Genomic DNA, 72089 nt, shown 5'->3' with positions numbered 1-72089 from the left:
TAACCTTGCGAGAAGGTCGTCGTTAGTGGACGAAAATTCGAGTGAGTCTAATAATGGTATACATTTTAACTTAGTATTATTTCAACTTCTTTTCTAACAATATATGTTCTTATAATTTATTGAGCAGGTACTTCTCAACCATCTGTGACTCCGACTTTTAGAAGACATGGTGCAGTCTCGACTCTTAGAGTTGAAGCTCTACGTTGCAGCCAATGGGCGAATTCGATGACGATCACCCTTGGCACGAAGAAGTCTATTTCCCCACATGTCGTTCACTTCAGTCAAGCAATAGGCGTGTGTGTACGAAAGACATTTTTCATTCGCTGCCTTAAGTGGGCAGACGTAAGCAGAGAATAAATCGAGGTCGTTAAAGCTGACCTCCAGGTAAGTCTACTACACATTTATGATTTCATTTGAAACATAATTAAGTTAACCAAGCTAATGTGTTGTTTTTATAATGTGGTTTTTTGTGCTTGATTTCAATGATCATCAGATGCTCAGCACCTTTAAAGTGTTTCGGGGTGACTGTTATAGGCACTTCAAAAAGTACAGCAACCCTAAGGAGGCTCTACCAACCCACCACACCTATTGGTGGGACCTGATAAGGATTGGCACTACCTCTGTGACCACTACATAAACCGTGCATTCCAGGTGAGCAACTAAACCCTTTGTCATGATTAATTATGATTTCAACTTTTAATATGTATAAGAAATAAATAATATAATTGTTTTCATGCAGGAGCAATCATGGACAAACAAGGCTACTAAGACAGAAGCAAGCTAACAATCATAGCAGCGAGTCAAAGTCGTTTCTACAACGACAACATGAGCTCGCTAAGCAAATGAGAGGAGCCAATCGACCGTGTGGAGTTATTCCGGCAAACATACGCAGGACATTCGTGTCCCAGGCTGTAGAGAATGCGCATGTAAGTTATCCAAGCAACACTTCTGCTCTTATTTGTCCTCTTTAATATATAATATATTTTTTACTTACTAAGATAGTTTCTAAATTTATTGCAGCATCAAATGCTAGAACTCCAGTCCTAGCATACCCCAAAGGATAGTTAGCCACTCTCTAGAGACGAGATATGCGAGACGGTGTTGGATAGACGACCGGGCTACTCAAAAAGCCTTGGTTGGGGACCCAGGCCCAAGACTCGCAAGACGACCAGTGCAAGTAGTTCCACGACGTCATGTCTGCAGTCCATAGTAGAGCTTCATTTACAAGCTAAGCTTGATCAAGCTATGCAACTAATTGAAGAGCAGACAAGAAATCACGAAACGTTAGTTTCGAAAGTGGAATGAATGCGGAAGCTCATAGAAGACATGACTTGGGCACAACAAGGACCACCACATGATCCCTAGTTTTGCGATACGTATATATGTTTCCATTATTCTCAAGTTCTTGAAATGACAGTATACAATGATGATATGCATATATATGTACTAAACTTAGTTACTTTTGTATCATTGGTGGACCCGCGATGTAGAGTGGTGTACGAGGCTCGATATAAACACGTCGGGAGTAGTTATTTTTGACACATAGATGACGTCGGAATTGTGGACGTTGGGGATGACTTATTGCTGACGCATCAAAGACATCGGTAAAGATGACGTCGGGAGAAGATTATTCCTGACGCCTTATTTGTGATGCATCAGGAATCAGTCTTTCGATGCGTTTCTTCCAACGATCTTTCCGACGTCTCTTTCTGTGTTGAGAATTTTTTTCTCGACATCTTTACCACTTCCATCGATCTTTTTTATGCGCCTGGAGTTTTTCCACTTCTTGTAGTGTTAGGTAGGTTAGTTGGTTGGTGAGGGTTGTCAAAATATGGTAATACTTGCCAGCCCTTACAAGTTGCAACCTCTTTAGGGGTTAGGGAGAGTGAGGGCTCTGGGAGGGGGTGTGACAACATATTAGAGATATAGTCTATCACTTCTAGACTTTATGAGTTGAACCTAAATTTCATTACATGCACTAATATTTTTTATTGTTATATATTTACAACTACCTCTCAAACTACCAATGCCATATAAAAAAATCGTTCAGTTAGATAAATATATCGATTAAACAAAACTTATCAAGATGAATATAAATAAAAAAAATTCAAATATTTAATCAACATTAAAAAAAACTGTTGTATGTGACATTTAACCTACTCAAGAGAACTTGCATGGGATAGCCTAAACAAGCTTAGAGAGAGCTCGGTGAACCTATGAGATGAGCTCAAAAAGAGCTTATATATATAGGAGCTTAGGAGATAAGCTCAAAACCTAGAAGAAAGGTTAAGAGGAGATTAAGGAAAACTAAGAGAAGAGCATAAAAGTCTAGGTGAAAGTTCTAACAGAGTTCATAGAAGCCTAGCTAGGATAGAGCTTAAGAGAACCCATGAGAGGGCTTAGATAGCACCGTAATATCCATGAAGTAAACTCAAAAGAAGATAAGAGGAGCCTATGAGAGATCTCAAGAGCAGGGCCCGTAAGGGAGAGCTTAAAAAGCTCAATAGAATCCATGAGGTAATCTTAAGCGGAGCAAGCTAAAAAAAAAAAAAGCCAAGGAGAGAGCTTAAGAGCACCCATAAAGGAAAGCTTAGACAATTCAGTAAACCCATGAGGTAGAGGCTGCAAGACGAACACACATGAGGGAAAACTTAAAGAGCTTAGTGAGACTTTTGAGGTAAGTTCGAGAAGAGTAAGCTCATAGGAGCCTAGGAGAGAACTTAAGAGCACCCATGGAGAAAAGCTTAGACAACTTCTTAAGATCCATGAGGTAGGCTTAAGAAGAGTTGAGGAGCCTAAGAGTGAGCTTAAAGACACCCATGAGGGAGCTTAGACAACTTAGCGGGATTCACGAGGTAGACTCAAGAGAAGCGTAAAGGACTCTAGAATAGAGCTTAAGAGCACCCATGGGAAGAGCTCAGATATAGCATTTGTACTTTGGATAAAACTAACTTGAATATTGGAGTGTGTGTGGCTAGACATCACACCTATGCTAACCTTCTTTTGTGTTGCAGTCGCTTAGCTAAATCTCCATCCAAAACAAATTTCATGGTTGATCTACTTTTAGGTATCAATAGAGACAGTATGTATGTATGTATGTATGTATGTATGTATGTATGTATGTTTATAAGTGTTGTTTGATATAGATTTTAAAATCTTCGAAGTAGAGGTGTAAACGGGTTGGGTTGGGAATATATATCATTGATTTGGAATCAAAATTCACATTAAAAGTGTTGTTTGATCTAGATTTTAAAATCTTCGAAGTAGGGGTATAAACGGGTTGGGTTGGGAGATATTCTCAACCCAACCTATATTTTCGATTGATTGGGTTGTTAACCCGAATTAAGCTTTTAACCTAACCTGTAAAATATGGGTTGGGTTGTCGGATTGTATTATTATTATTTTTTATTTCTAAATTTTAATTTTTATAAATGGAAATCATAAATCAAATATGTTTCACGTCATGTTAAGCCAAAAAGAAAACTTTCGAAACTTGTAAGATTGTGTAACTTTTATTAAATAAATAAATAATAATAAAGTATTATATATATTATATTAATTCGGGTTGGGCTAGGTTGACCAGAATTTTTCATTGCTCCAAACCAAGACCCAACCCAACAAAAAATAAAATAAAATTTTCAATCCAACTCAATTCATATATAATGTGGGTTGTGTAGCCTGTATTGTCGAGTTACTCGACTTAATCTTACGATCCTACTTCAAAAGATAACCATTTTGGACGTAGTGAAAAAATATTTGCACGTGCAAATGAGAGAAGAAAGAGGAGCTAGCAAATTGGAATTTTAATTTTGAAAATTTGAATGGAAGGTGATTGGAAATTTTGGACAATAAAAATTGAGGTGATCTATATAAAAATCTAAAGCAAAAAGAAAAATTCAAAGGCATAAAATGAGTTGAGTTGGAGGAAATTAAAGTAAGTGGGAAAATAAAAACGAGGATTGAAAAATCTAAAAAAGAAAAAAGGTAACAATTAATGTTACGTTGAATCTTAAAAATTGTGGCTGGCGGGCAGTCTATGAATTGGGCCTAATTAAATTAAATGCATGCATCATCAATTTGAATAATAATAATAATAATAATAATAATAATAATAATAATAATAATAATAATAATAATAATAATAATAATAATAATAATGCATTTACATACATTTATAAAATAAATAAGAATAACAACAATAATAATATATGATTTTATTGAATATTATGAGAGAGTTGTTGTTTAGTTTCATTAATGGGGAGGAGAGTTTGAATGAGCATTAAATGCTTTGATGCTACCTTCCTAGTTTTCATTTTTTCTATTATTATTAATTTTTCAAATGTTTGACCAACCCCAATTAATATCACCACCCGTACGTGTAACACACAACACTGCCAACATTTTCAAGGATTTGGAAACATCTTATGTTTTTCTTTTCCTATTTTTCTTACCATTAATTATTCTTCTCTTCATTTTTTACCCTACTCTCATCCTTTTTTCAACTCTTTTTTTCATCCACGATTCTTATCTTCAATTATCATTTTTAAATTACACTTAAAACTTAATTAGATGTGGTAAAACAAAAAATTTAATCCACCAATTACAGCCTTACGTTTTGTATTTGATTTATCATAACCCATTTCTTTCTTTAGCTTGTTTAGCAATTGAGAAGTTTTCAAACTTATTATTTTTAATCAAGTTTCACCAAATTTCATGTTTATGTCCATAAAATATGTTAAAAGTTTATATTTATTTTATCCCTAAACTTTAAAAAGTGTTTCGCATGTTTTTATTTGATGGGTTCTTTTAATTTTATCTGTATAATTGAACACATGTGATCAAAATCTTTAGAAACTAATACATATATTTGAGTTATTAAAACTATTATTTTGGCTTCTATGCTCAAGTTAGTTCAATTTTAATTATTGTACTTTCAACTGTATAATTTTACTTTATGTATTTCCAATCGATTTCAAATTTAATGTTCGTGATTAGTATTGTTGATTTTTTTAAAAAAATATACTATTGTACTTTTTTTTAAGGAAAATTAATATCATTATTGAACGAATTTTGATAAAATTTAATTTTAGTGAACTAGTTTTAAAATTTATAAAGAGTACAAAAATAAAATAAAATTAAACAATTAAGAGCGTGTATATATTATTTATAGGGAAAAGATGATCAGTTTGTTTTTGTTTAAGGTGAAATTTTGTTTACACTTCTGAAAATAGAACCTCGAACTTCCAATCTACTATTTACACAAAATAATCCAAAACAAAAAGTTACAAAAATCTAATTCCATAGAATTTAAAAAGCGGTGAAATAGTTTATAAATGTGAAAAGTAGAATTTTATTTAATTTTTTTTCTTTTATATGTGGATAAGTTAGGAAGAAAAAGAAAAGGAAAAATAATGTAATAAAGAAGAGTGTTAGTTGGAATTAAATAAAAGAGAGGGATACATAATACAAAAAAAAAAAAAAAAAAAAAAAAAAAAAAAAGTCCTCGTAAAATGAATAGGAAAAGAAGTGGGTAATTAATAAGCATTGAAATAAAAGAAGGGAAAGTAGGGAGTATGGTTGAAAATGATGTAAAAAAAGCCAAAGGTTATAGAACCAAAGAATTGTTGGGGTTGTTGAGCTTTTTAGTTTAATATTATTACAAATGCATTCATTAATAGAAAGGAGCCGGAGGGGGTGTTTTCGTCTTTTTTCTTTTTTCTTCTTTTTCTTTTTACTCCTCAAATAAACAAACCGACTCTATGAATATTATTATAAATATAAAATAACTATTCTACAATTTCACACGTGGCATAAACCCACGAATGGGTAGTGTTAAAATCAAAAGTCAATGTACGTCTCTACTCTATTAAATCTCTTTTTTCATTTTCATTTTTATTTTTATTTTTATTTTTATTTTTATTTAAGCTTATTACTATTGTGAGTGTTTCGATATGGTGGTAGGGGTTTTGTCGTTGAATCATGTTGAATTTGCTTTCTAAAATTTCTCAAATTAATAAACCATATTTTTTTTCTTTTTCACTTCCTATTTATTAATAAAACAGAGGTTGAATAAAGAAAAATAAAAGTGGTAAACCAGATTTGGGTAATCAAAAATTACACTACTCAAAAACTACGATTTCGAGATTTCGTTAACAGCAGACATTTTATAAATAAACTTTCTTTATCCCATTTAAAACTTTTACTATAGTTTTATTTTTGTATTATTTTAAACAATTTCTCTAAATTATTATTTTACCCCTAGCTTCCTATTTATAATGTTTTATTATTTAACTTTTAAAACCATTCTTAAAATATCTAATTAAATCTTAGAAATTAATACAAATAGTAATTTTAAATTTTTTGTTTTAATTAATATGAAATATTTATAAAATTTTAATAGATAATGCTACACTCCACCTTAAAATGAATCTATAATGATAATAAAAGGAACTCATCTATCACATTAAGGTTACGAGGTCCGTAGATTTTTCAAATTAAAATCTTAAAATGTCTTTAAATATGATTTTTTTTTCAATTGAATGTTTCAATGAATTTTAAAAATTTTAATATAGTGTTATATTACATAAGCTAACATATCTTGAAATTCGATTATAACCACACATTATCAAATATCATTCAAAATGTTTATCAATTATTTGGTTAATTTGAACAAAGTTCAACCAAGAATATATGGATTTTGCTTATGTGAAACTATTTGATAATTTAAAACAAAACTAAGTATTTACTAATCTTACCCCATAATAATTTCTTATCTCTACTAAAGTACTATCTCTATAGACATTAACTAATTTCTTTCTCCTAAAAGACATTAACTAATATTGGGCAGAGGATTTTGTTAGGAAAATAAAAAAATCCTTAAATTTTAGAAATATGGTACATTTGTTCCAAAAGTCAACTTTTCTTTTACTAATAAACACAAGAGGGGAAAGAAAACAGAAACAAATTAATTTAATATTATCCCAAATGATAATTTGAATGACATTTACAACAAGTACAAAAGAAAATAAACATTAAAGGAGTAAAATAATTAGAGGTTATTAATTGTGATATAGGGTTTTAATTAATCCTTAGTATTACTAATCCCATATATAACTTACCATAAGTACTATAATTGTTATCATTACCAACAAAAAAGATTACATGAACAATAGATGGAAACGTTATGTATTTTAATTAATGAAATATAAAATTCATTTGAGCTATGGTATTGTACCAATTATTTAATGTGAATTTTTTTTTAAAATTTAGACATTGACTAAGACCAAGGAAAGGGGCGAAATTCAAAACTTGTTGTTATTATTATTATTATTATTATTATTATTATTATTATTATTATTATTAAAAAAAAATAGAAGAGGAAGAAAACCCGAAGCACAAAGTTTTGGTGGGTAATAAATGCGTGCATAACTTAGGTGGTGGCTTTTTCTATGTCTTTGAATCCCATTTCTTCTTTTATTAATTCTTTCCTCCTTTAATCAGATCCTCCCATTGGGGAAATTCATTTCTCAATCCCCTCCCCTCCCCTCCCCTCCCCTCTATATTATATTTATTTATTTATTTTCTTTTTACATATAACCATAAATAAATCTATATATTTATCATATATAATCAGTTTATCTACTATACATCCTAATGGATCCACATATTTCCTTTCCATATTGTTTCATGTTTAATTTTGTTATTTAAAATAATTTTACTCTTTTTTTTTTTATATATATATATATTATTAATTTTATTATCATTTTTCTCTTAATAACTCATCTAACTATTTCTTAATATTGTTTTAATGATAACGAAAATTATTTTAAAAGATAAAGTTACTGAAAATATTGCAAAAGTGTTAATGCTATTTTTTTTTAATATTGATTTAGGTTTATAAGTTTCTCTTTGTGAAATTTTAAAATAATGTTCTATTGGGTGGGTAAAAATATGTTGAAAAAAATTAAAAAGTTTTTCATGTTCTAGGTGATATGGTATTTGATACATTATTTTTGTCCACTCATCAAGTCTTGAGTATAATGTCAGCTAAGTTTATCATCATTCCATCAACTATATTATTGTTGAAATTATAATATAAACTAATTGGTCAAACACGATTAGTGTTTTAGATTTCTACATTTAGTATTTATTATATAGTTTTAAAATGTTACAAAAAAAAACCTAAACTTTTATTTAAAACAGAATATGTTTGTTCTTTCAAAAGTTAAAAAATTATCGACATTATCGTATAGTACATATTTATATTTCAAATGGAACTTGGAAACATGGAAAACATTAAACTAGTGACTCAAGATGAAAATTGTGACCAAACACCGTCCAAGTATCTAACATCGCCGTCATTCTTATTTCATAATCCATTACACCCCACTTTCTATCCTTTCAACAACAATGTATTCAAAGGTTAGTATTTGATACATTTATGAGACATTGAAAAGAAATATTACACGTTTGAAGAAATATGAGTGTAATTTTTAAACAAATGACAAACTTTAATTTTACTTTTAATTACGAAGGACCATTTCAAATACTAAATTTAAATCATTTTTACGATATTGTCAAATTTACTAAAATATCTTTCAATACCAATATTTTATGGATGCCTTAACTATTGGCATCAACATTTTGATCTTCAACTTAAATCAACTAAAACATAAAATCTCATCTATATAGTTCAGTCAAATACTGACAAAAATATTATTAATTAATTTGGAAGTGAAAACTAATTTAATTATTGTTTTATTCATCGAAACAAATTTTATAAATTTCATAACCTACAAACAAAAATAATTATAGGTATATTTTATCCATATTTCCATAAAATTAAAATCCGAAGGTCAGTAGTAGCATTCATATTTTAATATTGGACTTTTTTTTTTGAAGATAATATTGGAGTTAAATAACAAATTTAAGTTTTGAAATTTGTTTTATAAAATTAAATTTATATAACGGCCTCATAATTTTCTACCATATATAGAGACCTCTCTCACCCATTGTACAAGAAAACCGACAGTCCCATCCTCTCTCTCTCTCTCTCTCTCCTTTCTCTCCCTTCCCCTCTAATGGCAGCCGAAGTGAGCTCGCTCGTGCGAGTTCTTACGACTTACAACAAAGAAGACCGTCATCTGACGGCCGGAAACGAATCCACCGCCGAGAAATTAGCGCCTCTGATCACCCGAGACTTACTCAACGGCGGCTATTCCAAATTTACAGAGTCCCAAGAATTGGACCTCGACCTCCATGTCCCTTCTGGCTGGGAAAGACGACTCGATTTGAAGGTACCCATTTTCTCTTCTTTCAGTTTCCCTCTAAATTTTTCATTAATCAAAACCCCATTTACAAATTTCCTTTCTTTGTTTTTTTGTGTGTATTTTTAGCTTTAAATGAAACAGAGGATATTTATTAATTGATTGAATGTTTGAATTGTTTTAGTCAGGGAAAATGTTTATTCAAAGATGCAATGTTCAAGATTTCAACAATAACAATCAAACAGTGCCAAAGCTTCAAGATTTGAATTTTCCACCGTCGCCCAATTACTCTAAATTTCAATTGACGAATCATTTGGTCGATGAAACCAGCTTGGATTTGAAATTGGTTTCGTCATTATCCTCGTCGCCTTCGTCGTCGTCACCGAGGAGTAATTATCAGAGCGTTTGTACTTTGGATAAGGTCAAATCGGCGCTCGAACGGGCCGAGAGGAATCCCATCAGAAAACGGTCGTCGTTATGGAAATCGTCGCCATCCCCATCGTATTCGTCGTCGTCGTCATCAGCAGCGGCGGATAAAGAGTTTCGAGAAGAAGAAAAGTTGAAAAGTTCGTCGTCGCCCATCGCCGCCGGGTGCCCTGGATGTTTGTCGTATGTGTTGGTGATGAAGAACAATCCGACGTGTCCACGGTGTAGCTCCATCGTGCCGTTACCGGCGGCGAAAAAACCTCGGATTGATCTGAACATTTCGATTTGATTTCAAAGAGATGGAAAATTATTGTGATTGTAGATGAAGGGACAGGAATTATGATCTTCGAAAAATAGTTTTTCTTTTTTGTAGTTGTACTTAGAAACTATATGTAAAAAAGAAAATGCAAAAGGGAAGGTTGAGATTTCAATTCTTAGCAAGATTTCTTATGTGATAATTTCATCTCAATTAAGAATAGAATTACAAAATGAGTGATCAAAACTCGAACCTATTTGATTCATTTTATTCTCTCTCTATTAAGACTAATTTGATCAAAATGTTTTCATTTTATTTTAAAATATAGTTGTATTATCTATTCAATGAAAGTTTGTATATCAATTAAAACAAGAAAATTCGTCATTAATATTTAAGAAGGAAGATTTAATTATATCCTCTAAATTTTTAAATTTGTTGCTTAGGAAAATTTAATTGTAAAATTTTGTGTATCTGTCGATACATATTTATGACTTCCATTATCAATATTCGTTTCTTACCTTTTAAGTAAAATAAAAAATATATTCTTACGAAAAAAGAAAAAAAAGGCAAATATATATACAAAACAAAGAATTTAATTCTTCCTATATTAATTTGAAGATAAAGATATAGAGTGCATTAGTTTAGTCAAGTCACCAACTGTACTATTGTAGTTGGTAATTAGATACCTTGTAAAATAATTAAGATAGGACATAATTGAATGGTATGATTTTAAAATATCGTCCTAATGTTATTAATGTTTTCTTATAAAGTTATATGATAGATATAAAATTGGGTAGATTTTAAAGCTAAATAGTTTAATTTCTGAATGTGTTGTGAAGAAATAATAATAATAATAATAATAATTGAAGAGAGAATAAGGATAAGGAAGAGTAAGGTTGGTATATATAAATGCAGAGTGTAATGTTTGTGGTCAAATAGGGTTGGGGTCAATAAATATCAAATGGAGTTTTATTGATCATCCTTCATCATAGAAATATTTAGTTTTTTTTTTAATTTAAATAAATAATAATAATAATAATAATAATAATAATAATGATAATAAAACTATATTAGTTCTTAGTACAATCCAAAAGACACTGTCAAGTCAATCACTCCCTCACACATGTATCTCTTCATTTTTCTATATCATTATTATTTTATCATTTTAAATAATCTATGAAATACTTACATTCAAATATCATCCTTATATAATTTTTATTCATCATCCTTCATCATAAAAATATTTGTGTAAGGTCTAAAATTTTGTTTAAGTAGTTAAAAAAATAATAATTAACTTCCATGTAAAGAAAATATAATAGATAAATATGTTCTCAAACTTTATACTAAAAATCAAATATAGAATACTTTTTTTAGAACAATAAAATAGTAATAGGACATGAATTTAAGATTTATTAGAAGTACGATTATTCACTACGACTTGAAAAATTTTAATGATAAGAATTAAAATGGTTGTTTAATTTAATAATCAATAAGTTTTATAATTTTGAAAAATTAGGTTTAATAGTTACCCTTATACATAAAAGGTTAGAAATTATTCAATAACTTAGATTAGATTGTTTGTTCCATAAACTTCTAAACTTGGAAAAGAATCTAATAGATTTTAATCAAACTTTTTTATTTTGCTTTGAAATAATCTAAAATTAAAAAAAATTATAAAATGGAGTTCGGTTGGACAACAAAATAATCCTATGAATTTTTATTAGACATAGTCATAAAATTTAGATATTAAACTTGAAAATAAATTGTATTTAACGCCATTAATAACTTAGCTAACAAATACCAAAAAAAAAAAAAAAAAATAGCCATTAATTCAAATGTTTAATTAAGATATAAAAAGTTCCAATTCGAAAAATTTAAAAAAATAATAATAAACACAATATTAGAAAAACTAAAAATTCATAACAAAGCATCGTCATCATTTGATATTACTTAAGCTGTGATTAAATTAAAGAAAAGTAATTAATTAAATAGGTTGAGAGGAAGAACCTACTTTATATATAGACAATCAATCAAGGTAACAAATAAGAATCATGACCTACATATATCACATGATTCTATGAAAAAAAAAAGATATTGATTAATAAACATATTAAAGTTGAAAAACAAAAAAGTTATTAAAAGCAAGAAAAAAAAGGGAGATAATAATAAATGGGGAATAATAATGATGAAAGGAAGATAATTAAAATTAGAGTTAGGGATGTAGTTGCAAAGTATAAATGAATGAAAAGGGCAATCAACCAAATATATACAGTTTCCCAAAGGAGGTGTTAAATGGAGGGAGGATTGATTGCTCAAAAAACTAATTATTCAAACCCCAATTCATAAATATTTATACCTAACTCTCATTTAATGATAAATTTAATTTTATCATACTTTCCCTACCTACGTTTTCCAATGTCTTTTAATGATTTCTTTATTAGTTTTTTCATTTTCCCTTTTATATAATTTTCCTTCACCCAACTTTTATTTCTTTTTTAATAAATCCCAACTTCAAGCTCTTTTTCCAATGAAAAATAATCTTGAAAAATGACGTTTAATAGTTAGCTAGGAATTCACTTAGGGGAATTTGTCTTTAAGCCAAATCAATGTAACAAATAGTGTTTTCCAGCATGGGAAGCAATCTCGTGATTTATTTAGTTACACCACTAATTTTTAACGAAGTAGAAGTTCTTAGTGATATTCCAACATTGTGAATGACAAAGAAAATACACACAAAAAAGATTGAATCTTAATTGAATATTAAGAATCTATCGAATCAAACAAATAAAGCTCTAACCCTAAGATGATAAATGCTTCCTTCCAAAACAATTTTGGAAAATTATTTATTCAGCTTTCAATTCCAATCAAGCATTTAATATTGATAATGGTTACTTAGAATAGAAAATAGAAGGGGAAAAGTTGTTTTTGGTTATTTAATGTAGTTTTGAATTAGTTCATAAAATCATAAATTTGTGAGTCCCATCAATATTTTCAGATTCTATTTAATGGTACCATCTGATTTAATCGGTTTAATTTGATTGTCTAATTAATGAGATATATCTTAATTACTTAATTACCATAATTACTTTGATGTAGAATTAGTTGCTTTTTAAGGGGTTCTTTCTTTTCCAATATCATATGCTCCTTTGCCTTTGTTTTAGTGTAGTTCTTGGAAGTTAATTTAGTATGCTTCAAATAATTGGGGAAAATGATTGTCAAATAAAATCAAAATTTTCATAAATATCTATAGTAAAAAGTAAGGGTTTAAACTTTAAAGTTTGTCTACCTTCTTCATCAATAGTATTGTTTAAATAAAAGACATTCTTCTTCACAAGTTATAAGAAACAATCTATCAAACCATGTTTCAATAGTTCTATAGTACAAATATATATATCTTCGCATGTATGTATAAATTTCAAAGTAGCGTAGTTTCCATTTGGTTCAACGTCAAAATATTAGCTTTCAATTTATAGTTTTAAATATAGTTTTTGACTTATAACAAAAGTAACCAAAATATATATCAAATACAATCAAATAAGAAGGTTTATCTTGATATATAGTCGTCTATTATAAATATATATAAAATTGTGATATTTTATTATATTTGTAAATATTTTAAGATATTTAGTGTTTTAAAATATATTTTTTTAAAAAAACTCTTTTTGTAAGCTCCATATTACCTTTAAATCTTGAGTTTAACTTTCATTTGTTCAAAATTTTAAAATTCTACCCTTATACTCATAAAATTTCACTAATAATCGTTTGATATTTCTATTAATTTTTTTAAACAAAAATATTACAACAAAATCGGATGTGAAACTAAAACTCAGAACTCAAACACTACATTGTAACGTTTACTTAGAGAGGAAGAAAGTTTTTTTTTTCTTTTCTTTTCTTTTCTTTTTTCTGGAAAATAGAAATAATTATTTAATATCAACCATGGTCTAGGTATGACAATAAATATAAAAAAAGTACGTATATATATATGTTTGTTTGTGTTATAATTATGTTGTCATCCTAATCTTCTCGAGAACATAATCATACATATATCATCTTACACTGTGACACATTCAAAACTCAATGTTGAGAAAAAGAAATCGTAATCATTACAAAACTCTAAGCAATATGCCTAAATCTATTAATTCCACTCCAAACTAATTATAGCAACCTAAACACATCAACAATAATTTCTCCAAGTCTCCATTGCATTAATTTGATTCAAAAGATTGCACATGATCGTATATATAAAAATAATAATTAAGTCATCAACAATAATTAGCATACCAACCTCTTTAATTAATTACTTTAGTTAATTATGCTGGCAAACATAAGGAAGTCTTTGTTATTTGTTGTTATATATGCATCTAGTTAGAGTTTTGGGCATGTGAATGAAGTTCTTCTTAGATCTTACAAATGTGTTTGGGCCAATATGTAAGAGTACTAACGTTTGGACTAATCGTTATTTGATATCTACTTGGATGTGTCATATTGGTGGCACCAATATTGACGTAGTGTTTGAGGTTGCAAGCTTTAAAATCACTCAAATGGATATTGCACCTTTGATGATAGAGACATCATTGGATTTAGCATGGCCTAAAGGGGCTCGACCCCTCCCAATTAACTTTATGCTCTTATATAATACATGTAGAAAAAAAAACATAATACCAATAATTGTAATTAGCTCAATGGTAAATACATGCTCCAAACCTCCTTTAGTCACTTAGGATTCAATGGATATAAAGCCTTTGTCAATAAGACTTAGCTATTGACCTAACACTTAAGATGTGTTTGGGATAAGGAATGAGATAATAAGAAGTAAGGACGTGTGAAATTAGAAAACAATAACTGATACTTCATTTTATGTTAAACCCATATCATTTTATAATATAAGGAGTTGATAAATAATAAAATTAAAGCTTTTAGTATTAAGATCCATAGACTTCTTGAACTAAATAAGGAGTAGATTACTCTCTATACTATTACTTACATTTTCAAACTATGTGTTTAAACGCTATAGACGTACTAAAGTTTGAAACTTTGATCTCAAACAACTCTCATTAATTTTTGATGTTAGAGATGGGAATAAATGGTAAATGTGCTTAAATTACAAATAAAAGGGGAAGACGGAGATAAAGTAAATATGCAAAAGAAAAAGAAAAAGGTATGTAGAAAAAGATAAATTTACAAGAGATGATTAATGGGATTTTGTTTGGTAGTCAACATCAAAGTGTCAAATGAAGAAAAGTTAGTTCAGGCAAATAATTCAGACCCATCAATGGGCATTTAAAGACTCATAAGACGTCAAAACTTAATTATGGCAAATAAAGACATACACAATTACTTCTCCACACTCCCAAAGCCTCTTTCTCTCCCTCTTGGGTCCCCCACTTGGTTAGCTGTTTTTCTTGTAGTACTGCTCCACTCTTTTCTGAATTTTATTTTGATTACTCTTCTATCATACATCAAATTCTTCAACACATCCGGTTTGTTTGATAACGTAATCATATTGTTATCTTAAAAGTCGTGAGATTGCTTGTAATCATATTTTTGTTGTCTATCCAATTAAAAAAAACTTATATATTATCATATTTGATTCTTAGCTAGATTGTTTGGTTCTCATACTTATAGGTAAATTTAACAGGCAGTACTTTTCTCGTGCAACATTTGAATTTGGGTTCAGTCTCATGCTTTTTTTTTTTTCTGAAAACTAGGGAAGAGGTTTGGAAAAGATGTGATGTTAGGTTGATTGAGAAATTAAGTTCATGCATGCATGCATGCATGAGGTTTTAGGTGGAGAGGAGAGGTAGGGATTGATTTTGGTGAAAAAGTACACATCAAATTTTTTAATGAAGTGACAAAACAATGTTTAAAGTATATTAATTAATGATCAAATGATGATAATGAGAATGTGAAGTCCCAACAATTTTCAAGTCAAAAGAGAGGAAGCTATACTTTTAAACTTATATATAAATATATATATATATATATATATATATTGTTTACAAAATCTCTTGTATTGACATATGTTGAGTTCTACTCCATCCATTAATCTTAAATAATTCTAACTGTAATCATATTTATTATAAAAAATTCGTATTTTTTTTCTGTTCTGTACATTTGTTGAGAAACTAAACTTTTTTTTGTCATATTAACTCCAAGTTTCGTAATTTGCATTCATCTTTTTAAATATTATAATTTTTTAGGTTAATTTAATGGATAGTACATTCAAAGTTAATAATAAAGCATGTAACAATATTTGAAAATGATCGTAAATATAGTTATAATTGACAAACTCTTATTGGTGATAGACCAACAAATTTCTATTAACAATTTGGTTTATTATTGATAGACATTTGAAAATCGGAGCTAAATTTTTGGGTATATTTACATATTCTTTTATATTGTACTATACCTATTGATATTTTAGATTTGATTGCTTATATTTGTTGTGAGGTTTGTTGAGAAGAGGAGAGTAGAAGAAGAAGTGGGCATTTGGTGGGTCATTGAAGCATATGAAATGATGGCTTCAAAAATCTATGATATGAGAAAATAAGGGAAGAACAAAACAAGATACAAGTGGTGTGTGTGAAAGAAGGAAAGAAGGAAACAAATGAAATTTTGGTAACCAAAAATTGAAAGATATCGACAACTCTCTTTCAATGACTTGTAATTGTCTTGCAATTACTCTTTTTCCTAAAGGACATGAAAACAAAATAATGCCACTGACATCCTCTTTTTTCTTTTCTTTCACAATTTCATCTTTATCTAATTATAACTTCTTGATTTCATAGTCAAAATAGATGTAGAGTTTCATTCAAAATACTGAGGTTCAAAATTTCACCTACAACATAAACTAAGACATCGTTCACCCTACAATTTTTTGTTTCATTTGGCAGTCATCATTATTTTTTTTATTATTTTTTTAAATTAAAGCTATAAATATTATTTTTTCCACCTCCAAATTTCTTCATTTGTTATCTACTTTTTACTTTAAACGAAGCCAAAATTTAAAAACTAAATAACGTAGTTTTAAAAAAGTTGTTTATGTTTTTGAAATTTAACTAAAAATTAAACCATTTAATATAGGGATCTTTTAAAAAATATAGCAAAGCGACAATGTTTACACCGTATAGAACACTTCCGAAAATGAAAAGTTCCCACAGGCCCACAATGGAAAATACTAAAAATGAAAAGTTCCCACACGCCCACAATGGAAAATACTAAAAATGTCCCGTCAACAACGCGCGTAATATACTTGGTACACAATCGTTTAAATTTGGCTATTGTTTGGTACACGATCGTTTAGATTTGACCGTTTATAGATTTGGATAGCCAAATCTAAAAGATTTATTTTTTCAATTCTATCGTTTAATTTGGTTACACAATCGTTTAGTTTGGTTATACGATCGTTTAGATTTGGTTAGAGGACCGTTTAGATTCGGTCGTTTATATTTGGCTACGCGATCCCCAAATCTAAATGATTTCTTTTTTGCAAAATTTAGTACACGATTGTTTATTTTTTCAAGATTATTTGGTATACGATCGTTTAAATTTGGCCAAACAAAAATTTTTAAGATTCTTTTGGTACATGATCGTTTATTTTTTCAAGGTTCTTTGGTACCAACCGTTTAGATTTGGCTAAACGATTTTTTTTAATTCTTTTGTAGATGATCGTTTAGATTTGGCTACTTCATTTTTTTTCAAGATTCTTTATACACGATCTTTTAGATATAGTTATCATAATCTAAACGACGTAAAAAAAAGGAAGGAAAAGAAAAAAGACGATGGAAAGAAATCACAACAAAAAAACGAAGAGAAAAAGGAAAAAGACGTTAGAAAGAAATCAGATTTGGTTACTCAAATCTAAATGACATGAAAAAATAAGAGAAAAAAAAAAGAAAGACGATGGAAAGAAATTGTAGAAAAAAAAGAAGAGGAAAGGAAGAAAGATCGATAGAAAAAAATAGCAGCGGATGAGAGAAGAAAGATGGAAGGGCAAACCTGAAATATTTAAAAAATAATTAACTTTATGCATTTTGTTACATGGACCGTAAATATTTTAGTAGTTTGTTATATTTATGAAAATTTATCTTTTATCTAATTAAAGATTAGTTCTAACTTCTAAGAGATTGTTTGGGCCAACTTTAAGTTAGTGCACTGAGCTCTTCTTGTGAACTCTAATGTTTGGGGTTTTAATTATATAAATATTAAGAGAAAACACATTAGATATGATTTTATACAAATATTTCAAAATTTTTTTATCTTCTTAAATAATATTTTGAGGTTTTTATTGACCATTTTATCCATCATATTAATTATAAATAATATATATTTTTGAATATATATATATAATACAATACCATAATTATATTATATCACATTTATTATGTATCTTATAACTTACCTATTTAATGTATTAAATAAATAATATTTTTATCTTCATTTAATTATAGGATATTATTTATTAGAGATCCAATTTAAATATGATATAAAATTGAGTCAATTATGGTAATAATATATTAAAGAATTTCTACAAAATTAATAAATTTCTCTTGATTGAATTTCATCTGGCATCCTAATTTCACCATCTTCTTCCACCTTTCCAGTGTCTTTCGCCGATCACTTTATCCGTTTGTTTTATCTCCTTTCCGATCTCTCTCTTTGTCCTATCTTTCTTATTCCGGTAATCTATTTTAAGTTATTCCGGAGAGTGCATATTTCTTTCAGTCAAGTATATATACCACACATTTTCTTTTGTTGTGCATTGTTTTTTATATATATCGCGTAATTTGATAATTTTTGATATATACTTATTATATTTCATCAATTTTTGCATTGATTTTCATATTTCAGAAGTTAATTTGTAAAATCTTATTGTGACTGAAACTGTTTTTAATTTAGATAGATCATTATATACCCCTGTATATTTAACATAATATTAGATAACAATGTATGTGTGCATATTTTGCACTGTATTATAAGTTTGTAACAAATTTTATATTATGTAAAAGTACAAATTTATATAAAAATATAGGTATCAAAGAAAAGGAAGAGACTGAATGAAGATGGAACAATAAAAGAAGAAAAGAAGAAAATAAAGAAAAAAAGAGAAGGAAACTAAAAGAGAAAAAAAGCAAGTTAGGAGAAAGAAAGAAATAGAGAGAACTTCAAATAGATCACTAAGAGACTGAATGATATACATCATATACTGTATTATGTCTAACATCACCGAAGAAAAATAATTAGAGGAAAAATTTGATTAGAATCTTACCATAATTGAATTAAATATATACCATATTTATATAGGATATCTAATAAATGAAAATATTAAAATTTAATGAAAATAAATATATTAAATAATTAATAGTCCACTTTCCTTATTTCATTTTTTATTTCTTTAATATATTATTAATAATAAATGTGTGTAGTTTGGTCATTTGGGCTCTACATTTGTGTAAAATTGAAGTACATTAGAACAATTATGAAAAATTTGGCTACATTGGGCCCGACTTGTAATAAGGCACCCATATTTAGGCTATAGTAGTTTAAACCCTTTACTTATAATAATGTGTATTGTTAACTATTATAATCCATAATTAACTATATTATCACTCTTTTAAATCTTTTCACTACAAGAAGTGGGGAGACTCTTGACGTACAAAAATGTCGGCGAAAGTGGTAAAGACGTCGAAAAGACCTTCGGAAGAAACGCGTCGGGAGAGATTCCTGGCGCGTCACCAACAAGGCGTCGGAAATAACCTCCTCTCGACGTCTTCTTTACCGACGTCTTTAATGCGTCGGCAATAAGTAATTTCCGACGTCTAAAGTTTTGATGTCATCTATGCATCAGAAAAACTACTTCCGACGTGTTTATATCTGACGTCGTCCATGCATCAGGAATAACTATCCCCGACATGACGTTTGCAGCATATTCCCGACGTTCGTACTATGTCAGAAAATATTTTAAATATGTAATTTTTATTTATTTTCCTAAAATATTTTCCTGTAATGTTTTTCAATCGAGTCTCTATTTCTTGAAATATTCACATTCTTTTTGATCGAATTAAAGAAAATTCAAAATAAATTAGTAAATTACGAAATACAAACACAAATTCAACTAAAAATTTAATGTTCATAATACAAAAAAGTTAAAAAATGTAACAGTGTTTATAATACAAATAAAAAATATTCCTCGTTAAAAAAAAGCTCAAAGAAAGCCGTACGTTTCCTAATGAGCCTCGTACGCCATTCTACATTGTGGGTCCTACAATGATACAAAAGTGGCTAAGTTTAGTACACATATATGCATATCCTCACTGTATACTGTCATTTCAAAAACTTAAGAATAATGGAAACATATATACGTACCGCAAAGCTAGGGATCAAGTGGTGGTCCTTGCTGTGCCCGAGTCATGTCTTCTATCAGCTTCTGCATTCATTCCACTTCTAAAACTAACGCTTTGTGATTTCTTGTATATTCTTCAATCCGTTGCATAGCTTGATCAAGCTTAGCTTGTAATTGAAGCTCTACTGTGGAGTACGGACATAACGTCATGGAACTGCTCGCACTAATCGTCTTGTGGGCCTTTGGCTTGAGTCCCCAACCAAGGCCTTTTGAGTAGCCCGGTCGTCTACCTAACACTGTCTCGCATATCTCATCCCGAGAGAGTGGCTGATTACCTTCTAGGGTAGGCTGGGACTAGAGTTCTAACATTTGATGCTGCAACAAATTTAGAAACTATCTAAGTAAGTAAAAAATATATTATATATTAAAGAGGACAAATAAGAGCAGAAGTATTGGTTAAATAACTTATATGCACATCCTCCGTAGCTTGGGACACGAGCATCTCGTCTCGAATGTGTGTTTGCCGGAACAACTTCACACGGTCGACCGACTCCACTCTTTGCTCAATGAGCTCGTGCTGTCGTTATAGAAACGACTTTGACCCGCTGCTATGATTATAAGGCTGCTTCTATCTAGCAGCCTTGTTCGTCCGTGATTGCTCCTACATGAAAACAATTATATTGCTTATTTCTTATACATTTTAAAAATTGAAATCATAATTAACCATGACAAAGTAGAACAACCGGGGCGACCTCTAGGATGAACGTAGGCGGACGGGGTGACCTACTTCTACACCTACGTGTGAAATTCACATGTACCACTTGTACCTAGAAGTGAGTCGCCCCCTCCAGAACCACGTGTACCTCGGGAATTTCACATGCTTCAACTTAACCAAGAAATTCAAGGATAAAAATTCAGAACAACCGGGGTACAACTCATTACGTGTTTCATTCAATAAGTCCTGAAATATGTTTGTTGTATCTTCATCTATATTTAATGTCCACGAAGCGGGGCGGGGCAAGGCAGGGATGCCACTTTTTGTCCTTGTCCCCGTCTCCCTATTTCATTCCTTGTCCCTGCCAATTTCCCCATGGGGAACGGGGCGAGGATTCCTCGCGGGAATTTCGCGGGGATTGGGTTCCCCACATGAAAATATTTTCCATTTTGTTTTTTTTTTATAGTTTTTATCTCATTTTTCATTCCACATTTTTTTGAAATATGTATAGATTTCCAATGTTTTGTTTTCGATAGAATATTATGAAAAATTCAACTATTATAAGAAGCATGTAAAAATCCATTCATAAAACTCAAAAATTCATAAAAAAAATTCAAAGATCATCAATCAATAACTATTCTAACAAAGTGTTCAATTACACCAAAGTTTTCAAGTGAAGTTTACAAAATAACTATTCAAGGCACAAGACATATACTTTTTAGAAAATGGTAGGAAAAGGTTCACAACATAGCCAAAGTCGACCTAAGCCATCAACGAATTTTATCCACCTTTGTAGGAAATGGTTACTGAAAAAGATATTATACAAACTAGTATGGATAAATATTCAAAAAATAATAGTAATATGCAAACTTATTACTTACATCATCGTCTAAGTCTCGATCGTGAAGAACATTTTCCAACACTTTAGCATCAATAGGAGTATGCTTATCCATGTGAGTCATGTACAAGAAAAATTAGATCTCAAATCATAGTTAGTAAAAGTTTGTTAAATAATCTAAACACTAGTATTAACTCATACTTTCCCCCATAGCCAATCTTTAGTACACATCAAAGCTTCCAATAAGTTTTCATGAATTTGAGAACGATGTGGACCCACATGTCTACCATCAATACTAAATGCAGATTCAGAAGCAACAGTAGTGAAGGGAACAACTAGAACATCCTTTGCAATTTCATACAAAACATTATATTTGACTTCATTCAATTTTCACCATTGCAAAATGTTAAAGTCTTCAGTTTGCGGTAAAAGAGACTCATCCAAATAACGATCAAGCTCTGTTTTGACATTGTTAACATCATTCTCCACATTACTAACATACTCTTCAAACTTAAGGTTGCGATCTTTCCTATTAACAAGAGAAGTTTTACTACTACTTCCATCTCGCTTTGAAGTCGAATAAGATGTAGATGTAGAACGTTGAGGTTCTTCTATTGTACTTGATTTTGAACTATAAAACGTCATCAAATCACAAAAAAATTATTTAACACGTTTAATTTCTACAGTATAATGAGATCCATAGATTTGAGGAAAATAAAACTCGATCAATCTCATATTCAATCTAGGATGATCGATCTAATACTGTAGTGTTGAAATTTGTGTCCTAAAACTCATACTTTGTTATTTGATTCGTTAAAATTTATTGTTGAATGCTATAATCTTAAAACCAATAAATTAAGGTCCCGAGGCTATTTTACTGAGTTTGTCATATGTACTTGAACTTTATGTAGAGATATAAACATGGATTAAGTTCAAGTTAATAGCCCAAATGGTCTATAGTGTATGAATAAGGTTGGGTGCCTTATTCTTGATAAACACTATGGATGCAGCCCTTTCTGTAGTTAGTACAAACAATGTAATCCTGAATCGTTCATGTATAGACATGGGAGTGGGGGCGTCCTATGTAAATGGTTTGCATAAGACTGGAACCACGAAGTAGTCACTTTTAGTTATAACATCGTAAACTATAAACTGACTATTTCAATTATGATGACCTAGGTAACTTGATCTTAATCTTGAGCTAACTATGAACTTCTGTTCATTCATAGTATCCTTAGATCTGTATAGTTGAGGGCAGCTCAACATCGCTGGCCCAATAAGCCTTCCATTTTAGGGGTAAGACCGAGTGGATAGCTAGGGACATAGGGTGCAAGATGGAATTCACTCCTACCCACTTCTGGGATAGTAGATAGGTTGTTCCCTTAAGGACTGAATCCAAGTTTTGAACAAGGGGCCCCACCTTCTCATTGGTCCGAGAAGGATTTTGGTTTATAGATTGGACCTTAAACCAATTGTTCAATAGTGGATCAGTGGGTCTTAAGGAGCAAGATGTAATTTCGAGGGTAAATCGATATTTTTGATTCAGCCAAGATTACGAACAACCTGTAAAGGATCAACTTACCCATCATGGTTATATCAGGTGGACAGAAATATATCTATAGTGAGGGGAGTCCAACTAAGAGTCTTTAGTGGAATGACTCTTTAGTTAACAAATGTTGATTAACTTTGGTCTAAAAGAGTTTAGCCAGTTAATCTCAAATCGTTGGAGCCCATGATCTATAGGTCCATTAGGTTCCCCTACTAGTTCATATGGATTCAACTAAGAACAAGTATGTTGAAGTAATTCCAATTGTTCGAATAAAGATAAGGGAGAGAAACCGACAAATATATAAGATATAAGTCGGTAGAAATAAACTTTAAATTTTGTGTTTAAATATGATTTAAATAAATATGAATATAGATTCATATTTAAAAGATTGAAAAGTTTAGAAAACAGTCAAAGTTGTAAAAGTCAACATGTTGATTTTTAACTTTGAATTTTGACCGGATTTATATTCAAATATGATTTGAATTTTAGAGAAATGAATACGGATTCATACTCGAGAGGTTAGAATTATTCAAGACGGGAAAATTAGTAAAAAATCAAAAAGTTAACTTTTGGCTAAGAAAAGTTAAAGTTTTACTCTGACTTAAGTTGGTCAAATGACCAAAATACCCCTTTGAGATAGTAGGCCACGTGATTGAAGTAACGTTGTTAGTCCTGAACATGCTCGACTTTGATGTAATTCTGGGTATGAATTGGTTAGCCGCTAACCATGCCAGCATAGATTGTTCCCGTAAGGAGGTAGCGTTTAACCCTCCCTCGTTGGCCAGTTTTAAATTTAAGGGAGAAGGGTCAAGGTCGTTACCTAAGGTAATCTCAGCCATGAGAGCCAGCAAACTGCTCAGTCAGGGTACTTGGAGTATCTTAGCGAGCGTGGTGGATACTAGAGAGGTTGATGTATCCCTGTCATCGGAACCAGTGGTAAAGGACTATCCGGATGTCTTTCTAGAAGAACTTCCAGGGTTACCGCCTCACAGAGAGATTGAGTTTGCCATTGAGCTGGAGCCGGGCACGGTTCCTATATCCAGGGCCCCATACAGAATGGCCCCAACAGAATTGAAAGAACTGAAAGTGCAGTTACAAGAATTACTTGATAAGGGCTTCATTTGACCGAGTGTGTCACCTTGGGGTGCGCCAGTTCTATTTGTTAAGAAGAAGGATGGATCGATGCGCCTATGCATTGACTATAGGGAGTTGAATAAGGTAACCGTTAAGAACAGATATCCCTTGCCCAGGATCGACGACCTGTTTGACCAGTTACAGGGAGCTACAGTGTTCTCTAAGATTGATCTTCGATCGGGATATCATCAGCTAAGGATTAAGGATGGTGATGTACCGAAGACGACCTTTCGTTCCAGATACGGACACTATGAGTTTATTGTGATGTCTTTTGGTTTGACGAATGCTCCGACAGTGTTTATGGACTTGATGAACAGAATGTTTAGGGAGTTCCTAGATACTTTTCTGATCGTGTTTATTGATGATATCTTGATATATTCCAAGACGGAGGTCGAGCATGAGGAACATTTACGTATGGTTCTACAAACCCTTCAGGATAATAAATTGTATGCAAAGTTCTCAAAATGTGAGTTTTGGTTGAAGCAGGTGTCCTTTCTAGGCCATGTGGTTTCTAAGGCTGGAGTTTCTGTGGATCCAGCTAAGATAGAGGCAGTCACTAGTTGGCCCCGACCTTCCACAGTCAGTGAGGTTCGTAGCTTTCTGGGTTTAGCAGGTTATTATCGACGGTTTGTGGAGAACTTTTCCTGTATAGCTACTCCTCTTACTCAATTGACCAGGAAGGGAGCTCCTTTTGTTTAGAGCAAGGCATGTGAGGACAGTTTTTAGAACCTTAAACAGAAGCTAGTTACTGCATCGGTTCTTACTGTACCTGATGGTTAAGGCAGTTTTGTGATTTACAGTGATGCTTCTAAGAAGGGTTTGGGTTGTGTATTGATGCAGCAAGGTAAGGTAGTCACTTATGCTTCTCGTATGTTGAAGAGTCATGAGCAGAATTACCCTACACACGATTTAGAGTTGGCAGCAGTGGTTTTTGCATTGAAGATATAGAGGCATTACTTGTATGGTGAAAAGATACAGATCTTCACGGATCATAAGAGCTTGAAATACTTCTTTACTTAGAAGGAATTGAATATGAGACAGCGAAGATGACTTGAGTTAGTGAAGGATTACGATTGTGAGATACTGTATCATTCAGGTAAGGCAAATGTGGTAGCTGATGATCTTAGTATAAAGGTATCACATTCAGCAGCATTTATTACCCGACATGCCCCATTGCATCGAGATCTTGAGAGGGCTGAGATTGTAGTGTCAGTAGAGGTAGTCACTATGCAGTTAGCCCAATTGACGGTACAACCGACTTTGAGGCAAAAGATCATTGATGCTTAGAGTAACGATCCTTATTTGGTTGAGAAGCGTGGCCTAGCAGAGGTAGGGCAAGCTGTTGAGTTCTCCATATCCTCTCATGGTGGACTTTTGTTTGAGAGGCGCCTCTGTGTGCCATCAGATAGTGCGGTTAAAACAGAATTATTATCTGAGGCTCACAATTCCCCATTTTCCATGCACCCGGGTAGTACGAAGATGTATCAGGACCTGAAGCGGGTTTATTGGTGGCTTAATATGAAAAGAGAGGTGGCAGAATTTGTTAGTAAATGCTTGGTGTGTCAGCATGTTAAGGCACCAAGGCAGAAACCAGCGGGTTTATTACAACCCTTGAGCGTACCGAAATGGAAGTGGGAAAACGTGTCCATGGATTTTATTATAGGACTGCCAAGAACTCTGAGGGGTTTTATAGTGATTTGGGTGGTGGTTGACAGGCTTACCAAATCAGCGCACTTCGTTCCGGGTAAATCCACCTATACCACTAGTAAGTGGGCACAGTTGTACATGTCTGAGATAGTGAGACTACATGGAGTGCCAGTGTCGATTGTTTCTGATAGAGATGCCCGTTTCACTTCCAAATTCTGGAAGGGTTTGCAGACTGCTATGGGCACGAGGTTAGACTTTAGTACAGCTTTCCATCCACAGACTGACGGTCAGATTGAGCGTCTGAACCAGGTTTTAGAGGATATGTTGCGAGCGTGTACATTGGAATTTCCAGGTAGCTGGGACTCTCACTTGCATTTGATGGAATTTGCTTATAATAACAGTTTTCAGGCTACTATTGGCATGACACCATTTGAGGCCTTGTACGGCAAATGTTGTAGATCCCCTGTTTGTTGGGGTGATGTGGGTGAGCAGAGGTTGATGGGTCTTGAGTTAGTTTAGTCTACTAACGAAGCGATACAGAAAATTAGATCACGTATGCATACCGCACAGAGCAGAAGAGTTATGTGGATGTGAGACGAAAGGATCTTGAGTTTGATGTGGGGGACAAGGTGTTCTTGAAGGTAGCACCTATGAAAGGTGTCTTACGATTTGAAAGGAGAGGAAAGTTGAGTCCCCGTTTTGTTGGGCCGTTTGAGATTCTGGAGCGAATTGGCCCTGTAGCGTATCGCTTGACGTTGCCACCATCACTCTCGGCAGTTTATGATGTGTTCCATGTTTCTATGTTGAGGAAGTACGTGCCAGATCCATCCCACGTAGTGGATTACGAGCCATTAGAGATTGATGAAAACTTGAGCTATACAAAACAACCCGTTGAGGTGCTGGCTAGGGAGGTGAAAATGTTGAGGAATAGAGAAATTCCTTTGGTTAAAGTCTTATGGCAGAATCACCGGGTCGAAGAGGCTACATGGGAGCGAGAAGATGACATGAGGTCCCGTTATCCCGAATTGTTCGAGGAATAAAACTTTCGAGGACGAAAGTTCCTTAAGGAGGGAAGAATGTAACGCCTCGAATTTTTTGAGGTAAATTTTATCATTTTATGTAAATTTTCAGAAATTTAAAACTTTGGTGTAAATTCTTGGTTGGTTTTGAAGAGGGAAAAAAAGAAATTTAGGGATATGAATTTCTTTAAATTTAATATTGTGTAAATTAATATAATAATAATATAATATTAATTATATTATTATTATTATTTATTATTATTATTATTATTATTACTATTGTTATTATTATTTTAATATATATATATATATTTTTTTTTTAAAAACCCTAGTACGCGCGCGCCCCACATCCGCTTCTCCTTCTCCTTCTTCGTCTTCAGCTTCACGAAGCCGACGCCGCCGCCGCCGCCGCCGCCGCCGCCGTCTCTCCATCCATTTCTTTTCAGCCCGCATCTCCACCTCCGTCCCCGTCTCCGACTTCGTCTCCGTCTCCATCTCTAGGGTTGTCGCCCGTCGTCGTCTCCGTCTCCGCATCGAACAGCCGTTGCGGCCGCCCCCTTTTCGATCCACCTCCCTGTCTCACACAACCATGGATCTGCCGACCGTCTCTGTCTCTACCGCAAGTGACATCCCTTCCTTAGTATGTCGTCCGGTGCAGCCCAGAAGATTCGGGCTAAATCGCAGACTGTCGCCGTGTGAAATTTTTTCCGTCGTCGCGCGCAGCCAAGGCTAGCCGTTCACGTGTGCGCCGGGTGTTTCGAGCGAGCCGCAAGCCGCTAGTTGAGCTGAGCCGCAAGTTGAGTCGAGCCAAGCCGAGCTGAGGATCGAGCCGACCCGTAAGCCGAGCTGAGCTGCGATCTAAGCCGAGCCGCAAGCTGATCCTAGCCGAGCCGAGCCGCGAACTGACCAACCCAAGCCGCGAGCCGAGCCGAGCCGATCACCTCCAAGCCAAGCCGAGCTCCATGTTCACCGAGCCACCTAAGCCTTCTTTCCTCCACTTCGGGTCACGGTGAGTCTTCGGTAAGGATTATTTTGGTGAATTTCTTAATGTTGCTATAACCAATTCGAGTTTAGATTTTTGGAGTAAGACATAGTCCTACCTTTCGTTCCTTGAATTTATTAGGGAGTTGATGCTCAAGTTCTCGGGTTCCGCGGCAGGCTTAATTGGAGATAGCTCTCCTTTACTCGGGTAAGTCAACGGATGTTTCTTAGGACCATTTAAAAATGACTCTTACTAGGGTCATCGTTTAAACCCTTGTGTTTTCGTTTAGGTGGATTTCGTTGAGCGTGGACTCGATCAAGGGGCATAACCAAGTTTCAGGTAAGGGATTTCTTACTATTGGACCTCAGATCGAGGCTAGAAACGTAGTAATCCACAGGGGATTTTATGTTGATAACAGTACTGAATGAATTGACGCATGTTTGACCAATATATATCGCTTATATGCTCTTGTCTGATTAAAGGTAGCGTGACCGCTAGTTGTAGCTTCTGTGCCATTGTGTGTAATGAGATGTTTACGGAGAGACACCGATGCCCGGATGTTTTGTGTATTATAGTTATGTTAATGGGCTACGTTGTGAACTGGAATTGTATGTCGATGGACTTTAAAGTCTTAAGGTTAGGTATGTGGTAGTCTATTGTCGGGATATTGGTTATGGAGTTATATCGTGGAAGGACTATGAGTCCAATTCTGATTTGACTAGTTGACTGGATCTAAGGAATATCACAATGATGTGTGAATTGGATACGCATATAGCAACTGAGGATATAATTGTTTAAACCTATACTATCTGACTGGCGAAGCCTATGGCGAAATTGTAATATGAACGTTGTCGGAGTGTGACTGTTGTGGACAGTTTAGTATGGACTGAGAGGTAACGGTTAGCTTCATCTATGGGGTAGTGTACCTTACTGATATGTGTATCCTTCGGGATCACTAGACTGATATGTGCATCCTCCGAGATCACTAGACTGATATGTACATCCTTCGGGATCACTAGACTGATTGGTGTATCCTTCGAGGTCACTAGACTGATACGTGCATCCTTCGGGATCATGAGACTGATGTGTGCGTTTTACGGAACCACTAGACTGTTTATGCAGGGTACCCCTGAATAGAAAGTTAACTATTTTTCCCTAACGGGCCCAGTAGTGGGTCCCTTACTGGGTATATCGTATACTCACCCTTTTTCCTCTTTATCTTTTCAGGTAAAGGTACAGCGAGGGGCAGACCAACGAGGGGCAAGAAGGATGCGTGAAGGCCATATGGACGCGTCTGGTTTTCTTTATGCTTCCACTGATGTATTTTTGTTACTCTTTATTTTCATTGTCAGATCGAGTCACGGTTAGGATATTTGGTTTTGTGATTTTGTGTTTGATGGTTTGAGCACTGTATTTTGAAATTCTCGTGAATGGGATTTAAAATAGGGCCCGAAACTGCTTTTGTAATATTATAAAACGTTTTTAATGAATCGTAACCGATCCTTTATGAGTTTGTGTGTTTTGTGGTCGAGTTTTAATACTGAGTAGTGACCCCAGCTTAGTCCGGAAAGTTGGATCGTTACAAAAATCCTAACTCAGGCCCTATCTAATTTTAAAGAAATAAAATAACAAATAAAGAATAAAATAAATGCAAACATCAAAATCTGAACTATGACATAAAGCGGAAGCAAAAGATCCTTATGGCTCTTCAAGGTCACTTTTGGTCATTCGCCAGCTTGCCTTTGCCCTTACCTCTGCCTCTGCCTGAAAATTAGAAATGGAAAGAGTGAGTATAAAATATTCAGTAAGGGACCCACTACTAGTCACGCTAGGCGCCTGTTAACTTCCTATTAGAGTCCTGAAAGTGGTACCCAAGAATTGACACGTTCCCGAACACTTCCAACATGTGATCGCGGAGGAACATAACTGGTCTTCGGTTATCCTAAAGGAACGCCTAGGACAATCTGGTCTGTAGTGTACCCAGAGGAAACACTAAGATAATCGGGCTGCGAGTGATCCCGTCGAACCACTCGAATCATGTCTATGTCAATGCCAGACTGGAGGTCCCGTCGGACTGCGCAGTCCTAAAAAGATTGTGATCCAAAAGGACACCCATGCAGGTACGACTCTAATAGGATAAGCTAACATACACCCTAACCATAACATGCACGTAACAAATCATCATCACATCATCAAGTCATATCATAACATCATGTCATATCATATCGTCATGTCATATCATATCATCATTAATTTGTCATGTCGTTATGCAATCTAGTTATCAATATGCACAACTAAAAATACACGCAACCTCTTAATTCCACTCGTAGGTCTAGTAGTCGAATCTCTTACCTGGAGATTAGCTCACAAAAGAATTTTCCTAACAGTCACAATTAAACTCCTCAATGGTCAAGTCCTAAGCACAAATGAACCCAATGACTAAAATTAATAAATTAATTATTTATTACCTAGGGTCCAATTCCACTTATCTCAACTTACCCAAAGTTGTAGAATATTTCAGATTTAGCCTTGGTTTGGGAAAATCTTCGGTTCAATCCCCTTAATGACCTATCACGAAAATAATTCCATTAACTCCATAATTAAATTTTTTAAGGTCTAAAATTCGTTATTTGATGAGAGACAACCAAAATCCAAACAAAACTTACCAAAATAAGTTAATGGCTCAAACGGCTAGGAAAACAGGGGTGGCTCGGCTAAGGCATGCGCGGCTTACGCGGGCGGCTGAAGTAGGCTCGGGTGTAGGTGCGAGTTCGGGTTCGGTTTGCAGAGAAGAGACGCGGGTCGGGTTCGGTTGTTCGGGTCGAAAGTGCGTGCGGTTTAGGTTGCGGAGAAGAGGCGTGGGTCAGGTCCGGTTGCACTGCGATGCATACACGATCGACGACTTTGAAGCGGGTCGACTACGTGATGATGACGACCGGAGAAGGTTCGTCGGCGACGCTGTCGCCCGGTAAACAACAGCGTTGCATAGATCGATTGGTTCGGGCGACACAGTTGAACTTGCAATGGCAGCTGACGGAAAGCTCAGTTGACGGCTGCGATCCACTCCTGGCGGCGATCGAGCGAATAAGGCGACGAAGATGGAATGGTTCGCGACTGGCTTCGGCTTGGTTGCGTCGAACGACTGGCTGACCGAGGCGACGGCGCAACGAAAAGGGTGGTGGGTCGCGGCAGCCGACGGTGAAAAACAAGGTGGCGGCGGTGGGTCAGGGTTAGGGTTTTTTTCTCCTTCTTGGTGAAGAAGATGATGGAGCATTAAATTCTCACATCCCAAAACCCAATTTAAATAAAAATAATTCCTTTTATTTTTATTTTACTTTATTCTCATTCCCCAAAATCTTCACACTCTCTCTTTTCATTTAAAACTCACCAAATCTCTCCTTTTTAAACCAAATAAACTATCACTATTATCTTTAACCGATAAATCAATTTTCTCTCTCTTCCACCCAATCACCTTTATCTTCAAACAAATATCTCTACAAATTTTATTATCCAAATAAAATAATTATATTATCCTCAAAACTTAATTAATTACACAACCAAAATTTAATTAATCAAGTTTTCTCAAATACATCCAATTATAACACAACTCCCAAGCACCACCACCATTAGATATTTTCTTAATGTCTAATAAAAATCCAATATTCATAAATCAATTAATTCAAAACATCCAAAATGCAATAATTACACTTAAGATAATTAAAACTAAATCATCCCAAATGTTTGGGGTGTTACAAAACTACTAAGAAATAAACTATTAGAATTGAACTAAAGGCTACCATAACTGCAAGATAACTAACACGAATCTTAACACATATTATAAAATTCTTAACACAATAGTATATAGCCATTGGCCCCATCCCCCCTCAAAATTTCAATTCAACCCCCCCTCCCCTCTAATTTTCAACCCGCCCCCCCTTTAAATATTCAATTTAACCCCTCCCCCTCTTCAAATTCAACCCACAGATTCAAAATTTCAATTCTCCAAATCAATTTCTCAAACACCCGCCTCCCTTTCAATTCAAATTCAAAATTCCCATTTCAAAAACCAAAATCTATTCCTAAACAATATCCTAAAACTAATTCATCATTAAAAATCCTAAAATTAATTTTAGAAAACTAAAACCTAAACTAACATTTTTAAAGTTTTAGGATTTTAAACTTACCTGAAATAGGGATGTGCGATGGCAGACGACGGGAGAGGGACGATTGCAGGCTCACAGCGGCAAGGGCTGAGCGTTTATCTTCTCTTCTTTTCGCCAGTGGAATCGATCTCTCTTTCTTTTTCTCTTTTGTTTCGGTTCTGTGTTTCATAGAACTGAAACAACTATTTTATAGGGGAACTCCTGACGCAACACGAAACCTTTGGGAGATCTCCTTACTCCCGATGCCATTTTTGATGAATCACTAATGGTGTCGGGATCTCTCATTACTCTTGATCCATTCCCGATGAACCAAAATAGAGTTGGGAGCTTCCCTTACTCCTGATGACGTCCCTAATGACATGTAGAATGCGTCGGAAATATTTATCTGACATAATTAATGTTTGAAAATTTCCGACTGATAGTTCCCAACGAGTGCATGCCATGTTGGGATAAGTTATTATTCCCGATGCCCTACACCCAAACATCAGAAATGTTGTCCTCTTTTCTGATGAGTCTATCAGAGCATCAGGAAAAGGTCATTCTTCTGACGAGTGAAAAGTGGCATCGGGATAATGCGTCTTTCCCAATGTTTGTTCTTCCGATGTTTTTTTTTTGAGTCGGAAGAACCTCAATTTCTTGTAGTGTTTCTTTGTTACTGTATGCATGTTGATGTTAAAAAAATGGATCAACCAGAAAATTTTTTTTACAGGGGAGATTCGTTTGAGTGCTAGTAAGATAAAAGAGGGTAAGCACGAGTGTGGTATCTAACCACACACACGCTGATGCTCAATTTAGTCTTATGTTTATGAGAAACTAAATAGTAAAGAAAATAGTAGGGCATTCAGACATATTTAGCATCTTTAGACATGGTTTTAACCAATGACCTAGGCCATTTATATGGAATGATGATTTGCAACTGATGCTCAGACTCATAACAACCCCTATTAAATTTCTTGAACTGTTAAGTTGATAAATCAATGATCAGTTACATTATCTTTACAATAGACTAATGAATGCTCCTAATGTTTCTTTTATGACACTTGTCCATTCAAAATCCAAATGGTTTCACTTTCAATCACTCAGAGGTCTTTCACTGTGGGTCTTCTAAGCTCTCCTAAGAACTGTCCTAAGGTTACTTTCTCTTATGGCTCCTTCTCCTCTCGTGAACTCCTCTTAGGAGGATAGGCACTTCCTTTTGGGGACTCATTGTAAACCCTAGGTTTAAAGACCCTTAGGACTTTCAAAAAGTTGGTAAAGAGAAAAGAGGTTGAAATTTTGTAGAAAGTGGGAAGGAAAAACTATGAAAAATTAGTTGATAGCCAAGTGACATAGTTTGAGTGTCATTATTGATGTGTTAGAATTGTTGGGTCATTGGATGAGTCTCCTGATTTGAGGAAGGAGGAAAGTTTGGAAAAGAGGCTAAGTGTCAAGTAGGTGGCCAAACAAAGAAAGAGTTGTGTTGCATGTGTTAAGTGTTTGGAGGTTAGAACATGCGACTAATTTTTTGAGAAAACCTCTAAGCACAAGGTGTTAGGCAGCCAAGGTTGTGTGAGGTATGTGGCCGAGAGATGTAGAGTGGCCAAAATAACCTCTAAAACATATAAGCTAGGTGAGATGGACTTGGTAGGCGGCCAAAGGAAATGTTGAAACCCTTTAAAATTAGCTAGGTGGTCAATATTTAAGTTGGGTTAACTTAGGCATGCAAACCTCTAAAGGTTTCCATAGGCGGCTAAAGACACTTAGGCGAGAAAGGGCAAGGTCTTGATAGGCTATTGATGCTGTGCGAAGGCCTAGGCATTGAAGCTAGGCGGCCATGAGACTCGACGAGGATGCCTTGTGCATGAGGAAGGCTTGTGCGACCAAGCAAGAAGGTTAACTTGGAGTTTTATTTGAAGACTTGGGTGTGAAATCTTATGTTGGACGAGATGTTGAGGTGAGTAGGCGTTCAAGACAGGTTGGTCAAATGGTTTACAGGTTCCCACAACATGCATAACGCAAAAATGCATCTCATTTTACGGCAACCAAAAGGTATTGTCAAAGGGTTGGCATGCACAACTCACTATACATAGGTAACTTTAGAAGAGGAGAGCTTCCAAACCACTCGTGCGTTTTGCCTTAAGCCATTTGTTAAAGTTTCCAAATTGAGTGTAAATTCAGAGTAGGGTCACCAAATCAAAACTAGGCGAGGAGAGCAAGGCTTGAGTGCAAGAAAGGGAGCAAGGTCATTTTCGGAGGAATTTTGAGTAGTCTTGAGTTTCAGAAGACTACAAGATGCATTTCTTAGAGTTTTAAGCTGAAATTTGGAGATAAGATACTTAGGGCTCATTTGGTAACGTTCTTATTCTCTTTTTCCTATTCACTGTTTCTTCTTTTTTGAGAACAAGAAACATGAATGTGTTTGATTATTGTTTATGTTTCTTATTTCTTGAAAAAAAGAATCAGAAACAAAAAATGTCTTTGATAAATTGTTTCTTGTCTTCTGATTTTCTTTAAGACTTATTTTTTATTTTATTCTCGTTATTTTATTCACATCTAATTCAATTAAACATTAAACAAAAATATATGTCCTCCATTAAATATAGAAAATAAAATTACCAAAAGTTTATACATTTAATACAAATAAGTCCCAATGCACAAATAAAAATAATAACATAAACATAAAATTGAATCTATCCTTTAAATGTTGTCCAAATTTGATTGGTAATATCATCTCTGACTCGGGCCATTTCTCTTAGATGATGTTGACTCACATCTAGTTCAATTATATTACTCTACAAATTGGCAGACAAATTATGTGTATCTTTGATGATCATTGATTCATTGCTAAAGTTATTGAATAGATCGATCATGTTGACGATCATTCAATCTAATATAATTGTAAATTGTTCAACATGCTATCGGTATATATTTTTGTGTCTTGATCGGGTATGGAGGCATTTTAATAGGAAATTGAGCATTCAACACACCAAAATAACATTCGATGACATCTCACAGTGAAGAATATCAATAGTTAAACACTTCTTCTTTACCTCGAGGGCGATGTCTCCTTTCTCTAAATCTCGTAAATGATATCTTTGACCACGAAATAGTGTTAAAAATCCTTGTATATTTGAAGATCCTGAATTGACTAAATTGTTTTAAAGATTAGATGTAATTTATGGATATAGGAGGTTTGTAAAATCATTGATATTTAGAAGTTAAATAAAAACATTATTTCATAATTGAAGTTGTGAATCCAATCCACGACTCGGGTCAAATATTCCACTGTCATGTGTCGTCTTTTTTCCATATGTAATTATATTTTATATTCCATAAATAGTAACGTAGAATGTGAGTTTTCTTAATTTACTAACAAATTGTTTTTGGTAACTTTTTCTTTTGCCAAAGTTAAATTTTGGGTAATTATATATCTAATTATCATATTTACTTTCTCATTACCTAAAACAATTTATCGTATGTAATTATATTTGTCTCATAAATAATAATATAAAATGTGGGTTTTTCCTCATTTACTCGTAACAAATTATTTTTTGTAACCTTTTCTTTTGCTAAACTTAAAATTTGGGTAATCAAGCTAAATAAGAAGCAAAATCAATTATTTCAATCTTATTTTTTATTTATTTTTAAAATATGCACTCAACTAATTAAAAATTGCAATCTTAAAAAAAAAATATTTACATCTAATTTAAAATTTAAATTTCAATCAAATTGTAGGACAAGGATCAGGTTACAAACTTGCCGTTTTTATTTTTATTCAATTTCTAATTTATAAACTTCCTTTTTTCTTTTGCGACAACATATTTTTAAGAAATATAGCATTATTTTGGGTCACAAAAACTTGAATTTCATTAAAAAATTTATAAAATTTCTATTTAATGGGTGCATTTTAAACTATTTAAAAAGGAATCAAGATTAAAATTGTAACCTTTGAAATAAGCTATACATTTGTAAAACAAATAACAAAGTTTTCACTTTTTTTATAATGGTTAAATTGGTGCATCTACTTTCCATTTTTAAATAATAATAGTAATAATAATAATAAATGTAATAATAATAATAATAATAATAATAATATTATTATTATTATTATTATTATTATTATTATTATTATTATTATTATAATTATTATTATGAATGTGGGAAGTCCTATACGGATACCGACTTCCTTTTTCCTAAATTCCTTTTGATACTACCATTTTATCCTTATTAAAAAAAAACCCCTCGTACTAGATAGAAGAGTTTCTTTCTGTTTTTAAGATGATCGGAGAATATTAAAATAAAATTTGTTACATTACCTAATTTAAAAAGTTGATGGTAAATAAAACAACATTAAATATTGTATAATATTTATTTATTATATGCGAAAGAAATCCATATTTAAAAAATAATTTGAATTTAATTAGTGATTTTCACATGAATTCATGCACGTGTTTTTGAACTAATTTAACTGAAAAAGATTGAAACAATAGTTACAAATTATCTTTTCCTAAAACAAAATGTAGGCAACAAAACTTTTCCAAAACTAAATATGCATTTTAATGATTATAGAATCAAAAGTCATATGATTACGATGGTTAAATGAAATTATTAAGCAAATCAGTACATTTGAACATCTTTGTTTCTTGAATTTAAAACTTTAACTTTTTCTTATATTTCATTATTTTAGAAAACACGTCACATCTAAATTTCATTCCTTAAATAAAATCCAAAAAATTCTTGAATAGGTTAGGCTCGAGATGATGATACTTGATTTCTTCACCATCTTATTGCTTTATAACTTGACCGGTATACTTACACTTTACACTAAGTTTTTGGCATCATACATGGTTAGAAAATTCAAATTTTAACATCTAATTAGTTGTATCTTTTAAATAAATAAATAAAATCGATCTTAGCTGTAATTATGTCAAAAAAAAAAAAAAACGATAATGTGATTATTCATGAATTGATTTGGTTTAACTTGTTAAAGATAAAACAAACAAACAAAAAGGCTAAAATAGGTTGTTTAATTATGTAACTAACAACTTTCCTTTCTCCTCCCATAATGAAAAGACCGTTTCTCTAAATTTCATCAATATACATATATATATGTGTATTGATCAAATGACCAATATCAACGAGGACACAATATTAGGAAAGAAGAAAGAAAATAAAATGGCCAATAACTCTTGTCTTCTTATTGTCTATCTCATTGGAGTTCTTTTGTTCACCATCATTTCAAATGTGGCATCATCTAACGACGTCGTTTCCACCATCTGTCCAAAAACTTCAAACCCGCCATTTTGTTCAAGTCTGTTGAAATCTGCACGCACTGCAGATCTAAAAGGCTTGGCTGTATACACCTTAAACCTTGCCCATACAAATGCTCGCAAATCTTTGACCTTAGCCAAGTCACTTGCAACAACCACCACCAACCCTCAATTTAAGCAACGATATTCGTCTTGTGCTGAGAGCTATGATGAAGTTGTTGGTGACATTGAAAATGCCCAAAAGGACTTGGCACTTGGTGACTTTAATGCTGTCAATATTGTAACTTCTGGTGCCATGACAGAGATTGACGACTGTCAGGATAAGTTCGCGCAGCCGCCGAAGGATACGTCATTGCTTTTGAAGAATGGCAAGACTCTAAACGATATATGCAGCATTATTTTGGTTATATCAAATCTTCTTTGAGGGCTATGTACTTTTGAGATTTTTATCAATAAATAATATGAAGTGAATTGTTAACATGTATAATAACACTACAATGTGTTGGTGATTGGATTTGATTTTGGTTAAACTTTAGAAGAGAAAAAAAATCAATCAATAGATAACTCCAACAAATCAAAATAACTAAATAAAAAATCAGACTCGAAAGATAATATCCCTAATAACACAGATAGACGTATATTAATAGATAATTCTAACAAAAGAAAAATTACTGAAATTTTATAAATATTTTGTTATATTTAAAAACAATCATTAAGATAATTCACATAATATAATCTCTTAAGGAATGAAGCATTGTAAATATGTTTAATGTATATATTATCGTTTAAATAAGATCGTTTAATGTATATATAATTAAACTGATAATTAAATTAAAAAATATAAAAATAACCAAATAAAAAACATCAAATCAAACTTAAATAATTTATTTAATTCGTTAGATGTGATATAGTTACATTAATTAAAATTTAAAGAAAAAAGAAAGGAAAATGATTAATTTTATATTAACTTACAATTCTATTAAATGACCCATTCCAATTTCAAACTTGGAATCTTTGGCTAGTTTTAGAGTTTTTTCTTTTCTTTTCTCCAATGTTATTCCTCACATGGTGTTAACACGACGACAACATCAAACGATGTAGCATCAAGCATATACCCGAAAACTAGAAATCCATCATTATGTGCTAATGTGTAGAAATCTAGAGGCAACCCAGAGCTAAAAGTGTTAGCCACTTACACTCTCAAACTTACATGTACAAATGCAGAAAAATAACTAAATTTGGTCAAATCTCTTACAGCAACGACGACTAGTTCTCAAGTTAAAAACTGATATTTTTCTTGCTACGAGAGCAATGAGGAAGTCGTGGATGACATTAAGAATGCAAAAACAAATTAATTTGGCCGTTAGTGATTTCAATTGTGTCAACATGGCAACTTATGGCATCATGACAGCGATCGACGATTGTTAAGATAGCTTCAAACAGCCATCGAAAGATTTGTCATTGCTTCCAAAGAATGGAAGGACTTTAAATGATGTATGTTGCATTATTTTAGTTATATCTAATCTTCTCCCGTAGTCCCCATTTAATGAGAAGTATTATGATATGAAACTCTAGGCATTGGATCTAAGAATCATGTTAATAACAACAAGACTAAAAAAACACAACCCCAACAGCTCCAAAACCAATTCGATTTGAACCCCTAAGATATAGGTTATATTCATATTACTTAGATGATCTAACAAACTAAGGATTGGACAAAGCTAGAAACTTCCATCAACCCTCAAGCACTCCACAAGGAAGGACATATCAATTCTCACTTGATTGCTGCAAATATTCATGCATTCTATCGCAAGAACACACAAGAACAAAATTCTACATTTTAGAATTTTCAAATTTCATTCATCCAAAGTCTTATTTTAAATGTGGAAATTACAACCATAATTTTATACTAATTAAAATATTAAATCAAAACTCTCAAAATAACAAATAAGGAATAACTAAAATGCAAACATTTAAGGTCTGAACTCGGATATAAAGCGGAAGCAAGAGATCCCTATGGCTCGCCACGGTCACTTCTAGTCGCTCGCCAGCTTGCCCTTGCTCTTACCTCTGCCCCTGCCTGAAAAATTTAATGAAAAGAGTGAGTATAAAATACTCAGTAAGGGACCCACTACTAGTCCCGCTAGGTGCCTGTTAACTTCTTATTAGAGTCCTAAAAATCGTACCCAAGAACTGGCACGTTCCTGACACGTGCAACATGTGATCCCGTAGGAACAAAATCTGGTCTTCGGTGACCCAAAGGAACACCTAGGACAAATTGGTCTGTAGCGTACCTGGAGGAAACACTAAGAAAATCGGGCTGCGAGGATCCCATCGAATCACTTGCTTGTCAGACTGGCGGTCCCGTCAGACTACGGAGTCCTAAATAGGTGGTGATCCTAAAGGACAACCATGCAGGTACGACTCTAATAGGATAAGCTAACATGCACCCTAACCATAGCGTACACATAACATAGCTTCATCACGTCATCATGTCACATCCTATCATCATGTCACATCACATCATCATGTCAAAACATATCATCAGATCAAATCACATCATCATGTCATATCATATCATCATATCAAATCACATCATCATGTCATATCATATCCTCATTAATTGACATGCCGTTATGCAGTCTAGTCAACAATGTGCATAACTAAGAATGTATCCGATCTCTTAATTCTACTCATAGGGCTAGTAGTAAAATCTCTTACCTGGAGATTTGCTCAACGAGTCCTAACCGCAAGGTCACGCTTTCCCAGCAGCGAAGTCCTACTGGTTAGAACACAAAATTTTCATAACTTAATCACCAATCGACCAAAGACTCCAGACATTCCATTGAAGTAACTTACCTTAGGTCGAGGTTGTGACGCTTTAGCCCTTAACTAGAGAAGTCTCACGCTCCAAGATCAATTGGTCCTTGATGTTCCTTAAGAGAAATAATTTAATTTTAACCCAAAAATTAAATTATTTGAGATCCATCATGGAGACATGGAATACATCATGCACTGCAGAAAATGATGGGGGCAACGCCAAACGGTAAGCTACAGGGCCAATCCGCTCCAGTATCTCAAATCGCCCTACAAAACGTTGACTTAGCTTCCCTTTCTTCTCGAATCTTAGAACACCCTTCATCGGTGCTACCTTCAGAAAAACCATGTCTCCCACATCAAACTCGAGATCGTTATGCCGTACATTAACATAACTCTTTTGTCTGCTCTGTGCTGTCAACATACGCACTTTAATCTTCTGTATGGCTGCATTGATGGTCTGCACTAATTCAGGGCCTAGCAGTCTCTGTTCGCCTATCTCCCCCAACAAACAGGAGACCTGCAACACCTACCATATAGAGCTTCAAACGGCGCCATACCAATGGTGGCCTGATAACTGTTATTATAGGTGAACTCCATCAAATGCAAATGGGAGTCCCAACTCCCTGAAAATTCTAGCACGCAGGCTCGCAGCATGTCCTCCAAAATCTGGTTCAACCTCTCTGTTTAACCATCAGTCTGAGGATGAAAAGTTGTGCTGAAGTCTAAGCTCGTGCCTAATGCAAGCTGAAGTCCTTTCCAGAACTTTGATATGAAACGAGCATCTTTATCAGAAACGATAGATACAGATATACTCCACGCAGTCTCACTATCTCGGTCATATATAACTGTCCCCACTTACTGGCAGTATAAGTGGATTTCCCTCGAACAAAGTGGGCTGACTTTGTGAGTCTGTCAACAACAACCCAGATCACTGTATAGCCCTTTAGAGTCCTGGACAGTCCCATAATGAAGTCCATCGAAACACTCTCCCACTTCCACCCTAGTACACTCAAGGGTTGCAACAAGCCGGCTGGCCTCTGTCTAGGTGCCTTCACCTGCTGATACACCAAACATCTACTGACGAAGTCTGCCACTTCTCTCTTCATGTTCCTCCACCAATAGACACGCCTTAAGTCTTGGTACATCTTCGTACTTCCAGGGTGCATAGTAAATGGAGAACTATGAGCCTCAGTCAAAAGCTCTGTCTTGACTGCACCATCTTCTGGCACGCACAAACGTCCATCAAATGTAAGGCCATCATGAGAGGATACGGAGAAATCCTCGCCTTGCCCTGCCTCGACTAGTAGACGCTTCTCGACCAAATAAGGATCATTCAGTTGAGCAACAATAATCCTCTGTCTCAAGGTCGGCTGCACTAACAACTAGGCCAACTGTGAGGTAACTTCCCCTACCAAGACTGCAATCTCAGCTCTCTCAAAATCTCTTAGTAAGGGGACTTGCTGGGTGATGAGCGCTGCCGAATGTGCAACCTTCCTACTCAGCGCATTAGCTACCACATTTGCTTTACCTGGGTGATACAGAATCTCGCAGTCATAATCCTTCACCAACTCAAGCCATCTTCTCTATCTCATGTTCAACTCCTTCTGGGTGAATAAGTACTTTAGGCTCTTATGGTCAGTGAAAATCTGTACCTTCTCACCGTACAGGTAATGTCTCCATATCTTCAGTGCGAACATCACTGCTGCCAACTCTAGGTCATGGGTAAGATAGTTCTGCTCATGACTCTTCAACTGAAGGGAGGCGTAAGCAACTACCTTGCCTTGCTGCATCAGAACACAACCCAGTCCTTTCTTTGAGGCATCACTGTAGATCACGAAGCTTCCAGATCCATCTGGCACTATAAGGACTGGTGTAGACACAAGCTTCTACTTAAGCTTTTGGAAGCTACTCTCACAAGCTGGGCTCTAAACAAAAGGAGTCCCCTTCCTAGTCAACTAAGTCAAGGGACTAACTATACGAGAGAAGTCTTCCACGAACCTCCTGTCGTAACCTGCCAAAACCAGGAAACTACGAATCTCGTAACTGTAGACGGTCAAGGCCAACTGGTAACCGCTTCGATCTTTGCTAGGTTCAGAGAAACTCCCTCACTGGAAACCACGTGGCCGAGAAAAGTTACCTTCTTCAGCCAGAACTCACACTTGGAGAACTTGACGTACATCTTATTAGCTCGAAGAGTCTCCAAAACCTGGTGCAAATGCTCCTCATGCTTAGCCTCAGTCTTGGAGTAAATCAAAATGTCATCAATGAAAACTATGACAAACGTGTCTAAGAAATCCTTAAACACCCTGTTCATCAAGTCCATGAATACCGCAAGAGCATTAGTTAACCCAAAAGACATCACAATGAACTCGTAATGTCCATATCTGGAACGGAAAGCGGTCTTAGGAATATCACTATCCCTGATCCTCAATTGGTGGTAGCCTGATCGCAGGTCAATCTTAGAAAAGACGGTGGATTCTTGCAACTGATCGAACAAATGATCAATCCTGGGCAAGGGATAATGATTCTTAACTGTCACCTTGTTCAGCTCCCTGTAGTCAACGCAAAGGCGCATCGACCCATCCTTCTTCTTCACAAACAACACTGGTGCTCCCCAAGGTGACACACTGGGTCGAATAAAACCCTTGTCCAGTAATTCCTGTAACTGCACCTTCAGCTCCTTTAGCTCAGCTGGAACCATTCTGTAAGGGGCCCTCGAGATAGGAGCAGTGCCCGGCTCTAACTAGATGGCGAAGTCTATCTCCCTAGGAGGCGGAAGTCCTGGAAGCTCGTCGGGGAAAAAAACTCCTGACCTCAGATTTGACTGCGGTGTCAAGTCAGGTTGCGACTTCACCTTCCTCTTCTGTCCAAGGACCGACCCTCTGCCGACAGCCTTAGACAGATCAACCCTCTCATGCAGGCTCAAATCTAATGCCAAGCGTAGAGCATCAGCATGAGTGGTTGGTCTGAGGGCTCGAACAATACCTTGGAGGTCTAGTCTGAGACCTCTGACAAAATTCTCGATCCTGGCCTCCTCATCCTTCACTACATCAGGGACAAAACGGGACAGCATGTCAAACTCAGTGTCGTACTGCTCCACAGTCATGTCGCCTTGTTCCAAGTTCAGGAACTCTTGCTGCTTCGCGTACTTTACGTTGGCAGAGAAGAACTTAGCATAGAAGCTCTCCTTGAACTGCTCCGAGGTTATCTTGCTGACATCTCCGCCCAGCATCCTCTCAGCAGTCTCCTAGCACGCGGTGCCTCTGTCCTCCAGGAAGAAAACTGCGCACTGGACCTTCTGGTCCTCAGGGCACTTCATGTATATAAAGATCTTTTATGTAGAGGTCAGCCACATCTAGGCCTTGGTGGGGTTGTCCATGGATCCGTCAAACGTTTTAGGATTGTACTTCCTAAAGTCTCTCACAGGGGCTGGAGGAGCGACGGTTTGGGCCTGAACAGGGGCGACCTAGGTCTGCTGGGCAGCGAGAAAAGGTGCTAAAGCAACCTGTAGCATGTCCTGATATCACTGCTCCATCGCGGCGAGATCCGCCTGGGTGACCGGTGCGTTAGGGTTGGCTGCCTGCACAGCAGGTTGCTTCTCCGGCTTGATACATCCAGCTCCTCTACCTCCCCTACCACCCCCTCGACGTGCACTTCTACGTGGCGACATCTTTTCCTGAAGTTTCACCAAAAGAAACTTTTCACAAACAACCACAATACTTATACTAACTACTCTTATTTCATTCATGCAAGATTGTGACCAAAACATTTAGCAAGGTCTTAAAACATACCTGGCGAGTGACGAAGGACCGCATAGCCATAGGGGTAAAATAAAACAACACAAAACAAAGACTTACATTGTAAGCCAGTCTACAGAACTTAGAACATAGGCTCTGATACCAACTGTAACGACCCAACTTTTTATACTAAGTCGAAGCCATTACTAATTTTAAGAAAACAAATAAAGTTTATAAAGTTTGGATAAAATGAAACGAAACCTCAAAAATTTAAATTATTTAAAAGCCTAATCGAAAGTAATTTGCGATATGTATCAAGGAAAAATCCTCACTTGGGCCCTATCTAATTTTAAAGAAATAAAATAACAAATAAGGAATAACTAAAATGCAAACATTTAAGGTCTGAACTTGGATATAAAGCGGAAGCAAGAGATCCCTATGGCTCGCCACGGTCACTTCTGTCCGCTCGCCAGCTTGCCCTTGCCCCTTACCTCTGCCCCTGCTTGAAAAATAAAATGAAAAGAGTGAGTATAAAATACTCAGTAAGGGACCCACTACTAGTCCCGCTAGGTGCCTCTTAACTTCCTATTAGAGCCCTGAAAATTGTACCCAAGAACTGGCACGTTCCCGAACACGTTCAATTTGTGATCCCATAGGAACAAAATCTGGTCTTCGGTGACCTAAAGGAACACCTAGGACAAACTGGTTTGTAGCGTACCCGAAGGAAACACTAAGACAATTGGGCTGCGAGGATCCCGTCGAATCACTCGAATCATGTCTATATCAATGCCACACGGGCGGTCCCGTCGGACTACGCAGTCCTAAATAGGTGGTGATCCCGAAGGACACCTATGCAAATACGACTCTAATAGGATAAGCTAACATGCATCCTAGCCATAGCATACACATAACATAGCATCATCACGTCATCATGTCACATCCTATCATCATATCACTTTACATCATCATGTCAAAACTTATCATCACATCAAATCACATCATCATGTCATATCATATCATCATATCAAATCACATCATCATGTCATATCATATCCTCATTAATTGACATGCCGTTATGCAGTCTAGTCAACAATGTGCATAACTAAGAATGTATGCGGTCTCTTAATTCTACTCGTAGGGCTAGTAGTAGAATCTCTTACCTGGAGATTTGCTCAACGAGTCCTAACCGCAAGGTCACGCTTTCCCAGCAGCGAAGTCCTACTGGTTAGAACATAAATTTTTCATAACTTAATCACCAATCGACCAAAGACTCCAGACATTCCATTGAAATAACTTACCTTAAGTCTCGGTTGCGACGCTTTAGCCCTTAACTAGAGAAGTCCCACGCTCCAAGATCAATTGGTCCTAGATGTTCCTTAAGAGAAATAATTTAATTTTACCCCGAAATTAAATTATTTGAGATCCAACAAGTTTTAAATGTTTAGTTGGGTATTCCAAAACCCAATTAACTTACCAAACTAGGTGAAAAGGACCGAAGCAGGCTGGCGGCTCAAAGACAGATAAAGCGGCTAGGCGGCTCGACTAGAAAGCAGAAAATGGCTCGGACAAGCGGCTCGAGCGTGTAGGACGACTCAGTAGGAAGCATGCGCGTGCGACTTGACTACTGTGTAGGTGCTGGTGTGGCTCGCGATCGGCTCACTGAGAAGGGCGCGGGTCGGATCGGCTTCACGCGGTGAAGAAAATGCGGCAGCATGGGTCGGGTTTCGGGTCGAAGGCGAGGGCACGGCTGTTCTGGTCGGGTGCGCGTGTGCGACTCAGGTTGTAGAGGCGCAGGTGCGACTGGGCTTCGCAGACTTCGACGGACAACGCTCGATGTGCGACGGCGTGGCTGAACGAGCGGCTGGGCGACGCGTGCTTCGCAGACTTCGACGGATAGTGCTCGATGTGCGACAGCGTGGCTAGGCGAGCGGCTGGGCGACGCGGCTAAACTCGTAACGGTAGCTGATAGAAATGCTCGGGCGGACGACGGATCGGCGCAGACGATGCGACGAGGCTCCACGTGAACGGCTCAGAGACGTGACTGAGATCCGCGTGTGACGGCTGGAGATCGACGGTGAGGCGGGCTGCAATCGACGGTGGCGGTGGCGTTGCGGCGGCTAGGGTTTCTTTCCCCCATTTTTTCTCTTTTTCTTTCTCAAAGAAGGTGATGATGGTTTGCACGGGTCCCAATGGTCCTTTTTAAAGAGAAAATAATAATAATAATAATAGGCTTAATATTATTTTTCTTCTCTTTCCCTAATTTAATCAATTGAAACCACTTAATCTCTTTCTTATTTAAGCCCAACAACCTCCAATATAAAAAAAAAAATATCAAAATCACCCAATCACCTTAATCTTTTTCCCAAATAAATATCACTCTTAGATATTTTCTTGATGTCTAAAAATCAAATGTTCATAAATAACTTAATTCAAAACACCCAAAATTTCAATAACTACACTTAAGATAATAAATTAAATTCCAAATTGTTGGGGCGTTACAAAAATTATCCTTTAAAAACTTATTTTTTGGATTTGGTGATTAGACAATAATTTTTTTTCTTATGTTTCGTTATTTTTATAAACACGTCATCTAAATTTCAATTCCTTAAATAAAATATTAAAAATTTCTTGAATAGTTAAACTCAATTTGAACATTTTATCTCTAGAGGAGACGATACTTGGTTGCTTCTTAACCATTCTACTGCTTTATAGTTAATTTGACGGGTATACTTACACTTTACACCAAGTTTTTGGCATCATACATGGTTAGAAAATTCAATTTTTAGCATCTTAGTTGTATCTTTTCAAATAAATAAATAAAGCATATATTAATTGTAAGTATGTCAAAAACAAATTGACAATTATGATTATTCAAGAATTGATTTTGGTTACTTTTTGAAGATAAAAATAATAAATAATAATAATACAAAAACCAACAAAAGACTAAAATAGGCTTTAACTATGTAATTACAACTTCCCTTTCTACTCCCTAAGAAAAAACCCATTTCTCTAAATTTCATCTATATATGTGTGTGTATTGATCAAAACGACCCATAGGACACTAATATTGAGAAAGAACAAAGAAATTAAAATGGCCAATAACTCTTGTCTCGTCATTGTCTCTCTCATTGGAGTTCTTTTGTTCAGCATCATTTTAAATGTGGCATCATCTAACGATGTCATTTCCACCATCTGTTCAAAAACTTCAAACCCACCATTTTGTTCAAGTGTGTTGAAATCTGCAGGCACTACAGATCTAAAAGGCTTGGCTGTATACACCTTAAACCTTGCTCATACAAATGCTAGCAAATCTTTGACATTAGCCAAGTCACTTGCAACAACCACCACCAATCCACAGCTTAAGCAACGATATTCGTCTTGTTCTGAGAGCTATCATGAAGCTATTGGTGATATTGGAAATGCCCAAAAGGACTTGGCACTTGGTGACTTTAATGCAGTCAATATTGTAACTTCTGGTGCCATGACAGAGATTGACGACTGTCAGGATAAGTTCACGCAGCCGCCGAAGGATACGTCGTTGCTTTTTTGAAGAATGGCAAGACTCTAAGCGATATATGCAACATTATTTTGGTTATATCCAATCTTCTATGAGGGCTATATGTGTTTTTTAGATTTAATGAAGTCTATTTTTTAAAATAATAACATTTACAATGTATTGGTATTTAAGTTGATTATTTTAGTAAATTTTTAGGTGATAAAAATAATCAATTAATAGATAAATTTAACTGATCAAAATATCTAAATAAAAAATCTTACTTAAAAGACAATGTCCCTAATAAACACAGATAGACTTATATAACTACATAATTCTAACAAACGAAAAATTACTGAAATTTTCATTCAAATAATTCACATAATATAACATCTTAAATTTACGTGAGGTTTCCAGAATACCTTAAGCCATTTAGTTTACTGATTCAAACTTTTATAGTATATAATTGCTTTAGTTCAAGTGTTATATTTGAAAATAAATTTAGTTTTAATAAATAACCCATAAACTATCATTTCAATATTTGACAATAGGAAAAATGCGTATAATAAAATGGAAGGAATGAAGCATTTTAAATATGTTTAATGTATATATTATCGTTTGACTAAGATCGTTGAATGTATATATAATTAAAGTAATAACTAAATTAAAAACAAATAAAAATAACCAAATAGAAAACATCAAATCAAACTTAAATAATTTATTTAATTCGTTTGATGTGATATAGTTAAATTAATTAGAATTCAAAGAACAAATTAGAAAGGAAAATCATTAATTATACATTAACTTATTGTTCTATTAAAATGACCAATTCCAATTTCAATCTTAGACTCTTTTGCTAGTTTTACGGTTTTTCTTTTCTTTTCTACAAAGTTATTCCTCACATATGGTGTTGACACGACGACACAACGTCAAACGTTGTAGCATCAAGCATATGCCCGAAAACTAGAAATCGATCATTTTGCACTAATGTATTGATATCTCCAGGCAACACAGACCCAAAAGTGTCAGCCCCTTACATCCTCAAACTTACATGTACAAATGCAAAAAAAATCTCTAAATTTGGCCAAATCTCTTATAGCAACGATGACCAATTCTCAACTTGAAAACTAATATTTCTCTTGCTACGAGAGCAACGAGAAGGTCGTGGGCGATAATGAGAATGCTAAAAGTAATTTGGCCATTAGAGATTCCAATGGTGTCGATATGACAACTTATGGCATTGTGACAATGGTCGAGGACGGTTAAGATAGCTTTAAATAGCCATCAAAAGATTCATCATTATTGCTTCCAAAAGAATGGGAGGACATTAAATGATGTATGTATTATTATTTTAGTTATATCTAATCTTTTCTCGTAGTCCCCATTTAATTAGAGGTATTATGATATGAAACTCTGGACATTGGATCTAAGAATCATGTTAAAGAACAAGACTCAAAGAAAACAACTCCAACAGCTCCAAAACCAATTTAATTTCAACTCTTAAGATAAGGGTAGATTCAAATTACTTAGATGATCTAAGAAACCAAAGGATTGGACAAAGTTAGAAATTTCCATCAACCTTTAATCTTCAAAGCACTCCACAAGCAAGCCATATCAATTCTCACTTGGATGCTCCAAATATTCATGCATTCTATCACAAGAACACACACGAACAAAATTCTACAATTTAGAATTTTTAAATTTCATTGATCATCTTAATTCTTATTTTAAATGTGGAAATTACAACCATAGTTATACTAATTAAAATATTAAATGAAATGTCACAATATTTAATTTTATGACCTTTGAGTTGTTCAAATAACTTTTCAACTTCCAAATATTGCATATCTTCAACTTCATTTGATTCAATTTTAATTTCTTGGTTTGTATCATATTATGTACTTTGTTGTATATATATATTGTTAACTGTCAACAAAAGTTACATTTTTCGAGACTGTAATATTTCTTCACTTGATTGTGTATTTCTATTGACCAGCTAAATTTTCACTTAGAAATTCTCCATGGAAAATTTATTTTTGGATTTGGTTCTTAGACAATAGTTGTCTTTTTTTTTTCTTATGTTTCATTATTTTAAAAAACACTATCATCTAAATTTCATTCCTTAAATAAAATCCAAAAAGTTCTTGAATAGTTACTGTCACACCCCATTCTAAGTTTCCCTTCTAACCTAGATCGTGGTGTGAATCTACTCCTTAAAACAATCCTCTTTAAACGTAAGATTAATACAATGCTTTCCAAAAATAAAAAAAAAATCGGCAGAGTCTCTCCTGAAAAACGAATTAACCACACCTGAAAAATAGAAGAAAAACACACTTCTATGGTTTTCAAAAACTCAAATATCATCGAGTGTGTCTCACCACACACTCATCTAGACAATCACAGAATCTCATTCAGAATTTATATTCAACTACGAACTAGTTACAAAAGGATTACAATTTAATAAAAGACCTCTCAAACTCAAATTCTCATCATGACTCTCGCTTCTTCTAATCACCCAATAATTGAATACTACACATAAATATATACATACAACAAGAATGAGAAACTACAATTAATGACAGAAAAGCACAATCAATGACAGAAAAGCACAACCAATGCTTGGTCCTTGACCGCTACCTGGAGGGGAGAAAACATTGAAAACGTGAGTTGAAACTCAGTGAGTGGCAAGTTTTAAAAGGTAAAACTTCATAAAACATATCTTCAAACCGTTTAAATATCACATCAATAACGAAATAATAATTACAACGTTAAAATCGTATATTACCATAAACCACAACTAAGGCCAACAAACCTGTACTCAATCAACCATGGCAAAGCGACTAAATATACGGCCAAAAATAGCTCACATATGACAAATGAATCATGCGGCCAAAACTAGCTCACGTATATTTAGTACCCGCCACGATAACAACCTCCATCCAATCCGATCCAACCAATCCAACCCAACCATGATAGCATACTAAGCATACGACCCAAGGATAGCTCAAACGTGCTCCATATCAATAAAGAAACACGCGGCCAAACGGAGCTCATGCATACTTAGCACGTACCACGATAGCAACCTCCATCCAATCCGACCATGATAGCATACTAAATACACGACCCGGAATAGCTCACACGTGATCCATATCCACAAGGAAACACGCGGCCAAATGGAGCTCACGCATACTTAGAACCTACCACGGTAACAACATACTGCTCCTATGTGTACATAGAGCCACCCAACCATGGGTTAAGCTAGGTCCGAAGCCATATCACAATCCTCCATCCACGTCCTCACCTAGGCTCAGGTTCTCGGATATCCGGTCATGGCCTCTTTAAGCCCCGAAATCCCCTGACAACCGTAGGTGGCGCTATGGAAACACATTCACGTAGCCTTAAGGGTAATTACCAACATCCATAATATCACATAATTCAAGTTTAAAACCAAACATGGTTAGAAACTCATTTTCACATCATTTTCGATCTTTTGCCATCATTACATACTTTTAGAACTTATTTAAATCTAACTATAAATCAATGAAGATTTTAAAAATGAGTTGTCATCTAGGACTTGCTTAGTAAAGTTGGTTTCAACCACAATTACGAAATACAAGAGTTCATGGAATACCAAAATTCATATTTGAAAACAGTTTTGACATATAGGTCATGAAACAATCATACAAGTAATTATCACAATTATAATGTACTATAATAACTTATATAAATTTATAACGAAAATATTTGGAAATAACCACTCACAATCAATTACTCGATCCCCCAGGATTTTACGCTTTCCCCACTTCAATTTAGCCTGAAACAAAGATTAAGGTTTATCAATTAACTTCACAAAGCGAAACGACACAAAAATCTTCAACATACTTCATAAAACCAACTCAAACTATTTTATGTTCCAAATACTCCAATTTCTCTCTTCCAAGACTTAAATTAAATTATCCCTTCATGCTTTAATCTATTCTAAAAATTCAAACTTTGGACTCTTAGCATCAAATTAATCTCTTAAAGACACAAGCACCTAAACATGAGAGAACCCACTAAAGTTGATCTAAAACCATATCAAAATCACCTCGACAACACATTTAACAAAATTTTCCAGATTCATAACATGAATTTCAAATTATCATAACTCTTCCAATACTTAACCAAAATGAGTGTTCTTTATGTCAAAATCTTCATTTGGATGTCCTGTGTAATTTAACTGAAGGAAAGAAAATGCGATTCTCAATGGATTGCTACAGAATTGGCCCAAAACAGAGAGTATTCAAAAATGGAGTCTTCTGCTATCCCATAACTTGTTTATGAAATTAATCTTACTTCTAATCATATTTAGCTCACAATTTCTTCATACAAGTTGTAGTGCATTGAATAAGCTTTCCAACCATACTAAGTAGAGATCCTAGCTCCACCGGTACACTCTGAAATACAAGAAAAACCAGAGGCCTCCTGATTTCGCGTGAAAACCAACTGCCCTGTTTTCTCCATCAAAAAGCACCCAATGAATATCAGAATTTGCTCCAACTTTCTTCATAAAATTTGTTTGAAAATGAAGTAGCTTTCAGTAAATGTAACCCTAACCTCTTAATTCTTTTTGTGGTGTTCAAATCGACGCAAACAACCAGAAGGTGTCTGTAAACGCGAAGCTTCTGCCATGGCTATCTATCCCTTCTTGGTTATCTTTATCTCTTCACCTTAATTCTCAGCCTTTCCTCTTCTTCGTCTTTCTCAGATTCTACCTCAACATCTATCTCAAGTTTAAGGACCCAAAGGAAAAAGAAAAAAAATGGGGAAGATGTGATTGACGCTCAAATATAGTAGCTATCGGCGTGCGGCGATGGAGAGATAGATAGAGATATTTCTCCTTTTTCTTTTTTACATAATAATAATAATAATAATAATAATAATAATAAAATGACCAAAATGCCCTTCAATTCTAATTGAAATCACTTTTCTCCCTTCTTCCTTCTTTTCAACACTTAAACTTAACAATTTAAGTTTTATTAAAATAGTTCTAAAATTTCTTATCACCCGAACCAACCTTAAGGAGCATAAAAGTATTCCAACTTGTTTTCCACAACTTAAAGAATATTAATATATATAAAAGAAAATGGAACGAGGGCTTACAGTTACAGACTCAATTAGAACACCTTTTCTCTATAGAAGACGATATTGATTTCTTAATTACCTTTTTACTACTTTATAATTAACTTGACGGGTATACTTACATTTTACACCAAGTTTTTGGCATCATACATGGTGAAAAAAAATTCAAATTTTAGTATCTTAGCCGTATCTTTTCAAAATAATAATAATAAATAAATAAATAAATAAATAAATAAAACACATCTTAGTTGTAATTATGTCAAAAAAAAAATGAAAATTGTGATTATTCATGAATTGATTTTTGTTATTTTTTTTAAGATAAAAACAACAAATAAATAATAATAAAAAAAAAACAAACCAAGCAAAAGACTAAAATAGGCTTTAATAATTATGTAATTGCAACTATCTTTTCTCCTCCGTAAGAAAAAAAACCATTTCTCTAAATTCCATCTATATATATGTATTGATTAAATGACCCATAGGACACAGTATTGGGTAAGAACAAAGAAATTAAAATGGCCAATAACTCTTGTCTCATTATTGTCTCTCTCATTGGAGTTCTTTTGTTCACTATCAATGTGGCATCATCTACTGATGTCGTTTCCACCATCTGTCCAAAAACCTCAAATGCACCATTTTGTTCAAGTGTGTTGAAATCTGCAGGCACTACAGATTTAAAAGGCTTGGCTGTATACACCTTAAACTTTGTCCATACAAATGCTTGCAAATCTTTGACCCTAGCCAACTCACTAGCAAAACCACCCCCAATCCTCAACTTAAGCAACGATATTCGTCTTGTGCTGAGAGCTATGATGAAGCTATTGGTGATATTGAAAATGCCCAAAAGGACTTGACACTTGGTGACTTTAACGGTGTTAATATTGTAACTTCTGGTGCTATGACAGGGATTGACGACTGTCAAGATAAGTTGGCGCAACCACCAAAGGATACATCGTTGCTTTTGAAGAATGGCAAGACTCTAAATGATATTATTTTGGTTATATCCAATCTTATTTGAGGGTTATATGCTTTTGAGATTTATGTACTCCCTACATTTAATACTTTCAAAATTTAATCTATAAGTTCATAAGGTTTTCATAATCAATCTTTTTAATAACTTATACCGTTTTCCTTAAATAAAGTTCTACGACGAAATCTAAAAAATTTGGGAGTCCAATTTCCTATAATTCTTGAGGTGAAGGATCACATCTTTGGAAGTCCATTATTTGATCCCAATAAAAAAATGATTTTAAATAACGTTTAAAAAAAACACATCTCTTTATTAAAAGGCCATTTCGATGACGAATTTTGAGAAATTCACTTTCTTGAGATGTGAAGAAAAGGAAATGTTTTCTCAATATAGTTTAATATAATTGATGATTTTTCTTCCACTTATTTTAGGGGATCGTTGCTTCAAATATGGGAGTAATGAGAATAAAATAAGATATCATTTTTAAAAAGGATGTAAAAATTTTTCAAACAACATTTTCAATTTAGGTTTTGAAGGAAAAAGCAAAAATATTAGCCACCGTTTTTGCAGGTGTTAAGGGGTGCTAACACCTTCCCCTTACACATTTAACTCCAAAACTTAACTCTAGTTTTCACAGATCATTTTTTTAATGATTTTATTTAAATGTTGGAAAGTCGGCTACTTTCCATATTATGTGGAATTGTGCATGGTTGAAATGAAATTATTAAGAAAATCAAAACATTTGAACATCTTTTTCTCTCGAATTTAAAACTTTACTTTTTTTTTTATGTTTCATTATTTTAGAAAACACATCATCCAAGTTTGATTCTTTAAATAAAATTCAAAAATGTTCTTGAATAGTTAGACGCAATTCGAACATTTTATCTCCAAAGAAGATAATACTTGGTTTCTTAACCATTTTACTACTTTATAATTCGACGGGTATACTTAGTTACACTTTATACGCCAAGTTTTGGGCATCATACATGGTAAGAAAATTCGAATTTTAACATCTTAGTTGTATCTTTCCAAAAGAAAAACCATTTTAGTTGTAATTTTGTATGTGACGATCATTCATGAAATGATTTTGCTTAATTTTTTTAAGATAAAAATAACAAAAGGACAAACAAAAGACTAAAATTATGCTATTTAATTACAACTTCCCTTTTTCCAATCTAGAACAAAAAAATCATCTCTAAAATTCATCCATATATATGTGTGTATTGATCAAATGACCCATATCAATAATTATGGTCACAATAATATTGGCATAGAACAAAGAAATCAAAATGGCCAAAAACTCTTGTCTCATTATTGTCTCTCTCGTTGAAGTTCTTTTGTTCACCATCATTTCAAATGCAGCATCATCTACCGACGTCATTGTCGGCACGTACCTGAGACGACGTGAAGCGACCGACATCCTTTTGAAGGGTTTAATTTTAAAAACGAAAAAAGGGGGAGTCGCCACCAATCTTTTTTACGGTGTGATTGGAAACCAAAATAAAATGAATCATTTAAAATAAAATAAAAACTGGTCTACGAAAAAATTAGAGTTGTGTTCAGGAGTCATTTGTGTACGGGAAAGGTGTTAGCACCACATAACACCCGTTTTAGAAAACGGTGGCCAAATTTAATGTCTTGAATAAAATTTATTTTTTTTAAAAGAACCATGTCTTAATTCATTGCTCAGCACTCCAATATTTGGAGCAATGAACCCATAAAATAAGTGGGATACACCCATTAATTAGACTATATTGGAAAAAAATTCCTCACCTTAAGATAATGAGCAATTGTTACAATTTCTCAAATTCTATCATAAGCTAGTTTTCGAATAAAGTTTTTTTTAAAACATTGATTAAATTTGTTTTTTTTTCTTGGGTTCAAATCTCGGACTCCCAAAGATATTGATCCCTCACCTTAAGAATCTAGAAATAGCAGACTCCCAGAAATTTCTAGATTCCATCGTAGGATTTTCTTAACGAAGTCGGTGTGGGTTATTTAAAAAAAGAAGTAGATTAGGAAACCTTATGAAATATATATATATATATTTAATTTTGAGTTTAAAAGAAATAATTTTAAAGCAAAAAAAAAAAAAAATCTAAATGGTTTAAAGAAAAAATTAAAAAAAAATTCAAAATTACATACAATTATGGTTAAAGGTATTTTAAAATTTCAAGAAATTTTTAATGAAAGTCAAATAGTTTATTATACAACAACTACACCACACAATAAATTAGGCAAATAATTTATTATATTAATGCATGCATATACTAAATATAACGATAGTAATAGAAAACTAAAAAAATAAAAAAAGATCTAAATGAAATAATAAACAAATAAATATGTAAAAAAAATTAAATGAATAAGTGAAGAGAAGAGGACGTAGGGATGATAGTAAATTAAAAACTAAAAAAAATTATGAAATGAGATAATAATAATGATAATAAAAAAAATAACAAAAAGTTAAAAAAATCAACAATATGAAAAACTAAATAAATAAATAAAAAAAGTTATATACATATAAAATAAAAAAAACAAACAGAAGGTTAAAAGAATATGTATAAAAAAAATATTTATAATAATAATAAATAATAATAATAAAATTATAAACAACATTAAATTTAAATAAGTGAATAAATAAATTATAAAAAAAATAAAAAGAAAGAAAGAAGCACAGGGGATGATAGCAAAAAATTGACAAATAAATAGATAAAAATGAAAATAACGCATAAAAAAAGTAAAGCGAAAAGAAGTAATAACCCACCTTTCGTAGAGAAATATGTAACTTCAAAAAAATTTCTACATAGATTCTCTAAACAAAAAAAAAATTGTTTTCTCTAGTAGAGATTCTTTCTAATACACTTTTTTTTTTTCTAGAGAATTTCTCTAAAACACTTTCTTCTCCTTTTTCCAAATGACAAAGGACCCTATTTATAGACCCGGGGTGTGCCACAAATTACGAAAATTTAATAAGTATAAAATCAAATTAGATATTATGTAATTTTATTAATTTTCTTTTTTCTAAAATAGTAAAAATATGATATTGAAAGATTTTGTCCAAAATAAATTTTTTGCTTTTTTTTCCTAAAGTGATAATGATAAATCAAATATGGTATTAAAAGAATTTTGTATAAAATAAATTATTTTTCTTTTCCTAATATGATAAATCAAAAGAGATTTTGTATCAATAAATTAATTTGCTTTTTTCCTAAAGGGATAAGTAAAAAATGATTTGAATTTTTTTTAAATAATAGATACTCTCATTAATGACTTTATTTTCCATTTTAATAAAAAGATTAAAAAAACATAAGATTTCATATTATTACAAAAAGATTTTACCTTTTCCTTTTTTTAACAAAATAAACGAATAAAATATCTTAACCATTGCTACAATTAATATTTTAAAGAATAATAAAAAAATGTAGAATAAAATTAGGTGGCTACAGTCATTTCCACCATCTATCCAAAAACCTCAAACCCACCATTTTGTTCAAGTGTGTTAAAATCTGCAGGCACTACAAATATAAAAGGTTTGGCTGTATACACCTTAAACCGCCCATACAAATGCTAAAAAATCTTTGACCCTAGCCAACTCACTAGCAAAATCCACCATCAATCCTCAGCTTAAGCAACGATATTCATCTTGTGCTGAGAGCTATGATGAAGTTGTTGGTGATATTGAAAATGTCCAAACGAACTTGGCCATTGGAGACTTTAATACTGTCAATATTGTAACTTCTGGTGCCATGACAGAGATTGACGACTATCAAGATAAGTTTGTGCAGCCACCAAAGGATACGCCATTGCTTTTGAAGAATGGCAAGACTCTAAATGATATATGCAGTTTAATTTTTAAAATATTAACACGCAATGTGATTGGTGTGATTGGAATTGATTATTTTGGTTAATTTTTAGATGATAAAAAAAATCAAGTAATTGTTAATTCTAACAAATTAAAATAATTAAATAAAAAAATCAGATTTAAAATACAATATTCCTAATAGATTTGTATTATTATTTTTTTTTTTGAAAAAGATACAAATGGGTCAGTAGGTGCACCAAACATCTCCTAATAGACTTGTATTAATAGATAATTCCAGCAGATAGAAAAATTCTAAACTTTAATATATTTTATGAATAAAACTTTTCACTTAGAAATTCCTGATAGAAAAATATTTTTGGATTTGGTGCTTAGACAATACGTAAACACTAATAAACCGAAGTTGTAGCAATGAAATTGGAGATTTATCACCAAAATAAGTTTTTAATTTTTAATTTCATAAAGAGATAGAGAAGCCAACTTCTAAAATTGAATAATATGTCCACCGCTAAACATGACGATTTCTACCACTAAATTCTTTTAAAGACTAGATGTAATTTATGGATATAGGAGGTTTGTAAAATCATTGATATTTGGAAGTTAAATAAAAACATTATTTCATAATTGAAGTTGTGGATCCAATCCACGACCCCGGTCAAATATTCCACTTTCATGTGTCGTCTTTTTTCCATATGTAATTATATTTAATATTCCATAAATCGTAACGTAGAATGTGAGTTTTCTTAATTTACTGACAAATTATTTTTGGTAACTTTTTCTTTTGCCAAACTTAAATTTTGGGTAATTATATATATAATTATCATATTTACTTTCTCATTACCTAAAACAATTTATCGTATGTAATCATATTTGTTTCAAAAATAATAACATAAAATGTGAGTTTTTCTTAATTTACTCGTAACAAATTATTTTTTGTAACCTTTTCTTTTGCTAAACTTAAAATTTGGGTAATCAAGCTAAATAAGAAGCAAAACCAATTATTTCAATCTTATTTATTTATTTATTTTAAAAATATGCACTCAACTAATTAAAATTTGCAATCTTAAAAAAAAATATTTACATCTAATTTAAAATTTAAATTTCAATCAAATTGTAGGACAAGGATCAGGTTACAAACTTACCATTTTTATTTTTATTCAATTTCTAATTTATAAACTTCGTTTTTTCTTTTGCGACGACATATTTTTAAGAAATATAGCATTGTTTTGGGTCACAAAAACTTGAATTTCATTAAAAAAATGTATAAAATTTCTATTTAATGGGTGCATTTTAAAATATTTAAAAAGGAATCAAGATTAAAATTATAACCATTGAAATAAGCTATACATTTTTAAAACAAATAACAAAGTTTTGACTTTTTTTATAATGGTTAAATTGATGCATCTACTTTCCATTTTTAAATAATAATAGTAATAATAATAATAAATGTAATAATAATAATAATAATAGTATTATTATTATAAATGTTGGGAAGTCCTATACGGATGCAGACTTCCTTTTTCTCATTTTTTAAATTTATTTTGATACTACCATTTTATCCTTGTTAAAAAAAAATCACCTTGTACTAGATAGAAGAGTTTCTTTCTGTTTTTAAGATGATCGGAGAATATTAAAATAAAATTTGTTACATTACCTAATTTAAAAAGTTGATGGTAACTAAAACAACATTAAATATTGTATAATATTTATTTATTATATGCAAAAGAAATCCATATTTAAAAAATAATTTGAATTTAATTAGAGATTTCACATGAATTCATGCACGTGTTTTTGAACTAATTTAACTGAAAAAGATTGAAACAATAGTTACAAATTATCTTTTCCTAAAACGAAATGCAGGCAACAAAACATTTCTAAAACTAAATATGCATTTTAATGATTATAGAATCAAAAGTCATATGATTACGATGGTTAGTACATTTGAACATCTTTGTTTCTTGAATTTAAAACTTTAACTTTTTCTTATATTTCATTATTTTAGAAAACACGTCACATCTAAATTTCATTCCTTAAATAAAATCCAAAAAATTCTTGAATAGGTTAGACTCGAGATGATGATACTTGATTTCTTCACCATCTTATTGCTTTATAACCTGACCAGTATACTTACACTTTACACCAAGTTTTTGACATCATACATGGTCATAAAATTCAAATTTTAACATCTAATTAGTTGTATCTTTTAAATAAATAAATAAAATCGATCTTAGTTGTAATTATGTCAACAAAAATTGACAATGTGATTATTCATGAATTGATTTGGGTTAACTTGTTGAAGATAAAACAAACAAACAAAAAGGCTAAAATAAGTTGTTTAATTATGTAACTAACAACTTTCCTTTCTCCTCCCATAATGAAAAGACGGTTTCTCTAAATTTCATCAATATACATATATATATAGATATATGTATTGATCAAATGACCAATATCAACGAGGACACAATATTAGGAAAGAACAAAGAAAATAAAATGGCCAATAACTCTTGTCTTCTTATTGTCTCTCTCATTGGAGTTCTTTTGTTCACCATCATTTCTAATGTGGCATCATCTAACGACGTCGTTTCCACCATCTGTCCAAAAACTTCAAACTCGCCATTTTGTTCAAGTCTGTTGAAATCTGCACGCACTGCAGATCTAAAAGGCTTGGCTGTATACACCTTAAACCTTGCCCATACAAATGCTCGCAAATCTTTGACCTTAGCCAAGTCACTTGCAAAATCCACCACCAGCCCTCAACTTAAGCAACGATATTCGTCTTGTGCTGAGAGCTATGATGAAGCTGTTGGTGACATTGAAAATGCCCAAAAGGACTGGGCACTTGGTGACTTTAATGCTGTCAATATTGTAACTTCTGGTGCCATGACAGAGATTGACGACTGTCGGGATAAGTTCGCGCAGCCGCCGAAGGATACGTCATTGCTTTTGAAGAATGGCAAGACTCTAAATGATATATGCAACATTATTTTGGTTATATCAAATCTTCTTTGAGGGCTATGTACTTTTGAGATTTTTATCAATAAATAATATGAAGTTGAATTGTTAACATGTATAATAACACTACAATGTGTTGGTGATTGGAATTGATTTTGGTTAAACTTTAGAAGAGAAAAAAAATCAATCGATAACTCCAACAAATCAAAATAACTAAATAAAAAATCAGACTCGAAAGATAATATCCCTAATAACATAGATAGACATATATTAATAGATAATTCTAACAAAAGAAAAATTACTGAAATTTTATAAATATTTTGTTATATTTAAAAACAATCATTAGGATAATTCACATAATATAATCGCTTAAGGAATGAAGCATTTTAAATATGTTTAATGTATAATCGTTTAAATAAGATCGTTTAATGTATATATAATTAAAGTAATAATTAAATTAAAAAAATATAAAAATAACCAAATAAAAAACATCAAATCAAACTTAAATAATTTATTTAATTTGTTAGATGTGATATAGTTACATTAGTTAAAATTTAAAGAACAAAGAAAGGAAAATCATTAATTATATATTAACTTATAATTCTATTAAATGAGCCATTCCAATTTCAATCTGGGAATCTTTGGCTAGTTTTAGAGTTTTTGCTTTTCTTGTCTCCAATGTTATTCCTCACATGGTGTTGACACGACGACAACATCAAACGATGTAGCATCAAGCATATACCCGAAAACTAGAAATCCATCATTATGTGCTAATGTGTAGAAATCTAGAGGCAACCCAGAGCTGAAAGTGTTAGCCACTTGCACTCTCAAACTTACATGTACAAATGCAGAAAAATATATAAATTTGGCCAAATCTCTTGCAGCAACAACGACCAATTCTCAAGTTAAAAACTAAATATTTCTCTTGCTACGAGAGCAATGAGGAAGTCGTGGGTGACAATAAGAATGCAAAAACAAATTAATTTGGCCGTTAGTGATTTCAATTGTGTCAACATGGCAACTTATGGCATCATGACAGCGATCGACGACTGTTAAGATAGCTTCAAACAACCATCGAAAGATTTGTCATTGCTTCCAAAGAATGGAAGGACTTTAAATGATGTATGTTGCATTATTTTAGTTATATCTAATCTTCTCCCGTAGTCCCCATTTAATGAGAAGTATTATGATTAGGGGTGAAAAAAACCGACCGACCCAAAGACCCGACCTGACCCGATTCGGTTCGGTTTGGGTTGGACCGGTTAGTAACAACAGTGTTACTAAACCGAACCGACCCGATTTAATTCGGGTCGGGTCGGGTTTAAAATACCCGATTAGGTTAAAATACTTCTGGCGTTTTAATTCATTTTCTCTCCTCTTCGATTCTTCTTCAGTCTTCAGCATTTTGTCTGGCGTCTTCCTCCAAAGTTCAAAAACCATTTTGTTCCATCGTCTGGCGTCGGCATCTACCTCTTCGTCTGCATCAGCGTCGGCATCTATCTCTTCGTGTTCATCGGCGTCGGCATCTCTTCGTCTTCATCACTTCACCACTCCATCGTCATCGCCTGTAAGTTCCACACTGACCCATATACTGCTTTATCTTTCTGTCTGTCCCTTTCTCCTTATTATCATCTCTTTAATTTTTAAATTACAGCTTGTATCATTTTGGGTTTTTTTTCTGTTTATTTGGGGTTATTGCCATCTGGGTTCTTGTTTATGATGGATTATTAGGATGACTTCTTTGTTTTTGCTGACGAGGTTGAACTTTCTGCTCTGGGAATGGGTAATTTTGCTGCTTTATACTTTCGTTTTGTTCTTTTAAGTACTTTGCCTGACTTTGAATCGTGAAATCTAGAATAAATGGAGTGTAATTTGTATTTTGATTAGAATTCTGCCTAAAAAGGTCTTAAAATGCAGAATTCTGAGACTATGAATTAATGATGAAGTGAACTAGTGAAATAATGTGGAGTTTTTGCTTATATTTCAACTTTCGCCTGAGCAATTTGCAATTCGTTTGTTTTCTTTCTTGTTGATTTGTAATGTACTGTACTGTAATTTACAATTTGCAATTTGCAATTCACATTAATGTACTGTCCACCAAATTTTTAGTGTGAAAAAGTAATGAAAACTCTTTTATCATTATTCATAAGTAAAAACAACACAAATTTCATTTGTCTTTAAAGTAAGAACCAACCTCACATTTTCATTTTCTTTCAGGTTTTTCCCCTCTTTTTGTCATTCATTTTTCTTTGCTTAGTTTCCATTGAATGTGTTCTTCTTCTTATATATTCATGTTATGATCAAGTTTGTGTTTGGAATGTAAGGTAGGTTATGTTTTCTATTTGATTTCGATATATATATATATATGTTTTAGTCTCTACTTCGTGCTCCATTGTTACTTTGTTCATCAGAATTTTGTTTCATTTCATGCTTTGCATGATTATTTTATCAATGTGTTGGTCATGTATGATTATTATTATTATTTTTTTTTTTCAAAACAGAAACGAACATAGGGATGTGAAAATTTAGGAACTAATGGGAAAGAGTAACTAGAAGAACTTAAGTATTTTAGGAACTAATGGGATGCGAAAATTTTGCTTTCGAAAAGTTTGTTTATATAATAACATTTAGAGTACTGCCTTTCTTTGTTTCTTTCTCTTTTACAGTACTGGTAAGCTTTTCCTTAATTTTCTATGTGTTTTGTTTGATGATTATTAGGATGACTTCATTCTCGGTAGACGAGACTTCAAATCAGAGTTGTTCTAGTCCAGTGTTAGGAAAAAGAAAACCGGTTAAACCACCATCATCGGTATGGGAACATTTTATAAAAGTAGAAGGATGTGATCCTAAATATCCTAGGGCTGCTTGTAAACATTGTGGGACTTCATATGCTTGTGATTCCAAAAGAAATGGTACCACTAATTTAAAAAGACATTTAGAGAAATGTAAGATGTATGTAAATCCATTGGAAGATAATGTTGAAGGAGAGGGAGATTCTGAAAGTAATTTGATGACTGCATCATTCACTCAAGAAAATTGTAGAAAAATGCTTTCTAGGATGGTTATCTTGGATGAATTGCCATTTAAGTTCGTAGAAAGTGAAGGGTTTCACCAATTTTGTCGGGCATTAAATCCAAAGTCTGTGATTCCATCAAGAGTAATCGTTGCAGAAGATTGTTTTCAAATGTATATGAAGGAGAAAAAAAAGTTAAAAAATGCATTAACTCGAAGTGGCCAAAGAGTTTGTTTAACAACGGATACGTGGACTTCTGTGCAAAATATTAATTATATGGTTATAACGGCTCATTTCATTGATGATGATTGGAACTTGCACAAAAGAATTTTGAACTTTTGTCAAGTAGCTAATCATAAAGGAGATACCATAGGTAGAGCCATTGAAAAGTGCTTAGAAGGTTGGGGTATTGATAGGCTCTTCTGTAACGGTTGATAATGTGAGTTCAAATGATGTAGCCATTGCCTACTTGGTTAAAAAGTTTAAAGGCAGAAATGGGTTGGTGTTGGATGGTGAATTTATTCACATTAGATGTTGTGCTCATATTCTTAATTTAATTGTTAGTGATGCCTTAAAAGATTTGCATGTGTCTATCATTCGAATCAGAAATGCTGTGAAGTATGTTAGGTCATCTCCTGCTAGATTGCAAATATTTAAAGATTTTGCTAAAGAAGATAAGATGTCAACAAAAAATTGTCTTACAATGGATGTTCCGACACGATGGAATTCTACTTTTACTATGTTGGATGGAGCAATTAAGTGTCAAAAGACTTTTGAAAGATTGGAGGAGCATGACCCTAGTTATTTGCCAAAGGATGATATTCCTACTACTGAAGATTGGGATAATGCAAAAGTGTTTGTAAAGTTCCTAAAGACTTTTTCAGAGGTAACAATGAAGTTTTCTGCATCTATGTTTGTGACTTCAAATATATTTTTTCATGAACTTTGTTTGATCCAAGAAATAATTCGTGAATTCTCATCGTATGAGAATGCATTATTGAGTCAAATGACATTAAGCATGCAGACAAAATTCAACAAGTATTGGGGTATAACTACAAGTGAGAAGACCAATTTATTATTGTATGTTTCTGTAGTTCTTGACCCTAGGTACAAGCTAGCTTATGTGAATTATTGTTTTAATGAATTTTTGGAGGAAGATTGTGCAAAAATATGGACAAATAAGGTTGAAGAAGCATTTCGTCGATTGTGTGATGATTATTATATGAGAATGTCAAAAGAAAAATATTCACAAACACAATCATGTACACCTATCGAAGGATTTGGCTTTCAAAGTCAAAGTGAAATACCTTCTATCTCATCTAGTGGATCTTACAAGGCACGTGCTACTGTTCATGATAGATTTAAACAAAGTAACAAAACATGTCTAGATGATGCTAAAACAGAGGTGACTCGTTATCTGGATGAGGCTCGTATAGATTGTATGGGCGATGAATATTTAGATTTGCTAACTTGGTGGAAGGTGAATTCCTCTCGATTTAAGATCATTAGCCAAGTAGCTAGGGACATCTACAGTATTCCTATATCAACTGTGCCTTCTGAGTTCGCCTTTAGCACTGGAGGACGGGTGTTAGATTCTTTTCGAAGTTCTTTAACTCCTCAAACTACAGAGGCACTCATTTGTGCTCAGAATTGGATTCAGTCTAAACCTTTGGATGACATGACTGAAGATATTGACGGGGCTGATGAAATTGATGAAGGTAATATTCTTTTTGAAGTACGCATTTAAAATTTTCAATTATCCCATATAAGCTAACTTTTTGTCATTTTGATCTAGAATTCATAAACATAGGAAAGGAGATGGAAGCTGCATTTGAGAATTTGAATAATGACTCTATGGTTTAAATCCCTACTCTCAAATCTTTATTTACATTTTTTTTAAATTATTAACTTGTTAAATATCGAATCTTGTTTGTTTAGAGTCTTGAAGCTCAGTGATGGAAGCACTTTGGGTTATACGAACAAGGTGGTCTCGTGAAGATGTTCATTAATTCATACCTTCCCAATTGTAAACTCTGTTCATTTTAAGATAATAGTTGGATCTTTGTGATTGATTCTAATGTTGCAGGATTATTTTGAACCCTCAAGTCAAATGAGATTTAATGAACTTCTGTTTGCACTTTGCAGTATTATTTTCATTTATCTATTTAGTGCCTTAAAGCTAGTGACATGCTAAACATTAAACTATTGTAGTTTAGTATGTAATCATATATGTAAGGTCTTTTCAATTCATTTCCAGCATATCTATTTAGTGCCTTAAAGCTATTGCAGGATCTCTTTCTCTCTCAAGAATTAGACTTTAGAGTTGAGATTTTAAGGTTTCAGAAACAATTTGGTTACTTGCTTGCCCCTAAACATGGATAGATAAGTAAATAACATCATTTCCTTCTTAAAATTGAAATGAAAATGTTGAGTGCTTTTACCAAATGAAGATTATTATCCAATGTGAATTTTTTAATTACTGCAGAGGAGATAAGAGCTAAGAAGGAGGAAAAAAAAAAACTGACCCGACCCGACCCATTCGGCCCAACCCGAATGTGGGTTGGGTCGGGTCGGGTCAGGTTTCAGAATCAACCGTACATTTCGGGTCGGGTTGGTTTTGAAGAAAACTCGACCCGACCCGACCCAATTACACCCCTAATTATGATATGAAACTCTAGGCATTGGATCTAAGAATCATGTTAATAACAACAAGACTTAATAAACACAACTCCAACAACTCCAAAACCAATTTGATTTGAACCCCTAAGATATCGGTTAGATTCATATTACTTAGATGATCTAACAGACTAAGGATTGGACAAAGCTAGAAACTTCCATCAACCCTCAAGCACTCCACAAGCAAGGACATATCAATTCTCACTTGATTGCTGCAAATATTCATGCACTCTATCGCAAGAACACACAAGAACAAAATTCTACATTTTAGAACTTTCAAATTTCATTCATCCAAACTCTTATTTTAAATGTGGAAATTACAACCATAATTTTATACTAATCAAAATATTAAATCAAAACTCTCAACATTTAATTTTATGACTTTTGGGTTGTCCAAATAATTTTCCAACTACTTCATTTGATTCAATTCTGATTTCTAATTGGTTCATATAATATTATGTACTTTGCTGTATATGTATATTGTCAACCATCGACAAAAATTACATTTTCTTAAGACTGCAATACTTCTTCATTTGATTGTGTATTTTTATTGGCCATGTAAATTTTGAACCGAAAAATAGATATTTAAAAATTTTCACTTAGAAATTATCCTTTGAAAACTTATTTTTTGGATTTGGTGATTAGACAATAATTTTTTTTCTTATGTTTCGTTATTTTTATAAACACGTCATCTAAATTTCAATTCTTTAAATAAAATATTAAAAAATTCTTGAATAGTTAAACTCAATTTGAACATTTTATCTCTAGAGAAGACGATACTTGGTTGCTTCTTAACCATTCTACTGCTTTATAGTTAATTTGACGGGTATACTTACACTTTACACCAAGTTTTTGGCATCATACATGGTTAGAAAATTCAAATTTTAGCATCTTAGTTGTATCATTTTAAATAAATAAATAAAGCATTTCTTTTGCGACAACATATTTTTAAGAAATATAGCATTGTTTTGGGTCACAAAAACTTGAATTTCATTAAAAAATTTATAAAATTTCTATTTAATGGGTGCATTTTAAACTATTTAAAAAGGAATCAAGATTAAAATTGTAACCTTTGAAATAAGCTATAAATTTGTAAAACAAATAACAAAGTTTTGACTTTTTTTATAATGGTTAAATTGGTGCATCTACTTACCATTTTTAAATAATAATAGTAATAATAATAATAAATGTAATAATAATAATAGTATTATTATTATTATTATTATTATTATTATTATTATTATTATTATTATTATTATAATTATTATTATAAATGTGGGAAGTCCTATACGGATACCGACTTCCTTTTTCCTAAATTCCTTTTGATACTACCATTTTATCCTTATTAAAAAAAAACCCCTCGTACTAGATAGAAGAGTTTCTTTCTGTTTTTAAGATGATCGGAGAATATTAAAATAAAATTTGTTACATTACCTAATTTAAAAAGTTGATGGTAAATAAAACAACATTAAATATTGTATAATATTTATTTATTATATGCGAAAGAAATCCATATTTAAAAAATAATTTGAATTTAATTAGTGATTTTCACATGAATTCATGCACGTGTTTTTGAACTAATTTAACTGAAAAAGATTGAAACAATAGTTACAAATTATCTTTTCCTAAAACAAAATGTAGGCAACAAAACTTTTCCAAAACTAAATATGCATTTTAATGATTATAGAATCAAAAGTCATATGATTACGATGGTTAAATGAAATTATTAAGCAAATCAGTACATTTGAACATCTTTGTTTCTTGAATTTAAAACTTTAACTTTTTCTTATATTTCATTATTTTAGAAAACACGTCACATCTAAATTTCATTCCTTAAATAAAATCCAAAAAATTCTTGAATAGGTTAGGCTCGAGATGATGATACTTGATTTCTTCACCATCTTATTGCTTTATAACTTGACCGGTATACTTACACTTTACACTAAGTTTTTGGCATCATACATGGTTAGAAAATTCAAATTTTAACATCTAATTAGTTGTATCTTTTAAATAAATAAATAAAATCGATCTTAGCTGTAATTATGTCAAAAAAAAAAAAAACGATAATGTGATTATTCATGAATTGATTTGGTTTAACTTGTTAAAGATAAAACAAACAAACAAAAAGGCTAAAATAGGTTGTTTAATTATGTAACTAACAACTTTCCTTTCTCCTCCCATAATGAAAAGACCGTTTCTCTAAATTTCATCAATATACATATATATATGTGTATTGATCAAATGACCAATATCAACGAGGACACAATATTAGGAAAGAAGAAAGAAAATAAAATGGCCAATAACTCTTGTCTTCTTATTGTCTATCTCATTGGAGTTCTTTTGTTCACCATCATTTCAAATGTGGCATCATCTAACGACGTCGTTTCCACCATCTGTCCAAAAACTTCAAACCCGCCATTTTGTTCAAGTCTGTTGAAATCTGCACGCACTGCAGATCTAAAAGGCTTGGCTGTATACACCTTAAACCTTGCCCATACAAATGCTCGCAAATCTTTGACCTTAGCCAAGTCACTTGCAACAACCACCACCAACCCTCAACTTAAGCAACGATATTCGTCTTGTGCTGAGAGCTATGATGAAGTTGTTGGTGATATTGAAAATGCCCAAAAGGACGTGACACTTGGTGACTTTAATGCTGTCAATATTGTAACTTCTGGTGCCATGACAGAGATTGACGACTGTCAGGATAAGTTCGCGCAGCCGCCGAAGGATACGCCATTGCTTTTGAAGAATGGCAAGACTCTAAACGATATATGCAGCATTATTTTGGTTATATCAAATCTTCTTTGAGGGCTATGTACTTTTGAGTTTTTATCAATAAATAATATGAAGTTGAATTGTTAACATGTATAATAACACTACAATGTGTTGGTGATTGGAATTGATTTTGGTTAAACTTTAGAAGAGAAAAAAAATCAATCAATAGATAATTCCAACAAATCAAAATAACAAAATAAAAAATCAGACTCGAAAGATAATATCCCTAATAACACAGATAGACATATATTAATAGATAATTCTAACAAAAGAAAAATTACTAAAATTTTATAAATATTTTTTTATATTTAAAAACAATCATTAGGATAATTCACATAATATAATCTCTTAAGGAATGAAGCATTTTAAATATGTTTAATTTATATATTCTCGTTTAAATAAGATCGTTTAATGTATATATAATTAAAGTAATAATTAAATTAAAAAAATATAAAAATAACCAAATAAAAAACAACAAATCAAACTTAAATAATTTATTTAATTCGTTAGATGTGATAGTTACATTAATTAAAATTTAAAGAACAAAGAAAGGAAAATCATTAATTATACATTAACTTATAATTCTATTAAATGACCCATTCCAATTTCAATCTTGGAATCTTTGGCTAGTTTTAGAGTTTTTTCTTTTCTTTTCTCCAATGTTATTCCTCACATGGTGTTGACACGACGACAACATCGAACGATGTAGCATCAAGCATATACCCGAAAACTAGAAATCCATCATTATGTGCTCATGTGTAGAAATCTAGAGGCAACCCAGAGCTAAAAGTGTTAGCCACTTACACGCTCAAACTTACATGTACAAAGGCAGAAAAATATCTAAATTTGGCCAAATCTCTTGGAGCAAAGACGACCAGTTCTCAAGTGAAAAACTGATATTTCTCTTGCTACCAGAGCAATGAGGAAGTCGTGGGTGACATTAAGAATGCAAAAACAATTTTTTTTTCTTATGTTTCGTTATATTTATAAACACGTCTCTAAATTTCAATTCGTTAAATAAAATATTAAAAACTTCTTGAATAGTTAAACTCAATTTGACCATTTTATCTCTAGAGAAGATGATACGTGGTTGCTTCTTAACCATTCTACTGCTTTATAGTTAATTTGACGGATATACTTACACTCTACACCAAGTTTTTGGCATCATACATGGTTAGAAAATTCAATTTTTAGCATCTTAGTTGTATCTTTTCAAATAAATAAATAAAGCATATCTTAGTTGTAAGTATGTCAAAAACAAATTGACAATTATGATTATTCAAGAATTGATTTTGGTTATTTTTTGAAGATAAAAATAACAAATAATAATAATACAAAAACCAAGAAAAGATTAAAATAGGCTTTAACTATGTAATTACAACTTCCCTTTCTACTCCCTAAGAAAAAACTCATTTCTCTAAATTTCATCTATATGTGTGTGTATTGATCAAAATGACCCATAGGACACTAATATTGAGAAAGAACAAAGAAATTAAAATGGCCAATAACTCTTGTCTCGTCATTGTCTCTCTCATTGGAGTTCTTTTGTTCACCATCATTTCAAATGTGGCATCATCTAACGACGTCATTTCCACCATCTGTCCAAAAACTTCAAACTCACGATTTTGTTCACGTGTGTTGAAATCTGCAGGCACTACAGATTTAAAAGGCTTGGTTGTATACACTTTAAACCTTGCCCATACAAATGCTCGCAAATCTTTGACCTTAGCCAAGTCACTTGCAACAACCACCACCAATCCACAACTTAAGCAACGATATTCGTCTTGTTCTGAGAGCTATGATGAAGCTGTTGGTGACATTGAAAATGCCCAAAAGGACTTGGCACTTGGTGACTTTAATGCTGTCAATATTGTAACTTCTGGTGCCATGACAGAGATTGACGACTGTCAGGATAAGTTCGTGCAGCCGCCAAAGGATACGTCGTTACTTTTGAAGAATGGCAAGACTCTAAACGATATATGCAACATTATTTTGGTTATATCCAATCTTCTATGAGGGCTATATGTGTTTTTTAGATTAAATGAAGTCTGTTTTTTAGTTCATTTTTAGGTGATAAAAAAATCAATTAATAGATAAATTTAACTTATCAAAATAACTAAATAAAAAATCTTACTTAAAAGACAATGTCCCTAATAAACACAGATAGACTTATATCACTACATAATTCTAACAAACGAAAAATTACTGAAATTTTCATTCAAATAATTCACATAATATAACATCTTAAATTTACATGACGTTTCCAAAATACCTTAAGCCATTTAGTTTAATGATTCAAACTTTTATAGTATATAATTGCTTTAATTCAAGTGTTATATTTGAAAATAAATTTAGTTTTAAAAAATAACCAATAAACTATCATTTCAATATTTGACAAGAGGAAAAATGCGTATAATAAAATGGAAGGAATGAAGCATTTTAAATATGTTTAATGTATATATTATCGTTTGACTAAGATCGTTGAATGTATATATAATTAAAGTAATAACTAAATTAAAAACAAATAAAAACAACCAAATAGAAAACATCAAATCAAACTTAAATAATTTATTTAATTGTTTGATGTGATATAGTTAAATTAATTAGAATTCAAACAACAAATTAGAAAGGAAAATCATTAATTATACATTAACTTATTGTTCTATTAAAATGACCAATTCCAATTTCAATCTTAGACTCTTTGGCTAGTTTTACGGTTTTTCTTTTCTTTTCTACAAAGTTATTCCTCACATATGGTGTTGACACGACGACACAACGTCAAACGTTGTAGCATCAAGCATATGCCCGAAAACTAGAAATCGATCATTTTGCACTAATGTATTGATATCTCCAGGCAACACAGACCCAAAAGTGTTAGCCCCTTACATCCTCAAACTTACATGTACAAATGCAAAAAAATCTCTAAATTTGGCCAAATCTCTTATAGCAACGATGACCAATTCTCAACTTGAAAACTAATATTTCTCTTGCTACGAGAGCAACGAGAAGGTCGTGGGCGATAATGAGAATGCTAAAAGTAATTTGGCCATTAGAGATTCCAATGGTGTCGATATGACAACTTATGGCATCGTGACAGTGGTCGAGGATGTTAAGATAGCT

The 72089-nt window shown here is 33.0% G+C and overlaps 3 protein-coding genes and 1 long non-coding RNA gene across 4 annotated transcripts; 3 read left to right on the top strand and 1 right to left on the bottom strand.

The window, feature by feature from the left end:
* The first annotated feature begins 8994 nt into the window (after window positions 1-8994).
* On the top strand, window positions 8995-10213 carry LOC103496294 (uncharacterized). The gene is made up of 2 exons (XM_008458084.3): window positions 8995-9296; window positions 9451-10213. The coding sequence occupies exons 1-2, from the start codon at window positions 9081-9083 to the stop codon at window positions 9979-9981; spliced, it is 747 nt and encodes a 248-aa protein (XP_008456306.2). The 5' UTR covers window positions 8995-9080; the 3' UTR covers window positions 9982-10213.
* A 27281-nt stretch (window positions 10214-37494) lies between these two features.
* LOC127143951 (pectinesterase inhibitor-like) lies at window positions 37495-40999 on the top strand. Its single transcript, XM_051079260.1, has 2 exons — window positions 37495-37957; window positions 40881-40999. Exons 1-2 carry the CDS (start codon window positions 37495-37497, stop codon window positions 40997-40999), a joined length of 582 nt encoding a protein of 193 aa, XP_050935217.1.
* Window positions 41000-47237: 6238 nt separating this feature from the next.
* LOC103496383 (pectinesterase inhibitor-like) lies at window positions 47238-47696 on the top strand. Its single transcript, XM_008458219.2, has one exon. It carries the CDS (start codon window positions 47238-47240, stop codon window positions 47694-47696), a length of 459 nt encoding a protein of 152 aa, XP_008456441.2.
* Window positions 47697-49981: 2285 nt separating this feature from the next.
* Window positions 49982-52487, bottom strand: LOC103501990 (uncharacterized). The gene is made up of 4 exons (XR_007824845.1): window positions 52236-52487; window positions 51975-52129; window positions 51402-51453; window positions 49982-50276 (listed from the first exon to the last, which is right to left on the bottom strand). It is a non-coding gene; the product is annotated as an uncharacterized LOC103501990 (long non-coding RNA).
* Window positions 52488-72089: the final 19602 nt, after the last annotated feature.

Source organism: Cucumis melo, chromosome 11 (assembly GCF_025177605.1).
Source record: "Cucumis melo cultivar AY chromosome 11, USDA_Cmelo_AY_1.0, whole genome shotgun sequence".
Taxonomy (NCBI): domain Eukaryota; kingdom Viridiplantae; phylum Streptophyta; class Magnoliopsida; order Cucurbitales; family Cucurbitaceae; genus Cucumis; species Cucumis melo.
The sequence above is the reverse complement of the archived record's forward strand: the minus strand, read 5'-3'. Positions and strand labels throughout refer to the sequence as shown.

Bases quoted from the DNA above. Each gene is read 5' to 3' on its own strand.
- LOC103496294 (XM_008458084.3), top strand. From the start codon at position 9,081: ATGGCAGCCGAAGTGAGCTCGCTCGTGCGAGTTCTTACGACTTACAAC. The intron at 9,297-9,450 runs GTACCCATTTTC...GAATTGTTTTAG, and splicing joins AAAGACGACTCGATTTGAAG to TCAGGGAAAATGTTTATTCA.
- LOC127143951 (XM_051079260.1), top strand. From the start codon at position 37,495: ATGGCCAATAACTCTTGTCTTCTTATTGTCTATCTCATTGGAGTTCTT. The intron at 37,958-40,880 runs GCAAGACTCTAA...GCACTAATTCAG, and splicing joins GTCATTGCTTTTGAAGAATG to GGCCTAGCAGTCTCTGTTCG.
- LOC103496383 (XM_008458219.2), top strand. From the start codon at position 47,238: ATGGCCAATAACTCTTGTCTCGTCATTGTCTCTCTCATTGGAGTTCTT.